The following is a 71,939-nucleotide window of genomic DNA, read 5'->3' on the forward strand; positions in this document are numbered from 1 at the left end:
AAGCCACTGGCGCCCTTTTTGTCATTTCTGTGTTTGGGACAGCCAACAACGTTACCATTACCGTTCCATGACTAAGGTAGCAACGTCAGCATCAGCGGTTCATGGAAGAAATTGCAGCGCCAATACCGGCATTACGGGGCCAAGCCAAAAGTATGTCAAGCCACCAGTGCAAAAATTATGAATTCCTCATGCGTCCTGCCAAGGGGGACTAAAGTAAGCTACACTTGGGGATTGAAGCCTCCTTCAGGTTTAGAAGTTTAAACGCAGTCACCGCCTTACCAACGAATGCAATGGAAGCACATCTTCCACGAGAAAATAAGCTCAGGATAATTACACATGGAGGCTTTTGTCACGCTGCTTACTCACGGGAGAGCTTGATACACCTAAAGCCCAATCATGCGCGAAGGACACGCCTAGGGGAGACAGAGCTAATTAACTATCCTTAAACTAAATGTTTTATATCTATTAGGCATATCAAATAAATTTTAAGTGTTGAAACATGAAGATTCCTCAACACTCACCGCTGTGTTGCCAGGAAAACTGCCTCAATACATTTTTTCTTCTTAGTGTTTAGACGTGTAAATTCCTCAACGCTCACTACTGTGTTGCTAGGCATGCTTCCTCAACACATCATTTCCTCTTAGTGTTGAGACGTGTAAATTCCTCAACGCTCGCTACTGTGTTGCTAGCCATGCTTCCTCAACACATCCTTCCTCTTAGTGTTGAGACGTGAAATTTCCTCAACACTCACCGTTGTGTTGCCAGGCAAACTGCCTCAACAATTTTTCCTCTTAGTGTTGAGACGTGAAATTTCCTCAACACTCACCGTTGTGTTGCCAGGAAAACTGCCTCAACACATTTTTCCTCTTAGTGTTGAGACGTGAAATTTCCTCGAAACTCACCGTTGTGTTGTCAGGCATACTGCCTCAACACATTTTTCCTCTTAGTGTTGAGGCGTGAAATTTCCTCAACACTCACCGCTGTGTTTCCAGGAAAACTGCCTCAACATATTTTTCCTCTTAGTGTTGAGACGTGAAATTTTCTCAACACTCACCGTTGTGTTGCCAGGCAAACAACCTCAACACATTTTTCCTCTTAGTGTTGATACGTGAAATTTCCTCAACACTCTCCACTGTGTTTCCGGAAAAACTGCCTCAATACATTTTTTTTCATCATGGTGTTGAGGCGTTCGAATTCCTCAACACTCACTACTATATTGTCATGCATACTGTCTCAATACATTATAGTGTTGACGGCTCCACCTCCTCAACACTCGTCTTTGTATTCAAGGCTCGCTGCACCAACACTACGTGGCACCTATACTCCGTGGCCAAGACAGAAGCGCGCCAGCACACAGATTGCAGACTGCTCATGCCTCTTGCAAGAGTTCAATCGAATTTTCCTGGTAATCTTCTCATGTCTTTCATTTTCGATTTTTATCCTCGTCTGTCACCATCTCATGCTTACCCCACAACAATGCCACTGTTACGAGCTAAGCAGGGGACTTAATGTTGATGGTGGTTTTTAGCTCAGGGTTAAATTTGTAAAACCTTGCATCTGATGTGTCGTCACTCTGCGAGGAAACGAAGCCATGAGTGTCAATCTCTCCACTGGCACATTTATTGAGCTGTTCAATATATTTACATGAAATTTATCCAGACTGGCGGATGTAGCAACCATCCCAGACGTTCTGTAAATTTCGGCACCTTGCCTATATTCACTTAACATAAGTTCCTTTTAATGCCTTTTATGCTATATTCCCCGGCTGAACCCTTAATGTTGATATGGCATCACGATTTGTGTTCACTCGCAGCAGAGTAGCACGAATTTCCAAATATCAAGGATAAGGTCTTTTGCATAAGGTATTCAATCAGAAAAGCATGATGCTATCTGGCAATGAACTTAAAAGAACTCTGTGTCAACACATAAAATTCAATCAATTGCCCTAAATAACTTGCAAAGTTAGGGTTTTACGCCTCGCGCAGTATATCATACCTTGCTTGTCGAGATTAATCCTAGGCAAACTAGGTAATTAATCCGCCATGGATTAGGAGGTGCAAAACCTTGCCCATAGTCATAAAATAGGGAGCCGCAGTAGCAAAGGGAGGCGTGGCCATGCCTTGGCGCCACTTGCCATTGGCCACGCCCCATCCTAAAACCGGCCCTATTTCCCTCGACCAATCAGGTCTATTTAAACTCGCCACACGCACATAAGTTGTGGCTGGGCCCATACTTGCCGGCCCCATTTCCCATCGACCAATCAGGTCGCTCTAAAGCCGCCACACTCTCACCAGAAGTATAGCCGCGCCTTATGTTTGGCCGACCCCTTTTCTTGGCCAATCAAGTCGCTCTAAACTTACCACCATACATTAAAGGCCAAACACATCCTGCCGCGCCACCATACTAACTGGCAAGCCAAACGCGCCCTGTCACAACAACATATTGATCGGCATGCCAACATGCCACTCTGTCGCGGTAACATGCCAACATGACACTCTGCCGCGGTAGCATGCCAACATGACACTTCGTGGCAACCTGCCATAAATAATGCCCTATGTGCTAACCTACCTCTTGTTCGTGGCCAACGCCATGAAAAACTTAAAAATAGGGTTTTCGGGTCAAAAGCACGCCCATGCATTAACTAAAGCCCTAATTTTCAGTCGTGACATAAATCATGTCACTTCGACCCTACAACATGCCACGAGCCGTGTGGGACCCGAGAAGCCCTAGGGTTGGCGCCATATCATAGCCACACACGACAATCCCTACTCCAGTGGTCGTTTCCACACTGTGGCCTTGCCATAACTCCTTTGGTATAGCTATGGCACCGTTTGCGCAAAAGTATCGCCATGCCGCGGCCGCATGCCACACACACTAATTAGGGTTTCGACATGCCAAACCCTAATTTGACAAAGTTGCTACGCCGACCAAAGCCAAATAACGTTTCCCAGAGCGATGGGATTGATGTGGAAACATGGCCAATGTTGCCACGCCACATGTGGCCCCCAAACCCTAGCCTTGACCACGGCGCCAAACCCTAGCCTTGGCCATGTCGCCAAGCCCTAACTTTGGCCACTGAGCCAAATCTTAGCTTTGTCCATGCTACAATGCCACAGGCGTGGCCATGCCACGACGCCACTGGCATGCCTCTATACCACGGCTACTAGCATGCCACTATGCCACGGCTATTGGCATGCCGCCATGCCATGGATACACCACTGGCATGCTGATATGCTACGGCTACGCCATTAGCATGCCGCTATGCTATGGCTCCATCAGGCGCCACTATGCCAATCGCACCACTCCGCTATACAACAAGATGCGACCATAATCAATGGCCATCCTTCCTTATGAGATGCGATCTCAGCCATCCAAGTTCGCCACCGAACTGACAGACTTGTGGCAAGTTTCAGGCGATCAGCTGCCTAAATCTAGTGGCCATGGCTACGCCAGGTGCCACTTGCACCACCGTGCCACTGGCATGCACGAGCCATGCCAGCCATGCCACATTTCCACTGTCCTATACCAAAACGCCACCGCGTCATTATCAGGCGCCAACACAAGGTAGACATAATCAACAACTACCCTCATTTATGAGATGCGATCTCAGCCATCGAAGTTCACCACCGAACTGACAAACCTGTGGCAAGTTTTAGGCGACCAGCCAAAACGAGCCTAATAACATTACATGCTATTTTCCTGCGGAAAGTACCTTGACTTTGACTTGCCGCACGTAGCGAAGTGCTACATGTTTTCCACGAAAACACTCGAGACATCAGACATGTCACAAACTAGGGGATGCTCTTCAGGGTATTGGTCTGGCGGTTTACAGCGTGCGTCCATTACAAGAAAGTGTCTTGAAGTGGGACAATTAGTGGTGGTGAAAATTAACGGTGTAAACGAATTCATTTCCTTCATCATGGAAGCATAATGTCTGACGGTTACACTTCCTTCATCATGGAAGCATAACGTATGACGGTTACACGTTACTCTTTTCTTCCACCACTCAATCGTTTCCACTTCCTACGAGACCAGGGTACGTTTCAATATGACTTGTATAAATTGGCTTCACCTATTTTCACCAAACAACAAGTTTTGATCGGCAACAATACAATATCTAGAAATCACCTTATAGCTTTCCATTCTGCTAGCCAGTTCTACTTTCAGATACAAGTCATAAACAACCACACCTTCAGAATCAACGATTCTGGTCTCAATACTCTCTTCGCTTCCCTCCCTAAGACCAACCCTTTTCCTTCACTTTGTGACCAAAACAAGCATGGAACGACCATTTCTTGGTTTAGGCCAGGATTGTACAGATTGCTCTCTCGAATCAAAAGTACTCTCGTGCAGTGCATTGTCTAGGGTTTAGATTCGTTTCTCATCAACACACCCGAAATTACCAAAATCAGTAGAAGCGGTTTTCACCCACAAACAGGAGGGTACCAAAATCTATATATGACAAACTAAAAATCTTGTGTCTTATATGGATTTTGGTTCTGACACCTCATTAGCAATGTTAAACGTTGCTGAGTCGATGAACACCATATGATCTCTAATAGAATCTTCTAAGTTCATGCCATTATATCCGTTTGGATCAGGGGCGGAGCCAAGAATTGACTAACCTTGGCTCTAGCCTCCTCTAAAACTAGAAAAATCATAAAACCATCCTTATATTTGTCCTAAATTTTTTATTTAGACCACTAATAATATGCATTTAGTCCACATGTTTACACTAAATTTTTTTGGCCCTCGGCAGTTTTAATACCCGGTTCGGCCACTGGTTTGGGTCGTGAGCTTAAAATTCTTTCATTTGTTTAGATAGATCAAAATTTCTCACAATAACACAACTCCATTTCCACGTTCAGACAAGTACTACGAAGTACCACCCCTTTTATACGTTAAGCCCCGTTCCAAAGTCCTCTTCCATGGGGTTCCCATTTCAGTATTGCGTCGTGCCATTTTTCGCCATAAAAATCCAAGTCATGCCTTCGAATCTAAGCTTGCCACATCAACAATACTGTACACGTGTCATAGCATGATTAGTTTTATCTAACTCTTTAGACGTGGGGAGACGAGGAGGTCCCCAAGGCCATGAATCTAAAGCAGATTTGACTAGCGACTTCCCCAAACAAGAAGAAGAAGCAGAAGAACGGAAAGTCCGAAACACAAACGAAAACTTAAAATCCCCAAATCTTATTAGACTCGCCGGAGCTAAATTGCTCTGGAGAGCCCTTAACTACACCGAATCGTGGCTTCTTCATCGTCACAACCAAATCTGAGAAGAAAACCTAAACCTTCTTCTGAAGAAACAACAAACCCTACAGGAGTTGGAGGAGCTTCAATAACAACACCAACAACCACAAGAATTATATACAGAGAATCAATTAAACCTAATCTCTTTAGATCCGATCTACCGTTTTGGGCATCTACTTGGTTCATTGCACTCCTTCTCATTATGGCTATTGGTTTCTTTTGTTTAGCTCTATTTCTTTTCCTTGGTATTATTGAATTTGATCACATTTCTGCTGCTTCTACACCTTCTTCAACTCCAGCCTCTGAAGGTGTTGAGGTATGATATTTTGGCAAAAAAAATTGATTTTTTTTTTTTGGATTTTTGGATGTTTTTCTAAAATTTGGATCTTAATGTGAAAATTTGGCAGATTACTTATGGATCAACCTTGAAATTGATGCATGAGAAGACTAAATTTAGGCTTCATTCACATGATGTACCATATGGTTCTGGTAGTGGACAGCAGTCTGTTACTGGTTTCCCTAGTGTTGATGATTCTAACAGCTACTGGGTATGCATTGTTGGGTTGTTACTTGGTTTGGTTTACTTGCTTGAGGCATTGAGGCGTTTACCATTAATCTTACCACTAATTCTATGGTTATATGGTTTGGTTGTAGATTGTGAGACCTCAACCTGATACATCTGCCAAACAAGGTGATCCAATTAAGACTGGAACAGTTGTTAGGTTGCAACATATGAAGACACGAAAATGGCTTCACAGCCACTTGCACGCATCTCCAATTTCAGGCAACCTTGAGGTTAGTGTTTGCAACCATCATAAATTGGCGTTATATTATACTCATTTCCTATAATTCATTGTTAGGTTGCTTGCACGAATCATAACTTTTGCTATAAATAAGTTGGTAAATGCACGACCTTTCCATGTCCTTTCCCATGTAACGCTGTTATATGTAGTTTCGCATATATAGTAATCTCTATGTGGTTCTCATTATATAATCATATAATAACTTGCAGTGACAATCATTTATATTCATGTTCGCATAGCCATAAGTGGTACTAAAGCATGTAACTGGTAAACTAGAGAATTCTGATTATAAATGTTGTTTGTCTGTAAATCTTAGCATTAACTTTTTTGTGGACTTGTCTAAATAAGTTAAAGGGTATACGATGTTCTTGCAGAGGTTTAATTGTACTTTATCAACCTCTGCACTAAAACTGGATCCTTTTTTGGTTCTAAAGTACACATATAAATGGCCAATTTGTTTTGCACCTTCCAGTTCAAGCCGTGTATATATATATCAGTTACTGGTTCCGTAAATGGACATGATGCTTATTAATTTTGTTCATAACTATGGTGACCCAAGTATAGCATTATAGGACTTCTTTGCGATTATATATTGTCAGATATATGAATCTCACAATTTGCTAATCTCAGGTTAGCTGCTTCGGAGGGGAGGGCAACTCTGATACTGGAGATTATTGGAAGTGAGATATCTACATTAATCATCAATCTAATTATCATAATGTGTATCTGGTTGCTAATTTATGTTTATTGGTTTCCCTGCTTTGTCATCAAATAGGCTTGAGATTGAAGGCAAAGGTAAAACCTGGAGGCAAGATCAAAGAGTCAGACTTCAACACGTTGACACTGGTGGTTATTTGCATAGTCATGACAAGAAATACACCAGGATAGCTGGAGGTCAGCAAGAGGTAAACAAGTTTTTTTCTTGATATCTTGTTTTTGCAGTAAACAATCTGCGCCCCGTTGTTTGACAATTTTTGGCCCGAGTAAAATCCTAATAATGTGTATTAATATATCCTGCACAGGTTTGCGGAGTTAGAGAGAAGCGAGCTGATAATGTATGGTTGGCAGCAGAAGGGGTATACCTTCCTGTTAATGAAGCAAGTAAAAGTAGTCCAAAGTAAATTGGGACACTGGGTACATGTAGGTTTTTTCCCAGTCCTGTATCTCGTTACTTTTTGGGACACAGTATAATTAAACAACGCTTTCCTGTTAAATTTTAAACGACATTGTGATTCAGTACTATCACTGATCATATGTTTCTTTTTTTTTTGCCCCTACTACTTTCTGAGTCAAGAATTCCAACAGGCTTATTGCTTTCTGCTTGCATATGCATAGATTTCCTTACTCCTCCACGAGCATTGATATCTTCTGTATCGATAAATACTGATGGTGATTCAGAGGAGAATAAACTGAAATTTTTTCATTACATAAGGAACACAGTAGTTGAACGCACCTACGGATCTCAGGGTCTGCATACCCCAACCTTTGTTTGTTGAGCGCAAATGTAGACTGAAATAAATGATAGGGAAATTGGATATCTCTTTCAAAAAGCAGACGCTGAACTTGAACATTCCTTGCAGTTAAGAATTCCGTCAGTGGTCAGTTTGATCTGAAATCGGAACCTGTCTGTTCTGCTGTCTACGTATGCAATCCGTTCAACGATCGGTGTCAAAAGGTGAACTCCTGGTTGTGTGAGCATTAGAACACGCGCTTTCTTTTCTGGAATGATGCCCACGTATCAAATTTCAATGGCAATTTTCGAACTTTACCTATTAGTCCAAAATCAAATTTATAGAAATGTTTTTTGAGCAAAACTGCACGCCAACTCGCGTGCGAACTTGCATCGAATTTCCAAACTATTAAAGCTGATCGAAATTTATGCCGGACCACAAGATCTTTATGGGCACAAAACACACAGCTTTTATAAAAGTGGCCATGCGTGAAATCTAACAGCACCGCACACACTGATCGGATATTATAATTGCTAGATTCTAATTTTGAGTTTCCTTCTAGAACAGTTTTCCACCTAATCCGAAACATAACGAAAATTTGGGAAAAAAAGAACAAGCAAGACAAACAAACTGCCTAGGACCCGGAATGCTCATGTTCACCGTTGAAGAAGAAGATGCATATGCATCTCTTTTCACGTGAAAGCATTCGAAATCAAACCTATAACATTAATTTACTAGTGTTGGGCAATTCGGTAAGTGGCGAGTTCAACTACTCTTATAAGGTTTTCCCCAGCATTTCCGCTTGCTCGCATTCTTCTTAACAGCTACATACCATGTTTGAGTCTGAAATTCCAGATTAAAAAAATGTGGAAACTGTAGGTAAACTGAAAATCACATGACTTGCATCTCGCCACCTCTAAAGTGGCAGGTAACACGCAGTTAACTCACACAATTTTCCATTGTTATCGTTGACATAATACGCGAAGGGATGGATGTGCATTACAGAATACAAGGAACAAGCGGTTGGTACTGGCGTTTCAGAAACTCCAGTAAACACAAAAGCTGCTTCCCAAATTCGAATTCCAACTACTTGTTTGTGTCTGTAACAATTTACTTACTGTACTTCATTTTCCACCTGGTAATAACTTGTCAGAAAGTCAACTGCGAGCTATTCTTTTTAACCAAGTCATAAATTTTTATTGATAGCTTCAAAAAGGAACAAGATTAGAACTTACCTAAAGAGGCCCTTTAGACAACTATTTGAATCTAAAGCAATAATACAGGACCCCTCTATACTAGCTAGGAAGTCCGGTCTGCCATGAAAAGAAACAAAGATACCCTTATTCAGCTGGGAAGCATACCTGGACATAGCATCAGATAAAAAATTCTTCTCCTCTGCTCTCAACAACTATTTCTCTTCTGCTTGCTTCTCTGTTTCTGTCTTTCTTTTACGGGTCTCTTAGAAGTGGCAGGTACTGGTATACTTGCAGAGATATATGATGAAAATACTAATGTCTACAAATATTACTCAGATGGAGGAGTTTGGACTTTGGAGCATATCTTCATCTGGGAAATCCGTTTCAATCATAAATCCTACCACTAGAAAAACCCGATACAAAGTTCAAGGTATATATATGCATGATCACATTTCCACACTAGAAGAAGATACGCGAAGATACACAATAACATCAATCATATCACACTGGTACCCAAATGGAGCAATGTTCACCATTTCTAACCATCTTCCAACAATGAATAATATTCGAATCTACATAAAGATGGTTCGCAACAATCAGAAACAATAAACTATGATAGACCACATCATGACTGTAGTGCCATTTCACCATCCACTACCGCCTTTATATTCAGCACTGTGATATCATTCTGACGAATATGAATTAATTAGATCAAGGATCACACAATGAGTTTTAGTATGCACTCAAATGTGCATAAGGTATCCTGAGGAAGATAATATGGACATCAGCAAGCGCTAGTGATCTAGTGGGAGAATACCAAGAATAGTACCCTACAGACCACAAACCTGATTGGTGAGTTGGTTCTTTTTCTCTTATCTTTTTTCTGTCTAAGTCTAAGTTTTGCAATTGCCGGCGAACCTGAATAAAATCAGGCAGTAAAGACGAACAACTGCAGGATCCAAAGGAGATGCACCATGTAACAACCATAAGTTATGAAATCAAGTACCAAAAAGAGCTTAAGAAACAGTTTTGCAAAAGGAAACCTAGATTTTGCGAATACAATTGCAAACTCACAAGCGCTTGTGATACACACCAAGTGATAAACAATAGCAATGCTTGAGCTCTTAAACCTAGGAAATATCATAAAAGAAAAGGTTTCGGAAAATTTAAATTAGAGCCCCACTAATCTAATCAGCCTCCCTAATCCTATCAACCTTTCCGAACAGCATCTCTTTACGAGAAACACCTGAGACTGCATCCAAATCTGTGTACTGAGGGAGATCAACTCTCTGTCTTCCAACTTATAGAACTATTAATTTTGTGGAGAAATACCTCCGAGAAGGCATGCTAAAAACAACAGTTGGGCAGGATACAATGTTCTAAAACAGAAGGATATGGACGTATCGTATAGGTAACTGACAAACATTATCATCACTTGGCTTACTTCAATAAGAGTTTCTATCAAGCTTGAAGAACTTGGAAATGATACTCTCGTTCTTTAGCTCTGTAACAAACTAGGTATGTTGGCTTTGGGAGCAGTCATGGTTCATGTTTTGATTTATATGGTGCAAGCTCGAGCAATTCAAGCAGCCTAAATAGCTTTGAGATATTGAAAGCCTTGCAACATTAAACACTATCGTCACCAACATAAACAAGTCTTCTTTATAGGTGGATCAGAGGACATGGACATCAATCCTTGAATATAAATGTGGAAATTCCTACAGTCCAAAAATTTCATAACGTGTCCCTACAAAGATATGGTGGATGACTTGCATGTACCCGAAATAACTGGGACTCAATCATTTCAAACTTACTTTAACATTTAATCAAGTAAGTGAATTGGCGATTTCCAAAAAAAAAAAGAAAAAAAAAAGAGTAAGTGAATTGAAATGGGTGTTCACATTGAAAATCCCCAAGTCCATTGAGGATAACCAGTGTCTGAATATTTTTTTCTGACTATCATTGAATTTAACCTACAGTGTCAGTGACTCAGTTAACGAACAGTTTAATTCTTCTATCAATTTCCAGATCAGTAACTCATATATCTCTGTCTATTTTCTTTCTTTGGTGACAATGGAAACTGTTATTCTTGTCATGAACTCGGATCATTTCCAAAAAGTTCTACATTTGATTATTGAACTAGGCAGTTACCTGATCACCCTATCAAGGGGTGGTAACCACTTACCTTCACAGTGAGCAGTCAAAATTGCACAAAAAAAAAGGCTAAAGAAATCAACTAAAATAAATTTTGAATTTTAGTGTTGACAAGAGCAACATGAAGCACAGTACACAAAAATTACCACCAGAAAAGCTTTGCTCAATTGAGTAATACCTCTCAAGACACTGCCATCTCCCCGGAATGCTAGCTAAGTCCAGACTGCAATCAATAAGCTCTCCGCATCATTTTCTTTGGCTTCTTCACAAAACATAGATTTATCTTCTTAAGAGTTTTCCTCTTCCTGGCCATTTTCTCAGGCAATGTTTCCCTCTTCTTCACAGCAGTCTTCTCAACCTTAGGCTTCTTAGTGAATCTCGGATCCAATGTATACACTTTGGGATCCACAAGTATGCCTTTCAACTTTGCTTCACTAGAGAGATGACTCGCTCTGTGAGTCTGCCCATGAGAACACAATTTCTCAATCAACAACTCGTAAGACTTGATACCAGGTACGAACCCATCAGCCTTCATCTTAGCAAAAACTTTCATTGCATGATCAATCCTTTCAATCCCACACAGAACCTTTATAAACCCAAAATAAGCCTTTCTATCAAGACCACCCCCAAATCCAGCAGATTTCATTTTGTCAATCATTTCATCTCCTTCACCAATTCTCGCCGCCTGATATAAACTTTTTATAAGTAAAAGATAAGTTTCGGCATTTGGACTACATCCCCATTCCCCCATTCTTTCAAACAGCTTAACCGATACTTCGGTTCTCCTGATTTTGCAAAAATTGTTGATCAATATATTAAACGTCTCGACATTCCTAGGTACTCCTGCATAATCCATCTCAACTAGAATCTTTTCAGCTTCGGATTGAAGTCTAAAGTTATCCTTTTTCCTACACAGCTTACAGACACAATCCAGAATGGAATCATAAGCCGACGTTCCAAGTTGAAACCCTCCTCTATGAATCTCCCCAGCTAATCTTTTAGCCTGATCAAGTTTCCCATCCACACACCAACCTTTAATCAACATCTCACAAGTAGATCTCTCATCTTCGTCTTCAATATATCAACAAGAATGATAGTTTCTCCCCTGTGATTGTGGATCGTGATTATCAAAAGAGGAAAAAAATGAACTTCTAAAATCATCGACCATAGAAGCTGTAGTTAGATCCAGAGATCTTGCTGAATATTCTGTTTCTAATTTTTTTATAATCAAGAGTTTGATGAAAGCCGATTCTGCAATTTCACATGGAAAACCTTAGTTTCCCAACTTTACTGCAAATTTTTATCAGAACCCATTTATCAAACAAAAAACACTTCTCTATGTATTTTGTTTCTTTACTAATTAACCTTCAAATTGATAAAACCCATCACTGATAACCAATACTAGTACAAGCAATCAGGGTTCATAATTGCAATTAACAAACTACGAAACATGTACTAGTATTTTTCTCTCAAATTGTTTCCAAATCTCGATTTGATTTTGTAATTTAAGCTGTGGTAGATCGTTCTTCATTGATTATTCAGAAATTAATTAATTTTTTCATTTTTCTCTGGGTTATTTTAAGGGAAGGAACATGAAAATTAATTTAGAAGTGGTTGATTCAGTCAGAAAATAATTAATTTTCGTTAATGTAATTACTAGGGCCATGGTTGATCAAGCTTTTTTGATTCCTCAAACTGGATTTAAATGGGAAAGTGTAGCTCCATTCCTGATTTTTTTGTTCTTTCTTTTAAGATGATCAAACAAATTAAAGGAATGAATCGAAGTATAACAATTCCATATTCAATCATCGGGGTTAATATTACTGGAAAAATCCTAGACTGTATAGGAAGAGATAAACAGGGATCATTGAAAAAAAATAAAAAAATCTTCCACTGAAATACATGAGGCTGAAAATGCTTAAAAAGAACAATAAAGCTGAGATGAAATTTGTTTTTCTCTCACAAGTACCGACTACTGAGGAGTGAATGGATACAAATTCCTTCCAATCTAGCCACATCTACATGACACATAAGAACGCGTGAAACTAGCGATCAACAATAGCGTGGTTTCTAGCATTTTTCATAGGGAAAATTAGGCTCAGGCCCAACCCACGGATAACCCATAATATGAGGCCCTTAATTAAAAAAAGTTTAAATCTAGGCCCCGAGTTTTTAAAAGACTTTGATACTCTTATGCATATTGTCAAGCCCATAATTAAATAAAATTTAAATCTAGGCCCAAGATTATTAAATCTAGGCCCGAAATTATTAAAATACAGTGCGAAGGTGTAAACAGAAGTTACACATGCATATGGCATGTGTAACCAGAAGTTACACATCCTTATGATATGTGTAATGCAAAGTTACACTTGTATATATATGCAAAAAAATAGACATCAAAAAAAACACACAAAAAAAAAAATACAGTTATTACTTTAATATTCATTTACAATAATTTCTTATCATGTGTAACTAGAAGTTACACACACATCTGTTTAGTGTAATTGAGAGTTACATATGTGTCTATCTAGTGTAACTGAGAGTTACACATGCATCTGACTTGTGTATTCAGCGTCAACTCCAGTTCCAGCGAGACCATTACCACGTTTAAGCAATTAGCTTTTATGAAGTTATCTAAAACCTGAAATATAACAACAAGCAATCAGTATTTATACGATTAAAATGAACAGTACATAAAACAATGTATATTTCAGTTTCACAAGCATCTGACTAGTGTAGCTAGCGGTTACACATGCATCTGAATTGTGTAACTGAGAGTTACACATGCATATAACATGTGTAACTAGGAGATACACATTCATCTGGCTAGTGTAGCTAGCAGTTATACATGCATATGACTAGTGTAACTAGGAGTTACATATGCATATTGGTATGTGTACCCAAAATCAGTATGTGTAAGTAAAAGTTACACATCTAATTAGCATGTGTAACTTGCAGATACACATGCATCTGAATTATGTAATTAGGAGTTACACATGCATCAGACTTGGATATTTCAACATAAAATCAGCAAATCCATCTCTAAATGTAATTAGGAGTTACACATGCATCAGACTTGGATATTATTCATGCAAGCATTTTTTTTTACTGTTTTCCCTGTGCTTTTTTGGGCTCCGTTGGGACTTATCACAGGAAAAAAGTAACAAACACAAGACTATTAGGAGTGTAACTGCGAGTTACACATGTATCTGGCTTGTGTAAATAAGAGTTACACATGTATATAGCATGTGTAACTAGGAGTTACACTTCCGCATGACTTGTGTAATCGGAAGTTACACATGTATCTGGCTTGTGTAAATAAGAGTTACACATGTATATAGCATGTGTAACTAGGATTTACACTTCCGCATGTCTAACTTGCTAAATTGATTACAAAAATAGTTCCTCACAATAATTTTGAGTGACATGGACATATATGTCATGTGCATTCCAGACGAACCTTGGCGGCTAAAAAAAAAACACCACAGTAAATATCTCTTGACACTGAAATGATACTAGTTATGCCACTTTCATTGTTCATGATAAGCATTTTTTCTACTGTTTTCCCAATACATTTTTGGGCTCCATTGTGACTTATCACATGAAAAATTGACAACACAAGACTATTAGGAGTATAACTGCGAGTTACACATGTATCTGGCTTGTGTAAATAAGAGTTACGCATGTATATAGCATGTGTAACTAGGAGTTACACTTCCGCATGACTTGTGTAATCGGAATTTACATATGCATATTGCTTCTGTACTAAGAAGGTAAATAGATTTTGCACGGAAGATCTTATGAAAAATGTGAATACTATCCCAAAATAAATGTAAATGCTACCATCTTAAACATACTTACCAGTATTGTATGAAAGGTGTTCCGACTTTCTCGTGCTTCATATAAAAACTTCTCGACAAACATCTTAGAGGAGAACTCCTCATCCAAAAGTGATTGCCAGTTTACTTGGATAGACAGCTAGACATACTTTACTACCATGGCGCAAGCATGAAGTTGAGCATAGAACTTACTGCAATTTGCTTATTTTCCATCACTTCCAGCTCGACCTGCTTCCTGATAGAGTGATGGTATGCCTCCAAACTCTGTCATCAAAGAAAGCATAATGTAGAGCAAAAAAAAAATTGACACGTGTAGAGAAAACTTTAGATGCCTGTTATATAAAATGATCAAATACTTACTGTAGGGATGAGATAAATATAAAGATATAGGTGGCCTACCATAATGAATGATTCTCGGTACGCTTGACTTGTCTATCCCCATTCCGAAAGGAAATAATCCTTTTGACTATCTTAGCATAGGACGAGGTTAAAACAAAATCAAGTAGCATTGCACGTTTCCCTCAATAAGTGTTGATCGTATAGCCTCTCTGAGAAAAGATTGTATACTTTGTACTTCCCCTACAAAATTAAGATATATCAACAGGCCATACAAGAAGCATTTCACTAGCATATCAATACACGAAATCTTTCCACCCACCATAACTACTTCAAAAATGAACCACACAAATGAACAGAAAGAAAGATATGAAAAGTAAGAACACATATTATAGTATGTTTAGCTTGATTATCAGACTCAAATCAAACAACAAGTTGGCAGGAAAAAAACAACAACCACCAACTAGTTAAAATGCATACACAGGACAACAAAATATGATAATTGCGGAATGTTGAAATGTGTCCTAATTGTTCTCAGTTAAGTAAATAAATATCAAAAAGTAAAACAATGTCCAGTCGTAAAAACTTGACAAAAACCACAATTTAGTAACCTAATCTGCTTTACCTGTATATTGACTACTGATATGTAACTTTTCATTCCATCCCATTGTTCTTCCATTTTTTTTCTATTATTTGACAACACCATTACCAGTAATTGACGCTCTACAAGAGATATTAGCTGATGACAAAATTGAGATAAAATTTCGATTACATGTATAATCTAAGTCTTGAAATCGTATTGCGTCATTTTGCTTAAATTTGAAAAATTAAAGGAAATATAGATTGAACTAAAAATTATTAGTTAAAAACAGATAAAATTAGAGATGAGCAAAAATCAGTTCGAAAATCGAAGTATATGAAATTTGTATCAAATATATGGGTAAAAGAGATAATGATTCACTTATTTCAACTCTGAAAACCAATTTTTGATCGAGATAACAGATTAAAAGATATATTGATTGTTGTTCAAGAACCCTAGAAATTTTTCTTGAATTTTTTTTCAAAATTTTCCTCTCAAAAGTTAGATTAATGTGACATTATAACAGACCTAACTCTGATTATGATTTTAATAATAGATTTAACATGAAATCAAGCTTTTAAAAGTTATCAAAATCATAAAATTATTTTTCAGAAATAAAAATTTGAAAATCGAAGAATCTACCTATTGAATTGAAATGTTAAAGATAAAGGAAACTTACTTGTTTTGTAGGAGAATCTTCTGATTCATTTGCTGGTGATGATTCTCACCGTACTTTTTCATTAACTTTCACTAAATCTTCAAGAACAAGTGACGTTGATGTTAAATCTAGCTTTTGATGATGAGTTCAACCGATCTGTAATTCTTAGATCTAGGTTTTGAAATGGTTTTTTCGCTGAAATTTTCGATCAGAAATCACATCTTCTCTGTGTGCTTCATCTAAAGAGAGAGAATGAAAAAAGAAAATGAAACCGATAATAAAACCTCTAGCTAATTCCATTAGATATATATAATTAGGGGTATTCTTGGTATTATCAAATTACCATGGCTGAAAACTTTATTAACAGACCCTGAATTCTAAAGTTTTGGGCCTAAAAATATCAAAATGTAAAAGAATGGAGTTGATAGTGAATGATCCATTTTGTGGGGCTTCTATATATTGAACCCATACAGTAGGGGGTTATAGTATTTTTCACTTTTTCATATTATGTTTTGTCCTACGTACAATCTTTCAACATTGCTGATACGATATGGGGATCACTTTAGTGGGACATATGAGACAATGCTTTTTTTGGTTTGTCTTATATAGGATTCGCCGATTCGGTATCCTTCCGGTAATCTGGCAATCGTGCTACTTAAACCGCTCTATAACAGTTGAATGATAGCGATCTCCGCCCGCCTAAATCTCGGTCCGGGTTTTAACCCACCCACTATGAATCGGTCGGTTTCGGGTTTAAACCCGCATTAACCCGATATGATGTAACTGCAATTTTTTGGATTATGAAATGCCTTTTTTCTAGGTACCTGGCTCTAGCTTATTTGTGATGCTTGATTTCCTTATCAAAGTTGATATGGCATAATGGATTACCATATTATGTAGATCACATTATAATCAAGGCACGTTGATATATGCAGTTTGAAGTTAGCTCACCGTGTCGTGGTTTCAACATATTTTGTTAAAGAGGAGTTAGTCTGTTACTTATTAGGTTCATAAAGGTCTTAGTTGTAGTTATAATACAAGTTAGAACAAGAGAAACTGTAACATTGGCAAGGTGATTTAGTTAGATGATATTCTATTTTTCATTCGCGTGCTCGATAATGTGATTCTTTTTATCTTTTAATTGAAATATTTGTCTCAGAGAGGAGAGTCAACATATTTTTAGAATTAACCTTCCCGGTAGTAGAGATTGTAAATGTTTGTGGCTCTCTCTCTCACCTCAGTGGTTTGTACATATTTCATGAATGTTTTTATTTATTCAATAGTATCCATACAAATTAGTTTATAAACTTTATTTCAATGTTTTGTATTTATCGGGTTTTTTGGGGGTGGGTGGGGTTTAAATCATAACCAACCCATTTATATTGGGTTTTTATATTCATAATCAGCTACCAACCCGCTACGGCAGGTTCGGTTTAAAAATCCACGGGTTCATCAGGTGCGGGCGGGTTCGGGAGCGGATCTTGTGCAGCTCTAATTTTGACGTGGAAAATGTCGTGGCGGAGAGTTATTTTTCTTTCTTATTCACGTCGTCTACTAAAATAACTCTTTAATACGAACAACACAAAGAGTGTTTCTGGAAACCATGTCAAGATTCCATCATATATCATGATCATAATATATGATGTAATGGGGTTCTACATCATATATCATGATCATAATCATTCATCCAGATTAAGGAATTGTTTATACTACTCCTTAACTGTTAAACAAAAATATGTTTTTTGTTGAGAACTTCGAATTGTTTATATTACTCCTTGAGTTTTAAACAAAAATATGTTTGTTGTTGAGAACTTCGTTATCACTTGAAACAAATCAATTTATATAGACAAACCTAGCGATTGAAACTTGTAGTTAAATTGAGGTTAGCGATTAAAACTTGTAGTTAAATTGAGGTAAAAACCAAAGAGTTTGCATATGGGAACTTTGGTGAAGATGGAATTTTAAATTTTTATGTAGATCTCAATGTTTAGCACCTTTTTGTGTACTTCATCTTATCTTAGATTGACAGAAGCAGTTGATTTCAAATATATTATATAGATTTTCAAATTCAAAAAAATTATCTGAAGATTCAAATCTATAGCTTTTCGAATTCAAAATTTTGATAGTTCAGGGCGTTATCGATGATGAGAGTCATCATTAAGGTTAAAAATCGATACTCCAATCATCAGGAAAAGCTTGAATAAATAAGAAATTGAGAAAACTAGCCTAGGCATTGAATAATTGAAGAAGATGATCAAATTGGTTGGTGCAAGGCTAAGATGATAGGTTTGGTAATAAGCATATGAAAAATTGATTAATATTGTGGAAGGGCATAATCAAATTTGGTATTCACTGGCATAATGATAATGATATTTTGCAACAGTACTCGTGGGGAACCGCCACCCTTTCTTACATACTTTACAGCCTTTGCGAAGCTTCAAGGTGGAACCAAACACAAATTAAGGGGAATGTTGGTCTTCTCCAGGTAATTTTTGTTTTCTAGTTCCAAATTTGTTGTAATTTTATACTTATTTGTGTCTAATCTTTTATTTATAATTTTTTTTTTGCAGTCATGATTTTACGACCATTTTGAAAGCTTAAGACTATCTTGGAATACCAAGTGGGATGCCAATAAATCTACCGCAGACAGATACCGCTTCTCAGGGACCCAACAACAGGCTAAAGAGAGAAATATGGTTAGGATGAGGACTATTTTAGAAACTTTGACAATTGACAAGGTGGTGTTCGATCCATACTTAGAGATGGATCAAAATGAAGATGATGATAAAAAGTTTTCCAATGTGGCGACCTACAACGGACGATTGTCAACCAGGTTCGTGATTTATAATCCTCGTAGAATTCCATGTCAGACTGGTTATGTCCAGAAAAGAGTAATTGAAGAACCTGTTTTTACATTGAGCAAACAAACTTCATTTTGGCTTCAAATGATTAGGACCTATCACCGTTGATCGGGCCATTAGAATACTTCGTTTGCATTTAAGAAACTGTGAAACGGTAGGCAGATTTGGACACATGTGATTTTGGTTGCTTATATAGTCCTAAAGTCTAATTTTTGTTTTTGACAAGGTTTTTGTGTTCATCATAAAATGGATTTGGCAAAGCTGTTTTTTTTGTTGCTTCTGATATTGGTGTATAAAATTCTAGGGATTAGACCAGTGAAATTTAGGATGCCATGACTTAACAGCATGGACTATTGGTGTTGGCATTGTGATAATGAGACATTGGTAGAAAATACGCACACAAAGATGACAAAACTGGCATTTGCCGACGTACAACGTACGTGCACTGGGCTTGTCATGAGTAAGACTAGCATTATAACAACTGATTGGGGGTGAGCATGAGTTTCCCTTGGATGACGGCTTCGGATCTCATGTCCCCTTTTTGCATATACCCTCGTGTCCCTCCAATCATGTAGTGACATATGGCGTCTATTATCTTCCTTTATATTTACGGTTCAATGAAGAGAGAAAGAATACCCGAGAAAATATACAAAATATAATCATATTCATTCGTTAGCATGAATCCAAATCTGAACCAAAATCCGAACCTATATGCCCCAACATATCTCTTCAACAATCAACAAAGTTTTTCCTCTGAAGGAAATAAGATCGACCTTGTTGTAAAAAGATCCAAAGAAAAACTAATCTTAGAAGATCTTCTAATGGCTAACTGGACTACTCGACTCTTTACTAAATAAGACGCAATGACAACAAGCATCGCAATTATTTTCAGAAAAAATTACGACCATTATTTTCTTGCTATTGTTCTTTCAGTTGAAACCTTTTCATTAATCATGATTGTTTATAAGTCTTACAATCATTATTGGTACGTTTATTATCCTTTTTTCTACATTTGATTATCAAAAATGATAAATCCCCATCCAACTAACAGGAGAAGACTGCAAGTCTGTGACAATATTGTTAATATATATCCTTATTTAAGGATAATATATTGTTTCCTAGTATATAGGATCTTTGCTTTATCATAATATTGGGCTCTTTATATTCATGAGCTGTGTAACCAGAATTGATAAGATTATTATAATAAGAATTATCTTCTTCTTGATCCTATATTTGTGAAGATGGTATCAGAGATAGGGTTCTTGAATCATGGGTAGTGATTCAGAATTATACCAAAATAAATCAAAACAAAAAGGGCAGATGGAAAACAAATTTGCTCCTATTATCGTTCAATCTTAAGGTGCAGTATTCAAGCCTGAGAATGTTCTTGATGAAACAAAATATGATTTGTGGTCACAAATCATGGAGATGCATATTGCTGAAAAAGAAAAAACCTCATTTATTATGGGAAGGACAAGAAAACCTACCGAGGAAGATCCAAGATATGAGAAGTGGCACACAGATAATAAAAAAGTCAAGAGATGGTTATTGATGTCTATGTCACCTGAAATCATGAAGAGATATATTCGGTTACCTACTGCTAGAGAGATTTGGTATGCATTATCTAAAGCCTTTTATGATGGAGATGATGAGATGCAGGTATTTACTCTAAATCGACGAGCGTTTTCGGCAAAACAAAATGGCAGAGCACTCTCAATTTATTATGGAGAACTAACTGAAATATTTGGAGAGTTGGATCATCATGACAAGGTGGTTATGGAGAATTCTAATGATATTGAAGCCTATCGAAAATCAATTCAGCGCCTAAGGGTGCATATATTCCTTGCTGGATTCAATGAAAGTTTTGAACAGATCCGTGGTGAAATCTTGAGAAAGGATCTTATTCCTGAATTGGAATCATGTTATGCACTCGTTCGTCGTGAATCTGTTCGACGTACAACGATGGCAAAAGAATCGGAAGAAGTTGAACCTGCTGCTATGGCAACTCGAAACCGGTACAATCAAAAAGGGTCTTTTCAGAGATACTCAAAGACTGAGGTGGACAAGTCATCACTTAAGTGTACACACTGTAATAAATCTGGACATACAATTGACATGTGTTTCGAGTTGGTTGGATATCCAGATTGGTGGGATCAACATCTGGAGAGGAAGAAGGAGACAAAGAAAAATTCTGGTGCTCCAATGGCTTCAACAAAGAAAGGAAAGGATTCCATGGTAATATCTGCATCAGTAGCAAGGACAGGTAACGATGGTAAGTTTTAAAATGTTTCTTCAATTGTTTCGAATAATTCATGGATAGTTGATTCCGGTGTCACAGACCAAATGACATGTGATTCTAAACAAATCTCTCCCCTTAAACCATCCTTACAAAAAACAGTCTCTACTGCAAATGGCTCACAAGCTCCAATTACTGGTGAAGGGTCAATATCTCTCACTGAAACTTTAAACTTAGATTCTGTCTTAGTAGTTCTTACATTAGACTGTAATCTCTTATCATTTTCCCAAATAACTAATACTTTACATTGTGTAGTGATATTTTGGCCTGAGTGTTGTGTTTTTAAGGACATCACAACGAAGCAAACGATTGGTTATGGTGTTAAGCGTGTGAAGATGTATTATCTGGATTTTGTGTCAAGTAGTTCGGATAAGATGCGTCAAACTCTTCTTGCTGATGGTTCTGAGGGGAAGAGACAAAAACCTCAAATTTTATTATGGCATCGACGATTGGTACATGCGTCGTTTGGTTATTTAAAAAAATTATTTCCTAGTTTGTTTGCAAAACTTGATATTTCTAGTTTTCATTGTGAAGTATGTGAACTTGCAAAAAGCCATCGTGCTTCTTTTCCATTATCATTCAATAAGAGTCCAGTTCCTTTTATGATCATACACTCTGATGTTTGGGGGCCATCTAAAACTAATACCCTGGGTGGTTCAAGATGGTTTGTTACTTTTATTGATGATTGCACTAGAATGACGTGGGTGTGTCTCATGAAAAACAAAAGTGAAGTTACCGCCTTGTTTCAAAAGTTCCATAAGATGATTAACACTCAGTACAAAAAACAGATTCAAGTACTTCGTAGTGATAATGGTGGTGAATATATGGATTCTGACCTTCAACATTATTTTGAGGGACACGGGATTATTCATCAAACTACTTGCTCTAATACGCCTCAGCAGAATGGAGTAGCAGATAGAAAGAATCGTCACTTACTGGAAGTGGTCCGTGCTTCATTGATAGAAGCACATATGCCACTGATGTATTGGGGAGAGGCACTTACTTCTGCAGCATATCTTATCAATCGAGTGCCATCCGGTACCACTGTGTTTCAAACACCCCATCAAGATCTTGCTGAAGCAGTTGTGGCTCCAACTGTTCCTAATCTGCCGCCTCATGTGTTTGGTTGTGTAGCTTATGTTCATCTGCACAAGAACCAATGTGATAAGTTGGCTCCTAGAGCTCTGAAGTGTGTATTTTTGGGATATGCAACAACTAAAAAGGGATACCGTTGCTATCATCCTCCAACCAAAAGAATGTTTGTTACTTTGGATGTTGTATTTCATGAAGATACTATGTATTTTTCATGTGAGTCTGAACTTCAGGGGGAGTACCATAAGGAAATTCAGACTCTTAACTATGATGAAGATATATCGTAAATTGATGTATCTGTTATTGTCAACTCCGATGATATGGTAAGAGAATCTGTTGATGAAAGTTCTTCATGAGAAGAAACAGAAAGTACAATATTAGATCGTGATATAGAGATTCAAGATGAGGTTATGATAGAAGAGATTCCAGAATCTACGTTACCTCAAGAAGATGAAACACCAAACCAATCGTCTGCTACGGATGTTCTTGAAGAATCTAGGAGACAACTTCCACAACGTGTAAACAGAGGTATTCCTAAACCCATATATGAACCTGAAATCTCTAGTAAGGTTAAGTACCCTATGAGTCATTATGTCTCTCATCATCGTTTGTCTAAAGCTAATAAGGCATCCGCGAATCAACTATCTACTGTTTTTATTCCTAACAATGTGCAGGAAGCATTAGTTGATCCAAAATGGAGAGCAAATGGTGACATTGAACGTTATAAAACAAGATTAGTTGCTAAAGGGTACAACCAAACTTATGGTATCGACTATACATAAACTTTTGCTCCAGTAGCGAAAATCAACACAGTACGAGTATTGTTATCGCTTGCTGCAAACTTGGATTTTCCTTTGCAACAGTTTGATGTGAAGAATGCCTTCTTGCATGGTGAATTAACTGAAGAAGTTTACATGGAGCTCCCACCTGGTATTTCAGTTCCAGGATCTCATGGTAAGAAGGTATGTAAGCTAAACAAGTCATTGTATGGACTAAAACAATCTCCAAGGGCCTGGCTTGGAAGATTCACCAAATCTATGAGGAACTTTGGATACCGTCAGCGTAATTCTGATCATACTTTGTTCATAAACAAAAGGAAGGATAAAATTACTTCTCTTATCATATATGTAGATGATATGGTGGTGACAGGAAATGATCCAGAGGAGAGGAAATCTTTGCAAAGATACTTATCAAAGGAATTTCAAATGAAAGATCTTGGTTCATTGAAATACTTCCTTGGGATTGAAGTTTCTCGATCCAGTGAAGGAATTTTCTTATCACAAAGGAAATATGTTCTTGATCTGCTAAAAGAAGTGGCCATGTCAGCATGTCAGCCAATCCATACACCTTTAGAAGAAAAGGTAAACCTGTGTATTGAACCTGATCAAGTTCCTGCTGATAATAGGAGATATCAAAGACTTGTGGGGAGATTGATGTATCTATCTCACACAAGGCCAGATCTTGCTTATGCACTCAGTGTTGTTAGTCAATTCATGCACAATCCAGGTGAACAACACATGGATGCAGTTTTACGTATTTTGAGGTATTTGAAGTCTGCTCCTGGAAAAGGAATTTTATTCTCTAAAAATGAAGATTATAGAAAGGTTGTGGGATATACAGATTCTGACTATGCAGGATAAATAGATGGCAGACGTTCTACTGCAGGCTACTTTACCTTTGTGGGAGGTAAATTAGTTACTTGGAGAAGTAAGATACAAAATATTGTTACACGATCAAGCGCAGAGGCTGAATTCAGAGGTGTGGCAGATGGCATTTGTGAAACTTTTTGGTTGAGGCTTCTCCTTAAGGATTTGGGGGTTCCTCTCAAGGATCCTATTATTCTGTATTGTGATAACAAAGCTGCGCGTGACAGTGCTCATAATCCTGTTCATCATGATCGTACTAAACATGTGGAGGTTGACAGGTTCTTCATCAAAGAGAAGCTGGACAACAACATTATTGAGCTGCCACCGGTTCGGTCTGAAGAACAACTTGCAGATATTCTCACACATGGTGTGTCATGCAAAAAATACTTGAGTTTTCTGGACAAGTTGGGCATGTGTGATATCTATGCACCAACTTGAGGGGGAGTGTTAACATATATCCTTATTTAAGGATAATATATTGTTTCCTAGTATATAGGATCTTTACTTTATCATAATATTGTGCTCTATATATTCATGAGCTGTGTAACCAAAATTGATAAGATTATCATAATAAGAATTATCCTCTTCTTGATCCTATATTTGTGAAGAAATATAATGTGCGGACTTGGGTTTACTTGCCTCCACAGTGTAATGTATTTTGGGTTTGCTTTTCGAGGCATATAATAAAATTATGAAGGGGATGTAAGTAATGTTGTTGACATTTGACAAGATCTTTGCTGTATTGTGGTCTTTTTCTACTTTGCAATCACCCACTGCAATAAACTGTATGGTTATGCTTAATTTAACATCTATGGCTTTATTGTATGTAACAAATTTTACTGAAATGAATATAATTAGACGACTTTCTCAGTTATTATAGCCTGCAATTACATTTAAGAAGATTTCAACTCAACTCATCTGTGAGAGATTGGATGATTTGTAGTGATTACTCAATTATAAGGCATTTTTTAAACCATGGCTCCCTTGTTATTTCAGCAATTGGGCCCATGATGCCCAAGAACCTAATGTAGATGGGATTGACATTCTCATGAGAAATTTTGTTTTATATAGAATTAGGTGTGTGCAACGGACGGACGGATGCGGATTAGGATCATCCGCGTCCAATTCGTCAAAGTCGCGGATCTGGAAAATTCAACCGTGTTCGGCCCTCACCCGCGGATTTGACATCCGCAGATCAACGGCTAATACGAACCGGATGAGGATTAACCGCGGATTTAGTTAAAAAAAATAACGTGAATAGCAAAATATGAATCATTAAAAACGTCTTAAGTCAATAAATGAGAAAACAATTCCTCAATTTGGCTATTTGATTAAAGAAAAAACATGAATAGCAATATCAGTAAGCTGATATTGCCTTAATATTGTACTTGAGATGAAAAAATTGACTTATATAATGTTGCTTCACTGCAAGTCTGCGATTAGTAAATGTAGGATTGCAACATGGTTTACTTAATTCACCTGGTTATCTTCCCTGATGTACCTTAACGTATGAGCTCATTTCACACTGAACATGCTGTAAGTTGCATTTCAGTCCCAAAATCCGAACTCTTTATCCTGGCAGAGCTGTCAAGTTCCTAGGGAATGATGACTGTTGAACCCCTTCGGTGTCATTTGATAAGTTCTGGTTGTTTTCAAAGTAGTGCAGTAAAATCGAACGATACATAGAAAAGTTTGTGTTCCATATATAATTTTACAACAACATTTTGGTTTGATGAAAATGAAAACTAGGAAAAGTTTAAATTTTTACGGTGTGGGTGAATCCGTGGATTTCAAAATCCAACCGCAACCAAACCGCTAAAAGTGCGGATTTGAGAATCCCATCCGTGTCCGGCCCATAGATCTTGCGGATTGGGTTTCACCCGTAATTTTGCGAACGGATACGGGTGAAATCCGCGGTTCCGGACTTTTTGCTCACCCATATATAGAATGATGATAAACTACTTGTATCTTCAACAACAAAAAAATACAGAAATAAAATCAAATTAGATATGAAGCTTGTCTTTATTTTGTTTAGATTAGGCTACTGCGACTCATCCGTTCATAATAATTGGTTCATCTGTTCATACAAGAGAAAGATGAATTTCATTAGAAAAGAAGAGTTTGAAAAGGATAAACTTTCAGAGGGAAAAAAATAGGGATTTTTAATAAAGTAACCATGTGGTCAAATGTATTTAAGAAAATGCCCACGTTTTTTTCAAAATTAATTTAATGTCTATGCCGTTACCAAATCCGTCCGGACCCATCATTTTGGTAAAATACCGTTTACTTTGTCAATTTATCGTCAAACGAGATGAGAAATTGGTGGGCGTAATTACAAATGTAACTTTTGGCCTAGAAGTGGTTGAGTTAATCTCCTACCGTCCACGTGTTCACTCAATCGACCGCTAATGTTTCATTCATCTGTAGCCCTCCACGCGTGTTGTATTATTAATTGACGGCTAAAGATCAAATACATCACAGGCGAACACGTGTGAAACAAGAACACGTGTTAATCAAGAACACGTGTGAATGAAATCAATTAACAAAAGAAAACATGTTAGGTTTTTTTTCTTCTTATCTTCTTCACTTTCGTTTTCTCCGCCACACTTTCTCTCCGAAAAATTATCTCTGAAGAACTTATGATTCAGAGAAGAAACTTGTTTGATAGTTAGGGTTTTTTTTATAAACATCTCCTTTCCTCTCTTACCGTGAAGATGAAGAAGAAAAAACATAAATCAGCAGTTTCAAAAAGGTAAGATCGATAAACCCTAATTTTTATTTGATTAGAATTGTTCCTTTGTTTAGAATTATTCCTTTGTTTTTATATGTTTGAATAGAAAATCGAATCCATGATGGGTACTGTGAATAGTTATTATTTGATTTATTTTTTTTGTTTAAAAACAAAACTTAATAATCCGAAAGAAAAAACAATATTATCCAGTTTTGTTCTTACATATGTTGTCCAATTTTGTAAGTGTTTAGGGTTTTAATTTGATAATTTTATGTAATTAGGTATTTGTTTTTGGAATTTTTTCTGTTAGGGTTTCAAATTGGGGATTTTTTGTTGCTGAAATTTAAAGTATACTAATTCTTGTTATATATTTGTTTTGTTACAGTGGACATGTCCATTATCCATATAGAAACATAAGTGCGTATGTTGATATGAGTAAACTGACACTGGAATTCCCTCACATGGACATTGATAAATCTGATTTGAAGATGTTTGAGCAGTTGTTGCGTGTAAGGTTAGGTCTGGCTGAGAATAAAATTGTTAACTTAGTTTGGATGGTTAAGCCAAGTTTGCCTCAAAGTTTGATGACATATGATGACTTTTACAAGTTTTGGGAATTAGCTGTGGCTGATGATAGAGATTGTATATGTCTTACTCTTTATATACTGAATTCTGATTTTGGAGATGATGAGTTTTTAAATGTTGAACCACCACTAGTGACAACCATTCATGAGACTCCTAAGAAGATTTGGAATACAAATAAGAAGCCAGTGTCTAAGCCAAAGCCACCTAGGAGGTCACCAAGGTTTCAAGACTCTTCTGAAGTGCAAAACTCACATCAATAAGGAGGTCCATCAAGGAAATTATGTTTTGTGGATTTTTTGGATGAAGTGGAGAGTCAAGGTGGTGGAAATAGTACCATTACAACATAAAGGTAGCAGTCAACCAAGTCAAGAGACTTTTAATCATGATTACTGGTTTAATAGAATACAAGGAAGCACTGCTCATAATGCAACACAAGGTAGCACTGTGGACAATGATGTGAATGAGTCTGAAGATGAGGACATTGTGCATCTAGAGAATAAGTCTGAAGATGAGTGTAACCCAGTTGAAGATCCATATGCCCCTGCAATATTTGATAGTTATTCTGAGAATGAAATAGGTTATGATGAATATGTAGAGACATATAAAGTTCCAGTTCACAATGAAGAATCAAGTAGCAGTGAAGGTATTAAAATTTGTTAAACTTACATTGAGGTAGTAAATTTGTAAATGTTATTCCTATTTTTAAGTTTATAACTTCCATATTTGTAACTTGCAAATGAAGATGGTAGTTGTGCTGAAGTTGAAGATAAAAATGATGGTGGTCCTGAAATAGTGATTGATAAGGCTTTCGGAAAACCTGTTTGGCACAAGAGATATCTACCAGATATGACAACATTGGAGAGGAAGAAGATCCAAATATATTCCCTAAAGAAGATGAAATACCAGTAGTGGACCCTGATAAGATGCTGGTAAAGTGTGCCTTTCAAAACAAGCAACTTTTTAAAAAGCATCTTAAAAGATATTGTGTCAAAGAAAATAAACAGTTCAAATGTAAAAAGAGTTGTTCACAGCAAGTTAGGGCCCAATCTAGGTTCAAATATAGAGATGATTGTAAATGGTTTGTTTATGCCAGTAGAGTTGAGGGTGAGTCAACTTTTGTTATTAGAAGTGTAAATTTGGAACACACCTGTGTTGGTGATCCAAAAAGTTTTAATAGGTCTGTTGATCCTGATCTTGTAAAAGATGTTGTGCTTGAAAAGTTGAAGCATAGCTCTAGGTCTTTCATACCAAAGCCTAGGAATATTGCAGAAGACTTTTCAATGTTGCACAACATCAAAATTCCCTATATTTGTGCATGGAAAGCTAGGAATCTGGTTCTAGAAGAATTGTTTGGTGATTATGAAGAAAGTTATGCTGAAGTAACTAAGTTCTGTTCAATGGTGGCTGACATTAACCCAGGATCTGTTGCCAAGTTTACATATGGAAGAAAAGGTATATGCATAAGCTACATTAAGAGTTTCCAAGAACTGAGTGTGATGCTTCAGATTTCTCCTTCACAAACACAGATACACCTGAAACCAGCACTGCAAGGGGCAGAGCAAAGAAGCAAGGGAAAACATCATATGTTGGTGAGTCTTCTGCACATGGAAAGCCACCTCCAGTACCAAACACTCAAAGTAATGCATCTGCAGGACCCAGCAACACCCAAACTTTCAGTCAAGGTTTTGCTGGTATTGGCTATATATCTCAAAACATTGCTACTGTTTCAAATGCAAAGGGAAAGAAGGGAAATGGAAAGAAGAAGAAGTAAGGGTTGTGTGTCTATGTGTTTTTAGTGCTGGATCTGTCATCCTTTCTCTCTTTTTTTATCTTTTTTCAAATGCTTTTTGGTCTGAACTGGTATAGTGGTGACAAAACAATGTTGTTATGTTTAGTTTGAAGTACTTTTTAATATTAATGAAGTTTATTAGTTCAAAGCAATATTGCAGATTACATTGTAATTTTTTTTGTGAATTCCTTACATATTTCTTTGACTTGAATACTTGAATGCATAACATTGTTTTTTGCAGCAATGAATAGGTGGTCAGAAACCCATCTAAAAGCATCACAATCTGTGCAAGATAGGAAAGGTATGTTGAAGTTATGCTCATTCTTACATATCTTCAAATTCATCCTTGATTTGCAGTGAGTTTTGAAGCACTGCAGATTATGCAATGGGCAGTTGTTGAAGGAGTGAGCAGCTTCTTCACAAGCACATCAACATATCTCAACAGGTAGCTTGATGTCAGTACTTCTGACTGCATCAATGGCTAAAGCAAACCATTCAAAGTATGTGCAAGTAGGACTTGAGCACCTGAAGAACATTTTACCATTTGTTTCTCTTGTGTTTGATCTAAGTAATTGCCTTATGCCATTACAAGGTATTTTCTTACACCTAGAATAAATCCAGGGACAAACCTTTGATTCATGGCTACCAACATCACAAATTGAACATATATTTGCCTGTTTTTCCTCACTAATCTTGATGTTGTTGTTTCTACTACTACTAGGAGAATGTTTCACACTTCTGCTCATGTTTGTGTTATTATGTATGATTTGGATGAATTTTGGGTTCACCACTGATTTTATACAGATTCAATTAGAATAAGACCGTTACAAAAGGGGGTCAAATCTGTGTCGTCCATTTTTTCCATACAAAATGGTGACACGTGTTAGCCGACCGTTACTAAAGTTTGCACGTGAAGAGTACATGAGCCGGTTTTGTACTGAGTTACTGTTCTAGATCGGTTATAACTGATTCAGGGGCTATAAGGTCTTTCAACATGGCCGATTTATTGCCACATGTCAGCTAACCTCCGTTACCCGTTTTTTCAAAAAAACGGGACGGAAAAGGTCAATTGATGGGCATTAAATTAATTTTGAAAAAAACATGGACATTTTCTTAAATGCATTTGCCCACATGGGAAAAAATCCCAAAAAAATATCAGCAGATTTAGATAGCTTTTGGTCCGGGTCTGACTACATGCCGTAAAAAAAAAGCGGATTGCATTTTGCGGGCGCGGATCTTCTATCCCAAAATTTTCCTGTCTCTCTGTCCCAACTGATAAAAGTTCGACATGTGTCTTAGTTGAAACTAACCAAAATAACCAGTATTTTGGTTGTTACACAAAATAAAAAAACCACATCTATTATCAAAATAAAAGGAAATATATGTATTTAGTAATTTTCATTTTTATATTTGTTGTTTTTATCTTCATCTTTGTCTTCAATTTTTATTTTTATACCGTTGTCGGTCTTTTTACAGCCCAAAGCCAAACCAACTTCAATGTATCTACCATGCCAAGTTCTCGTTTAAGCTATCTCGTTATCGAAATTTATTTTTTTAGGAACCTGATCTCCATCTTCTCCACAATTATCCATTGAGCATGTGTTCTAACAAAAAGAAAAATAAAATAAAACACGTACACTTGTAAGTCAGAAGCATACAATGATCACTAATGCATATAACATAGTAAATGATTGATAAAATAGGAAGACAAATGAACTGCTTACCAAGGTTTTTATATTTGTTGTTTTTATCTTCATCTTTATTTTCAATTTTTATTTTTATACCGTTATCGGTCTTTTTACAGCCCACCAAACCAACTTCACTGTATCTTCCATGCCAAGTTCTCGTTTAAGCTATCTCGTTATCGAAATTTAATTTTTTAGGAACCTGATCTTCATCTTTTCCACAATTATCCATTGAGCATGTGTTCTAACAAAAATAAAAATAAAATAAAACACATACTCTTGTAAGTCAGAAGCACTACAGTGATCACCAATGCATATAACATAGTAAATATGAAGAAGAATAAGACGTATCTTTTCAGGTTGCCTCCTCTCCTTTCAATGGTTCATCATCACCTATAATAACACCACCGTGTGTAAGCCAATGTAGGAGGCCTATTTTGGCAGGTGATCTTGAAACCTGTGCTCCGGATCCTTACTATGAGATATCTGATGATCATGCCTATTCTGAAGATTCTGATGTAAAACCTTATCATAAATCTATTCAAACCTCAAAGGGATAATCGACTAAGTACACAGAAAAAAGTATACACACTTCTCAAGTAGATTTCAATGTTGTGCAACAGAAAGAAAACAATTCGTGAAAAAAACAAGCCAAATGCCTACAGTTGTGTTTGAATCAAACATTAAGATTATGCCTCAACAAATGCATTGGATGTATACTGAGGCTTGTTTTAGATACGGCAAATACGTTGGATACGGAGTTTATATTCATGACTATTATGGAAAACCGATTGCTGCTTGCTCTGGGGTTCCTAAACAACATGTTTCTCCTCTTTTTCACCAATTGGAGGCTGTTAAGGCTGGTTTACTGCTTGCTCGGAAGAAAGGAATTCGGAAGATAGCAATTTTCTGTAACCATAACATAGCTTGTCAAGTGGTTGAGCGGTTTGAGTATAGAGGATTTATGTGTTATCGGCATATGGAAGATAATGCTACATGCGATGCAATTTGTGAAGCTTGTGTCAAGGGTTTCTTTCGATTTAATCCTGATCCTAACGCTTTTGATCTTTTCTTCCCAATTTTGAGAGATATTATAAATTTGGGGGCTACGTTCCGTTTGGATATTCAAGTATGCTCACCGTTCGCTCTCGTGGTTGCAACAACGCTGCAGATTTTCTGGCCAAGATAGGCAAAAACGAAGAATATGAACCTGTTTTTTTCCCTCAGGAGTTGAAAGACATCATAATTGAAGAATCTTTTTGCCGTCATAATGTAGTCCTTCGAATGAATACTCCCATAGCAGGACTTGATAGTGTATGGTCTCCAAATTATTAAATTGCATTTTAATAAAAAAATTTTTGCGGCAATCCCCTAAATAATACTTTTGGTTTTCTTAAATCTGCACTTCAACCCTATTAAAAATATCGTAAAATGTTGTATTATTAGAACACCGCTGAATGAATGCATGCGGCACATGTGTAAATAAGTTAGAAAACACTTTCTGCTGCTTCTCTTTCTTTCCCCTCTCCGCCTCACTCTGCAATCCTTGAAGTTACTGAAACTTCAACAATAACAATAAAGTTCATACCAATTTCTTCCATAACTCTTCGAAAAAAAGAAAGGAAAAAAAACATTTGAAATACCAGCGGTGACTTAAAAAAAATTCTTTGAGTTTTTGATATGGTTTCTTTTTAACTTCACAATGGGTTTTTTAATGGGTGAAATACAGATATATCCCTGTTTTTTTGGGCGCATACAGATGTACCCCCGTTTTTTTCACATTTACAAATGTACTCTTGTTTTGACCGTTTTTTTTGAAAAAACGGCTAACGGAAAGTTAACCTCCATGTCAGCAGTTAAGTCCACTTAAAAAGACTTTTCAGTCCTTTAAATCACTGAGTTCACAGGCAACCTATTCAACTACTTCAAATTGCCGATTCAACTGTTAATTCAGAGGCGTAAATGCATAATATGCTTATAAAATGGTAAGGTTTACCACCAGGTGTTGTCTTTGGCGAATATTACTTCCATGCTCATAAGATTAGCCGTTAAAGGAAAAACTAAAACAGTAACAGAAAGTAGAAAAAGATGACTATCATGCCTTTAGCTCCTTCACCGCAAAAGTCACATCCACAGGATCTCCAGTGTGTGTATACTGCAGAAATTCTTCAGAAGGGTCTATCCAGAGCTGAGTATGTAGAGCTGTATCACAGTGATCTCCTGAAGTGATGACTGGAAATTACCAAGCAATCTGTTCAAGTCACGAGGTCTCACTACAAAATTACTTGGGAACCTCGTCCTATCAAGAGTAAGATGTTGTATGTCAGGCTCAACATTACAAGTAATCCAATAGGATTTCTTCATACCTGCACATAGTTTTATTTAACTAAGAATTTTGATTTTTCTCAAAGATAATTTCAACTGAATTGTCTTACAGTTAACACCCTTAAATGGATAAGGCACAGACAGCATACTATTCATTTAGGAATGTGAAACCATTTTATAGAGTGCATTCAAACCATTATCACACTACATGGCCAATTATTCAATATAACCGATTGGTCCGTGACCATTAGACTTAAGAAAATTAAAACTACTTAAATATGGAGAAGTTAAAGCTATAACTTGTTAGACAAATCATTTCAGATCAACCATAATACACATATCTCATTCAATTTATATCTAAACCTAAACTAGGATCATCAATAAATGTTGGATTAAGATGTACTAAAGGCTATAGCTGTTACACAGTTTATTTTCGATGAAAAATGTACTCGGAAAGTTAACAACTAAAGGCAAACAAAACACGGAGCGAGCATCATCATTTATGTAGTATTTCAGAACCCAATTAGAAAAATGATTATGTATTCTGCAGGGTGACTATGTACTCCCCCACTGCAGAAGATGTAACTTCAACCCATAACCATGGTACAGGACAATGGTGGACAATCCCATGTACTATACCCAAATGTGTACACCATTCCAACTAAAATACACACCACAGAATACTTAACTTGAATTTCGAGTCCGACACTGCAATAAGCTAAATAGGGAATATATGAAGAAAATCGAAGAATACCATTGGTGCAATCTATAGTCCACTGCAATTTTGAAGCATCAGATTTCAGCTGGTCAGAAAATAAAATAAAATTACTCATACAGAAAATGATTTCAAGACCACAGAGTAAACCCCAACCGTGGATTACCTTCAAAAGCACACTGCACTGAACTTGAGGTTCAGAAATTGTATAAACATCGAAGAATTCAGGCTTCAATGTAATAGACTGGTACGCTGACCGGCTGGGTTGCACCAATACGCCCATTGGGTCGCCGTATCGTGTGTCCGGCCGTATGGACACAGCCACATACGGCAATACTCCAAAAATACGGCAGGATCTATTTGTTGTAACGATCACCTACTTTCAAGGGAGGTAAAACTTGGTAAAACGTGTATGTTAGCCCATATTACAGCTGAGTGGTTGTCATCGTCGGCACATATTAGCAATCGATGGTTCCAAAGATAATAAATATCTTTGACTGAGATGAAATCTGAAAAACCAGATCTATTTGTTGTGTTCCATAAAAAATCAATCTCTATTCTTCTTCTTCTTCACCATATTCCATCACTCATGAATCTGTACTAGCACCGGTAAACAAGCTAACATGGAAGGACCTTCTGCACTTGAGGATGCAGTATTATCTTTAGATGAACCTGATTTACAACCTTTTAATTTTGATGAAGAGGATGCAACTGGTGAAGACTAGTACCAGCTGCAATCTCATCATTAGTAATATTTTGTGCTAAATTGTCTACTGACTGTACATGGCCAGTTCAGGTTTTTTTGTATGACTTTTTTGTAAGTACCACTGCCACTGGTATACATGATCACTTCATGCTTTTTTTATAAGCTTTTTGCAAGTATAAGATCAAAACTGAAAATCTAATTGAACTTTTGTTATATATTTTGAATCGACATTGAAATTATGCCCTGTTTATATGTTTACATATCTTTAAAAATTAACGATATTTATGCCTACCGGTGTGGCGCCGTATCATGGTTTTTTAAATTTGCCGTATTGGACACACGGAAACACGGGTGTGGCGGACACCCGTGGCGGTATTGGTGCAACCCAGCTGACCGGGATGTATTTAGTGTGTGAAATCCAAGCTACAAACAAAAAATTGAAAGAAAAAAAAAACAATTAGACCAAATTTCGAAAATCCTAACTATCAATTGGAAAATTGAAAACCCCTAAATTACCTGTGATGGAGAAGCTTGAATGGAGAGTTCATTACCAACACGAGCAAGGCAAGTAATTGAACGGGAGAAGGTTTTTAGACTGTTCCCTGACAGACTAAGCTCCATTTCCCTTTTCTCTGCTTCGATTCAGTTTCAGAGCCCTCCTTTCTCTAACCCTTTCTGGCGGGAATCGACGACATCCACTCCTACAATTGTTCTTTTTGAGTCCGTGTGAAGCCACTCCGCACTACAAAACATCGACATATGAATCCAATATCAATCAACTAAATATAAATCCCCGGGGAAAAATGAATCCAGTATCATCGATTAAGAGAAAATATACCAAATAAATGAAAACATGAATCCATTTAATTATTAGGGTTGCAGAAAATCGAACAGCAGCAGAAATTTAAAGATCAATTCACCAAATTAAACATTCTTAGCATCATAATAGCACATAAGTATGAAAACCCATCATCAAATAAGTCTATACAAACAGAAATTTCAAATTAGGGCAACGAATTAGTACATGAGTGCTTGGGATTGAGGAGAAAAACAAAAATAGAAATAAGGTGTTGCCGTGGTGGTGGTTGTTGTATTTGTAACAGCGATTGCAGATGTTTGCGTGTTTCTTCTCGAGGAGGAATTGAAGAAAAAGACCGAAGGTTTTGCTGCTCGGAGAGGAACTGAAGAACAGAATAAGAATGAAGAAGAAAGATGGTATTGTATTAGGTATAGACCAAAGGGTGAGATTCAATCTTTAATTTCTAATCAATGGTTACAATTCCATGAGAGGGTATAAGTGTAATCTTGTACTTCATTTTCTCATCTCGGTCAAGGATAAATTGACTGGACGACCGAGAAATTGACTTTTCTAACGGATTTGGATGGAAAACATCCAACAAGCCTATATTTGTAAATGGGAAAAAAACGGGGGTACATTTTTAAGTCGGATGTAAATATAGGGGTACATCTGTTTATATTCCTTTTTTAATTTGTTCTTTTCTGTTTCACTGAAAACTAAGGATAAGATATATTGATGATAGTTTGTTTGATCTTGATGTTATACTTCAATAAAGAAAAAGTTTGTTGGATCGAATATGAGCTAATTAGTCGGACCACTAAAGTCGTATTCGAAAAGTTTTATCCTCTTAGCCCGTTTCGTCACTACTGCAATTGATCGAACTTCATCAATTTTTTTTTTAAATTTTGTCATTTTTGGTTGTTGTATTAGCATGTATACATAAAGAATTGAATCATAAGTTGCATCTGTTGGCTTAAACAAAAATCTTTCACGGTCTCATATCAGTGATATCACCACCACCACCAATAAGCCTCATGTGCTGTCTCTTGTAATATATTTGATTGGAATTATTTAATGTTTTTGGACCTGCTGATTACGGTGGTTAGTTAATGTGGTGCTGGTAACGGTGGTGGTTCCGGTAATGGTGGATGATGGTGTTGTTGATTACGATTATGGTAGTGGTCAGTGGTGGTGAACGACTCAGTCTATAGGATAGAGATTTTGAATACGATTAAGGTATAGATAATTTGATTTTAATGATTTTTTTATTTGGCGGTGGTGTCGGCGGTGGCGGTGGTGTCTGTGATAGTTAGTGGTTACGGTAGTTGGATGATTTCAAAATTGAGGTGGTGGCGGCTGTGGTATGGCGCTGCTAGTGGTGGAGGAGCTATCGGTAACAATAATTGAAGAGAAAATAGAAAAAGAAAGAGATGCGAGAAGGAGGGCTATTATCGTCCATGAGGAAAGTACCGAAGAAAAACACACGGTTTTTTTCTGTTGGAATCTTTAGAGATTATTCTAGGTTTGGATGTCGAATTTTAAAGATGGAATTTAAAGGTGGAATTTATGGGTCCAGAGAATTTGGTACTTTTGGTTTTCCAAGTCTTTAGAATCATGTTTCTTACGGAATTCAGTTTTCCAGCAAATCCTCCATATGAAGTCCGACATTCCTCCTAAGATTTGTTGGGAAACTTATCAAGGGATTTATGGACCCACTTTTTTTAACTCTAAATCCTATATATATGCAATTTTAAGATTTGAGGGTAATGCCAAATAATACAAAAACTTTAATACAAGAAAATTCTATAAATCCTAGAATTTGTAATCCCATGAAATTATAAATTCCTGGAATAGGTGAATTCTGCAAATAAACCCACCATCAATTCTTTTTATGAAATTGGACAATTTCGTTAGGTTTAATTTGACAAAAAAGTGACCATAAAACGGACTCCCTCACTTCAGGACCTTCCAGTGGGTAGGTTGAATGTTTGCGGCTATGATTTTTAGCAGTTTCAAAATATTGCCAGCAACACTACAACATTTTTTGTGAATATTGACATGCTGGAAAACTATATGGCAGCAATTCTTTTTTGAGTACTTTCAACTTCAGAACACGTTATGCAATTTTAGGGAGATGGAAAACACAAACAACAACCTGAGTTACTAACATGGTGGCAAGTGTTTTTTAAAACTTGACCAAAATGAGCATCACAACTATCAAAGACAACCTGATTGAGCGGTTTGAGTATGGAGGATGTTGTCGGCGTATGAAAGATAATGCTACATGCGATGCTACAATCACACCACTGGTTTTGTTTCTTTAACAGTGTCTTTCTTTTGTTGCATTTTTTTTACCTTAATCTACGTATTTCTTTCATTGTTTATTTTGTTCTAAATGAATACCTAATCAATCCTATTATCTCCATTATGTGTATGCAGTTTGGACTATCTCATACGGTGTTTGCCTATACGTTTGTTGTTGTGATTACTGTGTCTGCTTAGAAGTTAGTTAATTGTTTGAATACTGGTATTATCTGTGATGGTGCTGCTGGTTTACAATGGAAGAATATTCAGAATCGGTGCAACACACTGAGTCACCCTTCTGCAAAAGCTCGCCTCTTGGCGAATTCAAATTCAAAAAATTTCAATGTCCGTGATTGTATGCAGGTGATTGTAGATTTAGCTATTTACAGTCAACCCGACTGTAGATTATACATACATTAAAATCTTATGTATAAATTTCTTGAAAGAAATTTATTTTCACCTTCTTTACAGTTCAAAATCTCGGTACCAGTAAGCTGCGCTCAATGGGGTCTGAATATAGCATGACCCACAAGCGAGAGTGATTACCTTCTATTGAACTGTGTAACTTCTTGGACAATAATAACCAGATGATAACATAAAGCACCACAGAAGATAACTGTGTGAAACAACGGGTCATTTCCTAGCTAGATAACTTCTTGGAGTATATAGATTTCTAACTGTAAATTTGCCAATGGTTAGGATTCCTAGCTAGATATTCGAGCAACAATTAATAAATTATATGGGTTAAAGGACAAAATGTCCCAAAATCGACCCCCTAGGTTTGCATGGGTTGTAATGTGGTTTACTTAACAAATTAGATGGTTCTTTTACATTTCAAGTCTAAGTGTATGGCCAAACTCAATAATTTCAAACTACATAGTCACTTATGGCTAGGAGTTTTCCATTTTTAATGATATAAACCTAGCCGAAGATGTAGGCACGAGTTGATCTGGAATACAAATGCAGTTAGGAGTTCTTCATTTCCTAACCGTAGGTTATAATCACAATTGATATTTGTCTATTTACCAATCGTAGTTTGTTGGTTACAGCTGAGACGTAATGTTATCCCAGCCGTACATTAGTGTTATGGCTAGGATTTCTTTATTTCTTAGGCGTAATTTCTGTAGAAAAAAATCAACTCTTTTATGTTCTTTAAGCGATTAAAAGAAACAAAATTGTAATGAGAGTTAAGTTATTGGCATATTTTGAACAACTCAATAAGATCTGAATCGTTTTTATACTAAAATCCAATGGTTTTTAGCACATGTTAGATCTTGTATGAAAACACTTTGGCAATATTACCCTTACTCTTAAACTAATATAATTACTAACCTTTAATTGTTGTTAAGACCAATCGAAGGCATATTAGCCATCACCAAAATAATTAGTTGGATAAGGGGTATTCAAGATTACTATCTCATACCCTTGTTTGTCATTCAGCCCCAAACTATCCCAACCCTATTAATGGTTTAGTTTCCCCGGCAGTAATTTCTGTAAAAAGAAATCGAGTTTTTTTTTTACGTTTTTTTTTGAGCAATTAGAAACGACAAAATTGCAATGGTGGTTAAGTTAGAGGACTTCTTGATAATCTTGAACATATGGTTTTTCATATTCTTCCAAGGTTTTGCGGAAAAAATTAAAAACAATCGCCCTTCTCTTTAAATCAAATCATTAATTGATCTTTAGTTAGTTTTAGCAGCAAGGGAGTCACCATAAAATAAGAGACTAATCAAACGACTTATTAGCCCTTACCGAAATTAGTTGGAGAAAAGTGATTTTACAATTTCACACACCTTGTTGTCTTCATTGAGCCCCAAACCATCCCCTTGCAACCCCAATAATCAATAATACTTTCAACTAGAGTATTAAAGCTGATCCAAATTTGCCGACATGATTTTTACGGGCACATACACACAGCTTTATGGAAGTGGCAATGCCTATGCCGTGACTCGGTTGCGCATATAGCACACATTTTTAGGCACGCCCACCACCCATTACAGCGACGTGAAATCAACAGGACCACATATTGGGATATAAAACCACGCTCGATTGTTCATTTTGAATTCCCTTCTAGAACGGTTTCTGGTTTCCCATACCATCCGAAACGTGACGAAGATTTAGAACAAAAAAACAAGACAAACAAACAGACAGCCAAGGTTCTTCTCGACTCTACTCTCAGCTTCTCCCGCCTTATCTTTTTTACCATTAATGTGGATGGGTATAGGAATCCTCATGAGTCATGTCACCACTCACCATTGAATCTCTTTTCACGTGATGGCGTTCAAATCTGTAATAACATTAATTACTAGCGTTGGATAATCCGGACCAAGTGGTGAGCTCAAGTATATTCTTCGAGGTTCTCCGCAGCATCTCTGCTTGCCCGCATGCTTAAGTAAAGGCAAAGGCTATATCGTGTTTGAAAAAAAATGAGGCCTTATGGTGTTTGGCTATGAAAAGTAGTTTTGCTTCTACTTTTGGAGGAAGATGGATTTTCTAGAAGTTAGAAAATTTGCTTTTCTACGGTTGTAATCCCTCCGTTCCCGGAAAAGACACACTTATTTTTTTTTTATTTGGCCTATTTTATGATAGTATCTTTTTTTTGGGACAAAGGTAGTACTACTTTTTAATTTAAAAGGTTGTTTTGATGCTAGAAAAAGTAGAAGCCAAATCAAGAAGCCAAAAACAAAACATTTTGAAATTGTGTTCACAAGATAATTTTTGACTCTTTTGCTTTTAAAAGTGAAAAAATAACTTCTTCAGTGGTATCAAAACAAGCTAACAATACTAAAAGTTGTTTTATTTTTTCAATCACGTGACACAAACCTGTTGTGTTTTTTTTCTTTCTTAAAACAAATTGATAAACAACTTTTTAAGTAGTTCATGTTTGGATACCATAACCAAAAATACTATTATATCTCCAGGAATAGAAGTTAATCCCAAAATTCAAAAGTAAAAAAAATTACTCCACAAAAAAAGTTAATTATTTTCACTTTTAAAAGTCATTATAAAATGTATTTATAGTCTGTTTGGATGCACATTAGAAGCAATTTTTCAATTTTTAAAAGTTAAAAAATTAGAAGTCAGTTTGGCGGTCAAATTTCAAAACGATTTCTAAAAATCGAAAAGTTAACTTTTTGTGAAACAAAATGATTTTGTTTCTGACTTCGATTTCCGGAAAAGCAAGAATCACAAACAAATTTATATTCAAACGTGCTATAAGCCAACTTCAGACTTTTCAACTTAATCATATCGAAAAACAACTTTTTTAAGATGTATTCAGAATTTCAGATACCCTGTAAACACCCTACCACTTATAACATGGTCTTTTTTTTTCTTTTCTTTTTTTTGGGTCAAGTCCGATTTCAAAACAAGATCTCGCTATGTCTAAAGTGGTGTGCAACTCGCGCGATTCCCCTTCTCCATCGGTGGCATAGGATGTATGTGCATGGCAAAGTTCTTACACACATCAAATCGTTTGTTCATACTAGTATACAAGGAACAACCGCCGGCAGGTACTGACATTTCAGAAGCTCAGATAAACACAAAGCTTTCCCAATTTTTGAGTTAAACTTGTGTGCATACTATCGGCAAAGTTCTCAGATATATATAAAGTTGGAATAAGAATTTACTGTGCCTGCGTGTTACTCATGGCAACATTAGTACTTGGTGGCAACCGGCAGGTACGTACTGACATTTCAGAACTCCCATAATTTCAACCACTTACTTACTATAATTGGTCCACCTGGTAATAATTTTATCAGAAAGTCGGTTGAAAACAAGCTCAGAAACTTCCAACAGTGAGCTAACTCGGTGAAACTTAGGTGGCACATTGAAGACCAACTAAAATCTGTTCAAGTCCCTGGTCATTGGAGGGGCACTTGCCTCACCCTCTCTGCTTTATCTCTTTCTCTATAAATCCGTCCACAAAAAATAAAAATAAACCACTTCACCAAACTCTTCTCCTCTTCTGCTTGCTTCTCTGTTTTTTTCACTTTTTTTCAAGAGTCTCTTAGCAGAAATGGCAGGTACTTGTATATTTGCAGAGATATACGATGAAAACACTAATGTCTACAAGTACTACTCAGATGGAGCTTGGAACGTATCTTCGTCTGGGAAATCTGTTCCAATCATAAATCCTACCACTAGAAAAACTCATTACAAAGTTCAAGGTAGCTAGCATTTTGATTACTCTGTTTTGCTCTGTTTTGGGGTTCATTGATTAATTTATTTTTTTATTTTTTTGTGTGTAGCATGTACGCAAGAGGAAGTGAACAAAGTGATGGAGAGTTCAAAAGCAGCACAGAAACTCTGGGCAAAAACACCATTATGGAAAAGAGCTGAAATGCTACATAAAGCAGCTGCGATTCTTAAAGAACACAAAGCACCCATTGCTGAGTGCCTTGTTAAAGAGATTGCTAAACCTGCTAAAGATGCTGTCACTGAGGTGGTGAGATCTGGAGATTTGGTGAGTTATTGTGGAGAAGAAGGTGTGAGGATATTAGGAGAAGGAAAATTCCTTACTTCAGATAGCTTTCCTGGCAATGAAAGGTCCAAGTACTGTCTTGTTTCTAAGGTACGCATACCCTGCTCAAAGATTAATTGATAACTACGTTAAATTATTATCGGTACAAAACTGATTTTCATGCTCCTAAGGATTATGTTTGTTTATTGGTATCGTGTTTTCGTGGTAAATTGTGTAAGATTGGACCTGGTTGTCGATGGGGAGGAGGATAACATATCAGGATAAGAACATAAAACAAACATACTGAGAAGTTTTAGTTCATTCATTCATTTCAGGGCGTATGTATTAATGGATTTTAATTGAAATAAAAATGCAGGTTCCACTTGGAGTTGTATTAGCAATCCCACCCTTCAATTATCCCGTAAACTTAGCCGTTTCCAAAATTGCACCTGCCCTAATAGCCGGAAATTCGCTTGTATTGAAGCCGCCAACTCAGGTACTTCTCCTCTTCAATACCATAAAAATGTGTACGAGTTGCTGCAAATTTCATTTTTTAATTATTTTTTTCCTCTCCTTATAATCAAATGCAGGGTGCTGTAGCGGCTCTCCACATGGTGCATTGTTTTCATTTGGCTGGTTTCCCCAAAGGTCTTATTAGTTGTATTACTGGAAAAGGTTCCGAAATTGGTGATTTCCTAACAATGCACCCAGGTGTAAATTGTATAAGGTATGATATTTTCCTTTGATTTTCATGTTTCGTTACATGACAATCCTTTTTTTTTTTATCTAATGAGTCTTGTCATTTTTGTAGTTTCACAGGTGGAGATACTGGAATTGCAATCTCAAAGAAAGCAGGAATGGTTCCTCTTCAAATGGAGCTAGGAGGGAAAGATGCATGCATTGTTCTTGAAGATGCTGATTTGGATTTAGTTGCGGCTAATATTATAAAGGGGGGATTCTCTTACAGGTCCATAGAAAATATCTTCACTTCATCATTATAAGCTTAAGTTGACACTTTGTATGGTATCCCAAACTATTGAACTATATAACTGGATATTGCATTATGGATTCTGCAGTGGCCAAAGATGTACAGCTGTTAAAGTCGTTCTAGTGATGGAATCTGTAGCTGATGCTCTTGTAGAGAAAGTGAATGCGAAAGTGTCTAAATTGACGGTAGGACCTCCGGAGGACAACTGTGATATCACTCCGGTCGTATCAGAGTCATCCGCTAATTTCATTGAAGGACTAGTGATGGATGCGAAACAAAAAGGTGCAACCTTTTGTCAAGAGTATAAGAGAGATGGTAACTTAATTTGGCCTTTGTTGTTAGACAATGTTAAACCAGAAATGAGGATTGCATGGGAGGAACCATTTGGACCAGTTTTGCCAGTCATTAGGATCAGCACGGTCGAGCAAGGAATCCACCATTGTAATGCTAGTAATTTTGGCCTTCAGGTATAAAATTTTGCATTTTTCTTTTCTCTACCATAATTTCGACCCAAAAACGCTTCCCAATTTATATGGATTTGAAAATTAAAATTAAAATACAGGGTTGTGTTTTCACAAGAGATATAAACAAAGCAATCTTGATCGGGGATGCAATGGAAACCGGAACAGTTCAAATCAACTCGGCACCAGCTCGTGGACCTGACCATTTTCCTTTCCAAGTAAACTCTTGCCATTGTACCATTTATGTGATTATTCCTTGATTTATTTTTTTAATCTTCCCTTAGCAGAGGTACTCTCATGTGATTCGCAGTATTTAAATAACTGAAACCAAAACATTTCTTGGGCAGGGTTTGAAGGACAGCGGAATCGGTTCACAAGGAGTTACAAACAGTATACTTATGATGACTAAGATAAAGAGCACTGTTATCAACTTACCCTCACCATCATACACAATGGGTTAACCGAAAGAAATTGGTGTTAGATATCTAATTTAGTGAAGGTGTGTTGTTTTGTTGTTGTTTTATGTTTTAGGCACATCCAAGTGTGATAAAATAATGAACGAAAACATGGGGGATGGAGTATGTATTTTTCTCCTCATCTTGGAATCACGATTTCAACTGATAGTGTATCGAGTTTTACTTATTGGAATTATTGTGTGTGTTCAGTTAAAGATTAAAATATTGAAATTTCTTCTTAGTGTTACTCCAACTGTTTTAATGTGAAATCTGGTTCCAGAAGGAAAGTAGGTGGCTTTCGTAGCTAATTTAGCTCCACATCCGTAAAGGGTTTTATAATTTGAAGTTCCGAAAACCTAAATCTCATTTTCATAATTTGAAGTTCTCCATCTTTTATGGTTATCAATTACAACAAAACTTAAAAAAGATGACACTCCAGTTCTCATGGATGGAATCAAAATAAATTTACAAGAATAATCAACCTACGTAGAGAAATCCTAATTTTGAGTTTCTTTTGTTAGTTAAACTTATTTGGTAATCTTGAATTGAATGGATGCCAAAATTACATTCCCCATCCCCAAAAAGTTGACGTTTTATAACTTGCATAATTTATAAAGCAAAGAAGATGGAGTGAGTTTCTTATTCTTTTTTCCTTATCTATCCTTATCCTTATGTGTTAAAATTTTGAATTGACACATTTCACACGCAAAAAGACTGGTACTTATCAATGTTACATCATTTGAAGTCTTTTTAAAAAACCTACGCCAACGAGTATAAATACGATTATCAACTTCTTTACATTTTTATAAAATCTTTTAACAACACTAGTTATTGGTAAGGATTTATTTGAAAAAGTATCACTTTTTCTCGGACAAAACTAAAAAGAAAAAACCCAGGGACAATAGGAGTACAATATTTTTATTTTTCTTGATTCAAAACAAGTCTAACTTATATTAATCACAAAGGGGATGTGTATGATAATCTTTCCAAATATGATCAATAATAACATGAGGTACATCACCATTAAAAGCAAAGTTACTACCATCTTTCATGGTTCTTTCGGCTAGGTAATGAAAAACACTATATTTTAGCCTACCGCCATACTTGCAAAACTAAAAACTATACTTTAATGATCATGTTCCTAAGAGTCGTTTTTGTGGTGGTGGTAAATTGTTTGGACCTGTTTTCTTTTAGATAAAATGTGTCAAAGACTAAAGATTGATGCTCACATTTGCATCTTTTTTTTAATTATCGGTAAGTTAGTTATGACATTGGAAACGGAGATAAAAGACACTGATCCTTACTGTTATTGCGATCGCAGAAACAATGATGAGATACAATATGTCCTCCACTTTTTACCCAGCCCTTGGATTGTAAAATGACAAAGCAACAAAAACAAATAGAACCATACCTGGATTGTAAAAGAACATTAAAATATTTGGCATCCATTGTGCTCGAAGATGCTGACTTGGATTTAGTTGTCCCAATCAAATAAGCTAGCAGTATTGTTGTAGACATCATCAAATTTAATGATTGTTAATCTGTATCAACTGTGATTCTGATTATGTTTTACTTATTCACGGAAATGAATATCGATATCAAACAAAGGAGTTCAAAGTAAACCAAGATGATTTCAAGCAATGTCATGTTTCCTATTGCTAAGGATGTTTTGTCGGCTGAAAATGTTCCACGCAGCTTTGGGTGAGGCTTGCAGTTGTCATATTGAGGTTCCATACATAATCACAAACATTAAAATTCAAGTCTTCAATCGAACTAAAGTCATTCGTGTTTTTCTGGAATTCATGCTTCCAATATTATTAGGTGGATCAGTTTTTTATCAAATCAACTTAAGGTTTTTGTTTGGGGGTTTTGCTCTTTGAACTTGTTGGGGCTGTTTCGAGCTCATTCTCAGTGTTTCCTTATGTTGCGTTTTTAATACTGTAAATTCTTTGATGGATGCAAAACAAAAAGGTGCAACTTTTTATCAGGAGTATAAGAGAGATGGTAACTTAATTTGGTCCTTGTTGTTAGACAATGTTAAATCAGAAATGAGGAATGCATGGGAGGAACCATTTGGACCAGTTTTTCCATTCATTAGGATAAACACCATCGAAAAAGGAATCCACCATTGTAATACTAGTAATTTTGGCCTTCAGGTATAAAACTTTCGTGTTCCTTTTTTTTTGTCTACCATGATTTTGACCCACAAAACTTCCGAATCTATATGGATTTGAGAACTGAAATTAAAATACATGGTTGTGTTTTCACGAGAGATATAAACAAAGAAATCTTGATCAGCGGTGCAATGGAACCAGAACTGTTCAAATCAATTCGGCGCCAGCTCGTGGATCTGACCATTTTCCTTTCCAGGTAAAACTGGAATCCTACCATCTATGTGACCATTCCATGATTTCTGAAAATATATCATTTTTTGTCTTAGCAGTGATACTATATTGGTTTTCATGTAATTCGTAGTATTTAAATAACTGATATTGGAACATCTCTTGGGAAGGGTATGAAGGACATCGGAATCGGTTTCACAAGGAGTTACAAATAGTATACTTATGATGACTAAGATAAAGAATACTGTTATCAATTTACCCTCACCATCATACACAATGGGTTAACTGAAAGAAATTGGTGTTAGATATCTAATTTAGTGAAGGAGAAATTCAGTTCGTAAAGAAATTTTATGTTGTTTTTGTTGTTGTTTTATGTTTTAGGCACATCCAAATGTGATAAAATAATGAATAAATAAGTGGGGAAGGAATATGTATTATTTTCCACATCTCGTAATCATGAGTTCAACTGATAATGTATCAAGTATTGTTTATTGGGATTATTATATGCGTTCAGTTAATGTTTAAGATGTCAAAATTTCTCCCGAGGGTTACTCTAACCGTTTGACTGTGAAATCCTGTTCCAGGGGGAAAGTAAAAAAAAAGGGGTTATAAACCACACCCAATATTTCGCTTAGCAATTTGCATGGACTAACTCCAATATACTTTCAAGAGAATCAACTAGACAATCAAATTCAATCTTAAGAAAAGTATATCAAAGAGTTATATCTCAATTTCTCAATTTAATCTGCAATCAAACAAATAGGAACTTGGAGCCCGATTGAATATAAGAAATAACTTGGACGGTATCAAAAACCAATATCCAAGTATCAATCAATTTAATCAACAACCAAAGTTTGATTCACAATTAATTGAACTTACGCACAACCTGTGATGTTTCAACCCGGGACCTAGTCCATATTTGAACACCACACTGTATTAAGCCGCTACAGACACTAGTCTACTCCAAGTTAACTTCATACGGGAATATAGTTGAGCCCTAACCAATCTCACACTGATCAAGGTACAGTTGCGCTCCTTACGTCTCGAATTCCAGCAGAACTCTATGTACTTGATTCCCTTAGCTGATCTCACCCACAACCAAGAGTTGCAACGAACCAAAGTCGAAGACATGATAAACCAATCTGTCTCACACAAAAAAGCATATTGAATAGATAAATCTGTCTCCCGCAAATAAACTTATGAGTCTTGTTCCGTCTTTTTATAAATCAAGGTGAACGGGAACCAATTGATATACCAGACTTATATTCCTGAAGAACAACCTAGAAATATCAATCACCTCACAATAATATTGATCTTATGGTAGCGAAACAAGATATTATGGAATCACAAACGATGAGACGAATATGTTTGTGACTACTTTTTATCTTGCCTATCGAAGATTAAATCTCGAGCAAATCTTAGAGAAGATAGTACTCAATCACAATAGAAAATAGCAAGATCAGAACACGCAACTATATAGAAAATAGTTGGGTCTGGCTTCACAATCCCAATGAACTCTTCAAATCGTTAACCTACAGGGTTTTGGAAAAACCTAAGGTTAAAGGAGAATCGACTCTAGTCGCAACTAGTATCACACAGGAGGTGTGGGGATTAGGTTTCCCAGTTGCTAAATTTCTCCATTATATAGTCTCCAAATCAGTATTTGCAATCAGTGTTACCTTGGTAACAAAGCATTAAATATTCACCGTTAGATGAAAATCTGATTAGGCTCAAGCTAATATCCTTCAACTGTTAGATATAACTTAGCTTGTTACACACAAATGAAAAGTGACTTCATTTAGATGTGAGTAACCGTACCTAAACGTTTACCCCTTTGTTGGCTCAACAATAGTTAACCGAAGTTACCCATATGAACATTTTCATAGTAACCTTATTCATCTTAAGCACAACTAGTTCAAATGACACAAATGAAACTAGTTCTAGAGTTGTTCAATTGTTTATATTCTCATAGAAGTATATAAGACACAATTGAAGTAAAATCGATTTTCATTCACCAGAATCAAGTCATGAACATTATATCCACGTTTTGCAAAATATTGTATTCCTTATTTTATAAATGTATTAGTTCATGAACAAACCGATTTTATAACATAACCCACTCAAGTATGCAAATGGGTACACATACCTTAGTGGTATGACTAAGTTTGGGTTCGCCAATATGCGAGCGGGTACGCATACCATCAAACTCGGTAAATTCCCGGAACTTGAACCTCACTCCACTACGCATACTGGTTGCGTACTTAGTTCCCGGACCTCTACTAAACCAATCAGTACGCATACGAGTATGCATACCATGGTTCCCGGACTTGGATTACACATATGCAAGTACGCATACTGTGCATATATCCAATTGTTCTAAACTATCATTTCAACCATTGAAACATTCTCGGAAGACGACAATAGCTGTCTCACACAAACTATTAGCTTCAAAGCAATTTTCAAGTGATCGAATGATCAATACGAAACATTCTGATTCTACATTAAATGATTGTCTCACACATATCATGTAAGATGTTATCAGGCGATTTTCACATGATCATCTTTTAACTTTCGTCAAGAATATAAGATGAACTTGGTTAAAGCAAAAGCTTACCAACACATATTTCGAGAAATATGTAAGCAAGTTAAACTCAGCTCGAAATATCAAATGTGCATAATTGAAGTCCATATAGCTATACGACTTTTGTCTCAAATAGGAGATATAATAGATAGACTTTTGAGTGATAGATGAGTTCAAGTCTCTATATACCTTTTGTTGATGAAGTTCCAAAAGCTCCCCTTTAGTATTTCTTCGTCTTCAATCAATGAACGCCGTGAAATCTAATGCTCAACTACACTTTCTATCCTAATCCGAGACTTAGCTATAGGTAGACTAGAAATCAAGACTTATAGTTTTGGCAACTAAACTTGACAAACAAGCTTGAGATAGCAACACTTGCGAGTTCGACCGAGCAGTGCTCTAATAATCTCCCGCTTTGTCAATTTTAATGACAAAACTATCAATACATATGAAATACAAAATAAATGAACTTTGTAGCTCTCAATCCAAGTGCTTGATTTCCTCGGTTCTTCAACATTACTCGAAATCTTTGTCACTTCCAAGTACTCCAGTGATTCTGAATGTGTTCAACTCAGCATCATGGTTGTTGAAGATCCGTAGCTATAACAATGAGAAAACAGTAGCTCTCAACTATTGTTACACAGTGTCATAGTATTATTACACAACATCAAAGTCCAATTGTATCACAAATTTGACAACAATACTATGGTGATATGTATCACTCCCCCTTTCAATACTTCATCTCACATGAAAACCACTCCCCCTTACATAATGATCCGTAAACCATATGTATTTGTAGTGTGAACTGCACATTAATTCTCCCCCTTTTTGTCAATATAAATTGACAAAGGTACGAAAACTATTGGGATCCTAATGAAATTTTCATAAAGATACTTCATGACCAAAAGAGAACATATCAACTTTGTTTCGATGATTTCACATAGCCGAAACTAGTGTATCCATCAAGGAGTTTATAAAGATACAAGAAAACTCCTACAATATTCCACAGCCGCACTCTCCACAAAGATATTACAATTAAGCATAAGTTCCATTAAGAACTCTCCCCATAGAATGCTATTCCCGAAAGAACAACAAGAGCGACCTTAGTTTTACAAGAAAATAATGATTTCTTTGGACATTAAAAAATCAGATGAAACATGAATTTGTATCCAAAATACTCAATTAAATTAACCACAAGTGAACCCATGATTAATTTAATCGGAAATGCTCAACATAAGAGAACTTATGGAGCCACACAGTATTTACACAAAGATGTGGATCAGGGAAAGACCAATACTGCGGAATATTCAAAGATTCATTCTATTTTTCATCAATATTTTCATAGAGACATGTAATAGACTTCATATATGTAAACAAAAGCTCATCTTATCTTCCATCAATATTTGCATAATGACATAACAGGCTTAACTTTTGTTGTCAAAAGTTCATTCTATCTTTTATCAATATTTGCATAAAGACATATGATAGACTTAAGTTTTGAGCAAATATGGAACAAACAATGTTCACGGACGCAAACACGCATATCCCATAACAAGTTGCAATATATAAAACCATAAAGATTAATAATTCAAAATCATCTTCCAAATAAACTTTAGAATTTAAATAAATAAATCTAAAAACATTGCAAGATGAAAATCGTTGGAAATAGCTATGTGTACTCACAATAATTGCTATTCCAAACCCTAGTTATCCTTTTTAAAACACAAGAATAAATTCTCATAAGAAGTTTCCTAGACATTAAGGTCTCTAAAAAATTCTTTATCATCCCCGAACTCCTTGTCGACAACAGCCATAAAAACATAAGGTTCATGAAGAAAGGAGTCAATTCCAACAAACCTTCTAGACTGATGAAACCAGGGCCTTCTGAATTTCGAGAGTCCTCAAAACAATAGCCTTTATTTGCTGAATCTCCTTTCTTGTTTCCTTCAACTCTTCAAGAACCCCGGAAAACTTATGTAGATTAGAAGAAACAGTTCTTGGTTTCCTCACGTTCCTCTTTTCTCTTTTCAAAGTTGAAGGTACATGAGATTTATCTTTTTCCTTCATGATTGATGGCTTAACAATCATATTAACATATTTTCCATCAGAAGACATAATGCTTGGATTCTCCATACCAGTATGAGATTGTGAGAGGAATTCACAAATCAGACTCAACAAGCAATCTTGTGATAAAAAGAGTTTTCAGAGAAGAAAAAAGGAATATAGGGTTACGAAACCTTTATACACTAAATGATTCATGTACGCACAACTCACAACCCTAAAGAAGGCAGAATTGTCGATTTTAACCCTGTTTTATTGATCAAACAGAGTAAAGTCCTTTCAATATCAATTAGATATGAAAAGATGGAAGAATTCCAAAAAGGTGAAAACAAGACCAAAAAGAAGAAAAAAACATGAAAAATTCCTTTTCTCTTTTCCTAAAGCCTGAAGTGTGCAAACCCTTGTCTCTTTTTAATCAGGCACATGGAAAATATATATAACCAACACATTTAAGTTGTGTTGGGGTGAACAATAATCTGTCCACCATAACCTTCTTGAATGGAATTATTATAACCTTATTTCACAGACTGTTTAGACCGTATTATTTTCTTTAGTGGTCTAATTTTTTCTTTGGAAATTAACTTCTTCGGGGAAGAGATGAGATTACATACCTCAGATGATTTCTGAACAAGTTTGAGCTTGTTTGCTAATCGATTTGCTCTTCATTGAAGTTTGTTGACATATCTTATCTTATGTTTGTACATGAAACATTTGGAGATTTCATGACCCTTGAGAGTACAGTAAGAACATGTCAACGAGGAGGTTGGTTCAGACGTCATGGATGTGCAGGCTGCTAGAAAAACGGTAAAACCTGAAAAATTAGAAACAGAATTTTCAGTAGACAAAGAGAAATCCATTTTATCCTCCATGGTGGTTGAAGTTTCTCCCCGAAAAATATCGAGATTGATGTATGTATTTCTACAATTTTCAAATACAATATTTTCACAAAGGAGTGCAACACTTGATTTTTCGTCTTCATTAGAATCATAGTGATCAGACATTTCATCAAGAGTTGCATCAAGACCTTTGTTTCCATTGTATTTTCTGCGATTTGGACACTCATTTGCAAAATGACCAAAGCATTTACACTTGAACCATTGTGGCATATCCTCGTCATCAGTATCGTCGGTATCCCTGTTTTTAGGAGGAACACGATTATGAGGTTTAACTGATGGCTTAGGTTTATCTCTAGTGAACCGTTTACTTCTCTTCAAAAGAAGATCTCTGAACCGTCTTGTGATCAAAGAGACTGACTTATCAAGACCTTCATCTGATGAATCAGTCTCAGAAGGATCATCTTTAGAGATGCCAACACTTTTACTTTTATCAAGTAATTTAGTGTTCTTTTGTGCTTTGAAATCAATATCCATTCCAGATTTGGATACATGCTCATGATCAAAGATCTTTAACTTCCCAACGAGAGTATTTCTGGAAAGCACATCAAGGTTATTTCCTTCAACAATGGCATGTTTCTTAGAATCGTATCTAGATGGTAATGATCTGCGAATTTTCATCACAATGTCCTTTTCAGGAATAGTCTTACCCAACGTAAAAGATGTATTTAAAAATTTCAGACACTTCATGATTAAACTCATCAAATGAATCTTCATCTATCATGTGAAGGTTTTCCCAATCAGAATTTAGGTTTTGAAGCCTAGCTTCTTTTTCACAGGTATTCCTTTCAAATACGGTTTCTAAGATATCCCAAGCATCTATAGTCCGAGTGCACGTAGTCACATGGTGTTGAAGCTCTGGGGTAATGGCATGGATGATTGCATTCAATCCGTCAGAATTTTACTTTGCAGCAAGAATCTCGACAGCATCATAATCACTGATATCCTTTGGAATAGTTATATTCCCTATAGTAACAACCGGAGGAACATAGCCATTAACAACGTAAACCCTTGAAAATCACGCGCTTGAAAAAAGGCACGCATAACAATTTTCGACCACAAGTAATTCGAGCCATCGAAGACTGGTGGTACGTTTATAGAGATAGCACTTCTGTCCATAGAATCAGATCGCTATAAACACAGAATTATAAGGTCTTAAACGTGTTTGCCTGCTCCAATGCCAATTGAAAAAACGGGGGTCTAACAACCACACACAATATTTCGTTTAGCAATCTGTATGGACTAACTCCAATATATTTCAAGAGAATCAACTAGACAGTCAGACTCAATCTTAAAAAAAGTATATCAAAGAGTTATATCTCAATTTCTCAATTCAATCCGCAATCAAACAAATAGGAATTTGCAAGCCCGATTGAATATAAGAAATAACTTGGACGGTATCAAAAACCAATATCCATGTGTCAATCAATTTAATCAACAAACAAAGGTTGGATTCACAATTGATTGAACCTATGCACAACCTGTGATATTTCAATTATATAAATATATATAATGCAGAAAAAAAATAACACAGACACCAGAAGTTTTTTTAACGAGGAAACCCCAAATGCATAAAAACCCCGGGACATAATTCATATTCGAACACCACACTGTATTAAGTCGCTACATATACTAGCCTACTCCAAGTTAACTTCGAACTGGAATGTACTTGAGCCTTAACCAATCTCACACTGATCAAGGTACAGTTGCGCTCCTTACGTCTTTGAATCCAAGCAGGACTCTACGCACTTGATTCTCTTAGATGATCTCACCCACAACCAAGAGTTGCAACGACCCAAAGTCGAAGACATGATAAACTAATCTGTCTCACATAGAAAAGTTTATGAATAGATAAATCTGTCTCCCACAAATAAACCTATAAGTTTTGTTCCGTCTTTTGATAAATCAAGGTGAACATAACCAATTGATATACCGGACTTATATTCCTGAAGAACATCCTAGAAATATCAATCACCTCACAATAAACTTAATATTATGGTAGCGAAACAAGATATTATGAAATCACAAACGATGAGACGAAGATGTTTGTGACTACTTTTTATCTTGCCTATCGGAGATTAAATCTCGAGCAAATCTTAGAGAAGATAGTACTCAATCACGATAGAAAATAGCAAGATCAGAACACGCAACTACAGAGAAAATAATTGGTGTCTGGCTTCACAATCCCAATGAACTCTTCAAATCGTTAACCTACAGGGTTTTGGAAAAACCTAAGGTTAAAGGAGAATCGACTCTAGTCGCAACTAGTATCACACAGGAGGTGTGGGGATTAGGTTTCCCAGTTGCTAAAGTTCTCCATTATATAGTCTTCAAATCAATATTTGCAATCAATGTTACCTTGGTAACACAGCATTCAATATTCACCGTTAGATGAAAACCTGATTAGGCTCAAGCTAATATCCTTAAACTGTTATATATAACTTAGCTTGTGACACACAAATGAAAAGTGACCTCATTTATATATGAGTAACCGTACCTAAACGTGTACACCTTTGTTGTCTCAACAATAGTTAACCGAAGTTATCCATATGAACACTTTCATATCAACCTTATTCATATTAACCATAACTATTTCAAATGACTCAAATGAAACTAGTTCTAGAGTTGTTCAATTGTTTATATTCTCATAGAAGTATACAAGACACAATTGAAGCAAAATTGATTTTGATTCACTCGAATCAAGTCCTGAACATTATAGCCACGGTTTGCAAAATATTGCATTCCTTATTTTATAAATTTATTAGTTCATGAACAAATCGATTTTAGAACATAACCCACTAAAGTATGCAAACTGGTACGCATACCTTGGTGGTCGGACTAAGTTTGGGTTCGCCAGTATGAGAACGGGTACGCATACCACCAAACTCAGTAAAGTCCCGGAACTTGAACCTCACGCCAATACGCGTACCGGTATGCGTACTTAGTTCCCGGACCTCTACTAAACCAATCAGTACGCATACGAGTATGCATACCATGGTTCCCGGACTTGGATTACACATATGCAAGTACGCATACTGTGCTTATATCCAATTGTTCTAAACTATGATTTCAACTATTGAAACATTCTAGAAAGACGGCAATAGCTATCTCACACAAACTATTAGCTTCAAAGCACTTTTCAAGTGATTGAATGATCAATACGAAACATTCTGAGTCTACATCCAATGACTGTCTCACACAAATCATGTAAGATGTTACCAGGCGATTTTCACATGATCATCTTTTGACTTTCGCCAAGAATATAAGATGAACATGGTTAAAGAGAAAGCTTACCAACACATATTTCGAAAAATATGTAAGCGAGTTAAACTTTGCTCGAAATATCAAATGTGCATAATTGAAGTCTATATAGCTATACGACTTTTGTCTCAAATAGGAGATATAGTAGATAGACTTTTGAGTGATAGATGAGTTCAAGTCAATGTTTTAAAACCAGTAAAACTACTGGGTCAAGGTCATTGGTTTAACCAGTGGGTTAATAGATAGTTAACTGTCTAAGTAGCACTAACCTTCCCTGATTATCAACCACTAGTTAATTCCTTCTCTAATGTAAACCGTCTCGGTCGTTCTTACTTTTTTTTTGGGTCGACTATTTCCCACTCTATTAAGCACCGGAAGAGAAGTAAACATAATCAACTGTATAATTCCTTCTTTTGTTTTTTATATCCATCCAACGATTTCATACTGTCTTCAAGGTTGAGTTATATTTCATGAATTATTTTTTTTATGAGAAGAAATTTTTCTGATTTCCTAATTGATAAATAAATGGGTTTTTATGGATTTGATGGTGGATGATTAATTAGAGATCTGAATATTTAAGGAAAAATCTATCTTTCAACTGTTATAAACATCTTGAGAAAAATAAATCATAACAACAATACATTGATTTAGTGGAGTGGAAGAACTGTTTTAAAAAATTTGATGGAAATCTCAAAGAGCGAAGTTTTTGTTTGATGGAAAACTGACCGGGTGAACTGGGTAAAACCCAACTGGGTCGGACGAGTCACCGGTTGGACCGGGCGGTTCACTGGTTTTTAGAGCAGATTAGTGGATCAAGGGTGACCCAACCCATTTTTTCTACTGGTTCACCGGTCCAACCGTCCGGTTCGGTCAGGGTTTTAAAACATTGGTTCAAGTCTCCATATACCTTTTGTTGATGAAGTTCCACAAGCTCCCATTAGTATTTCTTCGTCTTCAATCAATGAACGTCGTGAAATCTAATGCTCAACTACACTTTCTATCATAATTCGAGACTTATCTATATGTAGACTAGAAATCAAGACTTATAGTTTTGGAAACTAAACTTGACAAACAAGCTTGAGATAACAACGCTTGCGAGTTCGACCGAGCAGTGCTCTAACAACAAGTAGCTTTCACAACCAACTTTTCTTTTTAATTTTAATAGTAAAGATAAAATTTTATTTAATTAGTTGATGTCGTATTGGAAAATCAGAAATTCTGAAAATTCTAGAAGTTACGGTGCAAGCTTCTTTAGCAATAAGATCAACATGGATATTTGCCTCTTTGATTACATGACTACACTCCCATTAATCAAACTCAACCAAGATATTTAAGCAATCTATAATATAAAACTAGTTGTTCATTTAACCACTGATATACTCCCATTAAATGTTGTTACTACATTAGCCTTATCACCCTCCAGATGCAGATGAGTGATGTTTCTTTTCTTCACCCAACAAATTTCTTTCACATGATCCAACTACTTCTGCATGTTACATATCCATTGATTTTAATGAAAAATACATATTAACAAGCGTGAGATACTCAATAGCTGCCTGCTTGTCCTTCAGTGGTCCCCGAAAATCAAGGGCATGATTTTTAACATGTTCACTATTAGGGTGCGACAGAGAAGGACTTTCATCACAATTATGTATGGAACTGGCATGTACAGTGTGGAATTAACCATAACTGATCTTTCTGCTAGTGTTTTCAGAATATCCGGGACAGAAATATTATTTTTTGCAAGGTCTCCTTGAGTCTTCTCAAGCTCTTTCTGGTTTTTAGCGTGATTCTCAAGAGTTAATGGTGTAATTTCAGGAATAATTTTCAGGACGTTCGATACTTGTACTAGTTTTGAAGCATTTGTATCCTTTTCTCTAGCAAAGACTATGTTTCCATGTTCGAGCATTTCTCGGTCTATGAACCACTAGTTTTGCTATCTCAATCTTGTTGTCAATGTTAGGTGATCAAAATTATAGTTTAGTAAGTCAGGTATCGGATTAGGTACGAATTATAGTTGAGTATCAGAGATCACCATTGAAGACTGAAGATCGACGAAGATATTTGGGGAACTTTTGTATTAGGTATGTAAATACTGAACCATTCTATTTTACTCACTAAACCATCATTCTATCTATATAGATTATGTCTTATGACTTTTAATATAGTTACAAAGAAGAAGTTTTGAGTCAAGCGTGTCTTGTGAAAAATCTCGAGATACGATTTAACAAATAAGATGTTCAACCTTCCTTAATGATATTAGTTATATGAATTAATTTGTGGATCAATTGAAAATTGCTCATGCAAAGATTATATCACTTGGGAACGTTTCAATCATCATAAGACAGAAATATGAACTTACTGATATTTCTACTTAAGGAAGGTTGGCAAACCATTTCCCAAACCATAGATATATGAGTTACAGAAATACAGGAAGGTTGGCGAACCAGTTCGCAAACTGCAAGTTCAGTTGGGAACAGTTCATGAACCGATTTACAAACCGTTGTGAACTGAACTTTGTAAGTTGGATAAATATGCTAGCAGTTGACGAACCTGGTTCACGAACTATGGTCAACTAAGATCGGTAGTATTGTATGATTGGCGAACCCTGTTCACGAACCGTACCACCCTGACTCGTGAACAATCCCTGCGGTTCACGAACCATTATACCAATTTTGCCAGTTTATGTTTTAGTATACGATTAAATACTTATTTTCATAATATGTTTAACATTACTATAACTCTCTTAAACACTTCTAAGACTTCATTGATATCTTAAACACTTATCTGTGCGTATCATGATTAAATTCTTTGGTGTTTAAATGAATATCAAATAACTTTTAGTTTTTTGGCTAACTTTCCAAACCGAATAGTCATTATACAGGATTCCATAACCGAACCTATATATGTGCATACTCTTCTATTGTATTTTAAAGACCTAATGTGTTTGCTTGATTCTCAAGTTATCTTAGATAGAATTCTAAACTAACCCTGGTATTTGAAAACTATAAATAAAGCATCTCTTTCAACTGGTAAAGTCAATCCCAAACACTTTGTGTCCTAGTTGATTCTATAGTTGTCTTGTATTGACCTAGATTTCCTCTACGGAACGTTATTAGGTCTACGACTAAAAGACTTCGCTTTGGTGATGTGTGCATCTAGGTACGACTATCTTTACCCTGATAGTTCGTGAATCCTGATCTTGCTTTTCTAATATCGAGGTTTTCATAATCTCTTTCAGGAAAGATAGATAGTAATCGCAAATTTATCTTCGTCTCAGACTTTGTGATTCCTCAAGATAGATATCTAAAGACTGATCTTAGTTTATCTTTCTAAGATTGTTCTTGAGGGGTGGTTAAGAATATAAGATGCTCTTCGTGAGTCGTAAGTTCTGGATTCGTGAGGTTTGCTAGCATTTTTTATTGAAGATAGATTTCTACACCTTGATATTTTATCTAAACGAAAATCAAATAGGATTATCTGTTAGAGGTAGATTGGTATCAAAAGTCATCACTTCGGAAGAAACAACTCTTAGGCTGCTAAGTAAATAAAGTGCGTATAGATTTGCGAGGTTCAAGAGACGTAACGAGCGCGAATATAACTGAATATCTTATAGGATGGATTCAGTATCGACTACATTCTAGTTCGAAGTCTGATAGTAGGCTAGTGTCTGTAGCGGCTTAATAAAATATGGTGTTCAATCTGGACGAGGTCCCGGGGTTTTTCTGTTGTTGCGGTTTCCTCGTTAACAAAATTTATGGTGTCTCGTGTTTTTACTTTTGCACATTATATTGTTTATCTTTATAATTAGATTTACACAGGTTAGTATGTATTCAATCTAAGCATATGCGTCCGCTTAATTACAATCGATTACGAGACTTGTTTCTTGTAAAATTTGTATCTGGAAAGATAGATAACAAGTTTAATCACTTGGTAGAATTCCGGTTATAATATTTGGATACGGCTAGATTGATTTTGGATATTGATTTTTGAGATCATCCAAGTACTCTACTTAACAATTAGGTTCACGGACCTTGTGTTTATATACATATTGATTGAGTAGAGGTTGAGATATAAAATCTATACACATATTTTCACGGATCATTCAGTTGGCCTTCTTTCTATGATATTAATTTTTTTTATACAGGTTTTCGGACGAAAAATTTGGGTGTATTTGGTATCCCCTGCGTTTTCCCTTCCCACTGTGGTATCCAAATATAGATGATGAAAAATAGGGGTATGAAAATGCACGTAAAGATGGTTAAGGTTTGTATGAGGGTGGAAGGCCGAGCACGAACAACTCTTGCCTAAACCAAGAAAATTTTCGTTCAAAGGCTACTTCAGTCATACGAGATAAAGGGTTGGTCTTAACGATTTCCAAAATCGACTGTTGTCTTCTTCCGCATGATATACAGGGAAATTTCGACGATGGTCTGGGACAGAAAATGGCGTCATTGAGGAACACTACCTGGTTGGTCCTGCCAGTAGTCATATGCTTCAATGATTAAACCATGCATGTATAAGTATGAACTAATTTAGACTGTGAAACTGTAAATGGCTTATTAAATCAATTATAGTTTATTTGATGGTACTTGCTACTCGGATAACAGTAGTAATTCTAGAGTTAATACGTGCAACAAACCCCTACTTCGGAAGGGATGCATTTATTAGATAAAAGGCCGACGCGAAATTTTCCCATTGCTCAGATGATTCATGATGACTTGACGGATCGCACAGCCTTTGTGCTGGCGACGCATCATTCAAATTTATGCCCCATCAACATTCGATGATAGCATAGTGGCCTTCTGTGGAAACCTGAAAGATATGAGATCATAGTTCTTAGTTGTAGAAAGAAAGCTCTGAGAGAGATATAGAGAGTGTTAGAGTACTGCTCGTTCGAACTCGCAAGCATTGCTATCTCAAGCTTGTTTGTCAAATTTAGTTGATCAAAACTATAGTCTTGATTTCTAGTCTACTTATAGCTATGTCTCGTATTATGATAGAATGTATAGTTGAGCTTTAGACTTCACGACGTTCGTCGATTGAAGACGAAAATATACTGAGGAGAGATTGGAGTAACTTCATCAACAAAAGGTATGTGGAGACTAAAACTTATCTATCACTCAGAAGTTTATTCTATTTTATCTCCTAATGAGACTAAGTTGTATAGCTAATAGACTTTTATATTATACACATTTGATATTTCGAGATGAGTCTAACTCGGCTATCTATTACTCGAAATATGTGTTGGAAGCTTTTTGCTTTAGCTATGTTCATCATATTCTTGACGAGTTTAGTTGGAAACAATTTATTTGTTGGAAACTAAATAATAAGTCAAAAGATGATCATGTGAAAATTTCCTTAAAACATCTTACATGATTTGTGTGAGACAATCATTTGATGTCGACATGGAAAGTTTCATATTGATCATTCGATCACTTGAAAACTTACTAAGTTAATAGTTTTTGTGAGACGACTATGGTTATCTTCTAAGGATGTTTTAATAATTGAAATGGGAGTTTAGGACAAAACCTTTGTCTGGATACAATACAAAATGCTTGTTGGAGTTGTAATCCAAACACGTTTTTCCTTAACCTAATATTTAGGAGTCTTTATTGAACGAGTTTATGTAGGGTCTCATGAAGTTAGACGTGTGAAAGTGGAACTGGTAGTATGTCCTAGTATTATGGAAATGTATTATGCACGCATTGGTGTTAATGGGTTTAGCAATTTGTAGCCTATAAAAGGTACCATATAATATTAATGGAAATATGTACAAAGTTTTTAATTAATGTAATTCTTCTGAGTTTTGTGTTTGATCTCTCTCTCGATCCTCTCTTGATCCTTGATGGGAAATCCATCATGGTATCAGAGCTGGGGTTGAGAGGTGAGCCGAGAGAGGGTTAAGAAAAATTGTTTTTAAAAATTTTGTTAAGATTTTTTTTTGATATATAGTTAGAAACGTGATGTTATTTCAGAGAGTTGAAAAGAAAAAAATTCCTACGGATTAGGTCTTTGGAAAACAAGGGTTTCCACTGAAAAAAATTGAGAAAGTTTTTTTTTTTTTTGATAAAAAATATTTGGTTACGGTATTTGTTTTGTTGAGAAGATAAAACAGTCATGAAAATATTTCTTGGTGAGTATTTTTTGTTCAAGATATGTAGAGGGGTTCTTTATTTTGTTCAAAATACTATATTAGTCCAAATTATGCAGGATGCTGATCGGCTGACAATGATAATATTTATGACCGTGATGAAGATCGGTGACCGGTAAGATGATGATGATGGCAACAAAAAAATGTTGCTGAAATTTAAGAAATTTAGGATGATGATGAATGATGATGATGATGATGAATGATGAAGATGGTGATCGGATGAAGACGATCATTATGATGATGATAGTGACGACGATGATGGTGAGAATCACAAAGATTACTGAAATTTATGATGATGTTTTAGCTAATGTATGATGCATTGAAAAAAATTAGACGTGTTTGAATTAAGGGAAGGTGTTGGAGTTGTAATCCAAACACGGTTTTCCTTAACCTAATATTTTGGAGTTTTTATTGAACGAGTTTATGTAGGGTCTCATGAAGTTAGACGTAAGAAAGTGGAACTGGTAGTATGTCCTAGTATTATGGAAGTCCTAGTATTATGGAAGTGCATTATGCACGCATTGGTGTTAATGGGTTTAGCAATTTGTAGCCTATAAAAGGCACCATCTAATATTAATGGAAATATGTACAAAGTTTTTAATCAATGTAATTCTTCTGAGTTTGGTGTTTGATCTCTCTCTCGATCCTCTCTTGATCCTTGATGGGAAATCCATCAATGCTTACCTAGTATGCAAACAGTTTTGGTGTGATTCAGGTCCGGGAACCTTGTTTGCATACCTAGTATGCGAACAGTTTTAACTGTTAAAGTCCGCGAACCTTGTTTGCATACCAGTATGCAGATGAATCTACCTGAGCTAGGTCCGAGACTGCTGTTTGCGTATCCATTTGCAAACGGCTGGGCAAGACAAAATTCCGAATGCTATAGTTTGCGTACCTGTTTGCAAACTTAGTAGTTAAAGTTCTAAAATCGGTTTAAGTATGTTTTTCATACTCATGAAAAAATACATTTATGAATTAAGGAATGCAATCTTTGCAAACCGTGGCTTGTTGTTCATGAATTGGTTCTTACGAATCAATCCGATTTTGATTCAATTGGTTCATATATATTTCCATGAAATAGTGAACAATTGAACAACTCCATTAGATTCATTTGATTATGTTTCACGATTGATTGGTCATCATAGTTGATCTAGAAGTGTTAGATGAATGTGGTTAAGAAAAAAGTGTTCATATGGCTAACTTCGGTTAACTGTTATTGAGCCAACTCAATACACACGTTTAGGTACGGTAACCCATATCTAAATGAAAATATATTTCATTTGTGTGTAACTAGCTAAGACCATCCAACAGTGGAGAGATATTGCTTTGGTTTAAAGCAGCCTTAGCTTGAATCTTAGATCAGGTTTTCATTTAACGGTGAATAGTGAATGCTTTGTTACTAAGCTATCTTAGCTTTGATTGAAAACAAATCCTGATTTGAAAGACTATATAAGGGAGAACTCTAGCAACTGAAAAACCTAATCCCGACACTTTCATGTGTCCTAGTTGCGACTAGAGTCGATTCTCCTTTAATTAATCTAGGTTTTTCCAAAACCCTAAGATTTGCTCAAAATTTATCTCCGGTAGGTAAGATATAAAAAGTAATCACAAAGATCTTCGTCTCATTCTTTGTGATTCCAAAATAACTTCTTCTACTACCATATAGTTAAGTTATTGTGAGGTGATTGATATTTCTAGGTTGCACTTCGGGAGTATAAGACTAGATTATCAATTGGTTCTTGTTCACCTTGATTTATTAAAAGACATAATAAAAACTTCGTAGGTATTTCTATGGGAGATAGATTTATCTATCAGAATAGACTTATCTGTGGGAGACATATTTGTTTATAAGTCTTCGAATTTGGGTCGTACCAACTCTTAGTTATGGGTGAGATCATCTAAGGGAATCAAGTGCGCAGAATCCGGCGTGGTTTTAGAGGCATAAGGAACGTGAATGTACCTTAATCGGCGTGAGACTTGGTTAGGGATCAACTACATTCCAGTCCGAAGTTAACTTGTAGTAGGCTAATGTCTATAGCGGCTTAATACAGTGTGGTGTTAAAATCTAGACTAGGTCCCGGGATTTTTCTGCATTTGTGGTTTCCTCGTTAACAAAACTTCTGGTGTCTGTGTTATTTATTTTTCGCATTATATTTGTTTATATAATTGAAATATCACAGATTGTGCGTAGTTCAATCAATTGGTAAATCAGACCTTGTTGCTGGATAAAAATTGATTGGCCCTTGGGTATTGGTCTTTGGTACTGTCCAGGTTATTTCTCATATCAATCGGGCTCACAGAATTATATATGTTTGATTGCAGATTGTATTGAGAAATTGAGATTAAGCTCTTTGATATATTTCTTGATTGAGCTCGCTTTAAGTTTGTGCTCTTGGAATTATATCAGAGTTAGTCCATATAGATTGTCGAACGAATTATTGGGTGTGGTTGTTGTACCCCCGCTTTTTCAGAGAGGTTTATTGGCTAATGCTGCTTCTGAGGTTGTGAAGTTTTTAAAAAAAAAGGCTAATAGTTGTTCTATTAACTCTGTTTATACCTCTGCCAAACCCTAATCTCAATCAGTGAGATAAGGATGAGAAGTAAGATAATTAAGCATTTTTCGCCTAATATCAGGAATAACTAAGGATCAATCAAAATGAGTCTATCCTTCGTAGCTGATTCCTTGTAACATATTGTTCTCTTCCTGAGTGAGTAGGATGATACTCGCATGTGTCATAGATTGCCGAACCAAAACCCTAATTGGTATCCCCTATGTTGTGACTCAGTCAACTTTGGATATGATGTGTCATATGGAAAGGTGATATTCTCCGTAGTCGAAATTGACTGAGGTGGATGAATGTCACTTTATGCATGTGATGGTCCGCCTAAGTTATATGGAGAGCTTGAGGCGGATTAATACATCCATGTGTGTCACATGAGGAACACAAGATTGGATAAAGTCAGGTATTAACTTGATGGCCGTTTTTCATAAGAAAGCCAGGGCATGAACATCTATGTAGAGAGGTATGTACTGATATTTCTTTTTTATCCATAAGAGCAAGGCAAGTCGTTGTCTAATCAAAAGAACAAGGAAAGTCGCATGTCGAACTAAGATCGGGGACATAATAATTCTTTTATGATTGGACAAAGATTTTATATTTTTTGTCCAACCATATAAGCATGATAAATGGTTATCCAACCATAAGATCAAGGAAAATTAGTCGTCGAATAAAGAGAATAAAGAGTGGAGGTGAGGCTACTCATAAAACAAGTTTAAACCTGGAGTCTATCTTTGAGGAGAATAGATACCATAACTCCCTTGTGAGGATGATTAATAAAACTGATCAATATTGTAGAAAGATGACACAAGTTTTTTTAAATGAAATTGACGTTTTGTCTTGTTTTCGTAAGTTTTGTCTTAATAAGGCTAACCTGAAATTTTACTTACCGCAATAAGTCTTGTCTCGATAAGGTATACCTCAAAGCTTGCCTTACCTCGATAAGGCGTGTCTTATTATCACCTACCTAAAATATCTCGCCTTATTCTTGTAAGCCTTTTCACGATACGTCTTGCCTGAAAACTTGGCTCATCTTGATAAGCCTTGTCTTAATAAAGCTTATCTGATATCTTGTCTCCCCTTAATAAGCCTTGTCCAGGTAAAGCTTTTCTAATTCTTCATCTTTACTCGACTTGAGTTGTGTTTCACGATATTTTTGCAAGTTTAAGCCATATTCACTAGATTTAGGTTCGGTTTGACCAAATAAACCAGTTCATACATCGCCGACTTAAAAAAAATCGTTTTACCTTTGGTAGAAAAAGCACCATCTACACCCACTAACAAATTTTTTGAGATTTCTCCTAAGTGAATTCCACCATCAAACGATAAACCCACCAAAACTCATTAGTCTATGACTTTCCATAGTTAATTTAAAGTCACGTTCCCAAACGAGTCAAATGTGCAGATCCAAGACTTAGTCGGTTGGTGAGAATCGTGAGATGGACTCGTGGGTTAATGGTCACTACAGAAGGCCCATACCCATCCTCAAGATCAGGCTAGGCCCTTCTATATCCCCACTAAAAGAGAAGAAAAGCAGTGAGAAGAAAAGAAGAAGAAATGGGGATGAATGCTACAGAAGAAGACTCCGGCAATGAAAATAAACCAGAGATAATTGGGTTGGTAGAACCATCAACCCTAACCCAAGGTGGTGGTGGCGGAGGATCAGTTGAAGATATGTCATCTCCATGGATTGATTACGCTATCCAACAAGCTAAATTCATTCAGAAAACCCTAGAAGAAAACATTGATTCAACTATTCAATATTCTGGATCCCGACTTTGTGAAATCCGTTCTACTTCTTCTGCTCATCTCCATCAAACTCTTGATTCTTTGAAAGAAATGAAGTCATTGTATGGTGATTATGAAGATGTTTTGTTTGGGAAGTTAAAAGAAGGTATTGTTGTTGCTGCTTCTCATCAAACTGTCACGGCTGGAGCAGCAGTTGGATTAGGATTATTGCTACTGAAAAGTATGTTCTTCTTCTTATGGTATTGTTATTTGATTCGAAATTTTAAATGTTTGTTATTAAGAGTGAAAGAATTGTGTTCATATCATCACATTTTGGATGAAATTGATAATATGATTAGTTTGAGTTTCTGTTATGTGACTAGCGTTGTAAATGATTTGATTTATATGGTAATGTTTATTGCAAATGTTTACTGTATGTCTTTAAGAAGATGAATTTATTTTTCGCAATGCAGGGCCGAGGCGTTTCTTGATCAACCACGCTTCGCGTCTTTTCATGAGTGAAGAGGTAAGTTAGTTATTTGTTGTGCTTTTTATGTTAATGACACTGAAAAGTTATTGTAAGAGTTCGTATCATAGTGTGTATTTCATATTCTATTCACTGTCCAAAACTTGGTAATGTGTGAATTGCCTCGATCGTCTTAGACAGTTCATCTTATACGTTTAGGAACCTTTCCTCCTTAGAATTTTTTTGATGAACAGATGAAACATATATATTAAGCTGTGGCAAGGTTTACATCAAACTTTTAGCAGAATTTGGCGACCCATAGCATTTTTTGACATATGTCTAACTCTTCAAAGCAAAGAGATGGAGTTGGGCTTTTGAGTATGTTCTTAGCAAGAAAGTCGGCCAATCTATTACATTTCTTATTTACATAACCAAACTTAAAAAATATTAGAATGTTGTCTGTAGCTATTTGCATCGTTTAGGATAGCACCACTCCCCAAGTCACAGAATTTCTACTCTCGACAAAGTAATCTGTGACATCTCTATTATCTTTAAGGAAGAGAACTTTTTCTAACTGTAGCTTTAAAACCCACTTTACAGCTTCTCTGGCAGCTCTGGCTGCAGCTACCTCGCTGCTCCAACATCTCCCTTATCCTCCTGCAATGTCCACAGCATTGTTACCACTATTAGAGATTCTAACCAGACCATTAGCAAAATTATGAGAATTTTTATTTAAGGCAGCATCAAAGTATATCACATCCTTATCAAGGTTAATATTATTTTCTAAGCAAAGAGAAGGTCATCGCTACAAGGCATTTTCTCCTTTGGGGTGATTCTCTCAACTTTGTCTCTCTGAATGAGTGACCGACTGACTTGTTTAATTTGGTTTATTAGTGTTGTAAGATTTGGCTGGACTTTCTCAAAGGCCACTTTACATCTAAACTTCCAGATATCTATAAAGCTCTTTCGTTTTATCAAGGTTCTTATTGTCCAACCAGTGCACCACTCCTTGAAATTTAGAGTATTAGAAGCAGCTCCAGTTAGCTCGAGTCCGCTCCAAATAGCCTGAGCAAAAACACAATCACAGAAGAGATGTATAGTGGATTCAATAACACTGCTGTTCCATGGGATGCAGTTGGACTCAATAGGCACAAATCTAGAAACTTTCCCTCTAACAAGTAGGCGATCAGTAGTAGCTCTCCCCAGAAAATGGAAGATATAAATGTTAATTGTGTTCCTCATAATTACGTGAAGGTATAAAGTCTCATGTTGACCGGATGTTTCTGTTAGTTGGAAATTTAGAGCATATACATCAAAATTCAGAACATTAGCTGATTCGTTCTTTGTGATTGGTCTTGCGGTTATTTTGTAGTAGGTAACATGACAAACATTTTGTCTTGCAACAGGCTTTGCTGTCCAGAGCTGAGAGTAAAGTGAAGGAATTGCGACAAGCGGTTGACCTTGTGAAGGCTGAAAGTGAAAAACTGGAGGTATTTTTATCTTTTTGGATGCTTGCATATATGCTCACTTAATATTATTATGCAGTTAATAGTTTTGGTAATTCTTCCACAGCTTCTAGTTTTGCTTCGTTAAGACCATCCACAATGTTGCCAAAATATAGCATGTATGCTATAATTTTTCTCACATTGGTCCTTGCTAAAGCTCAATTACAGGATATATGCTATAGCTGAATGCCAAATTTAGCAATATGACAAGGGCTAGTTCTGAGAACTGGCCTAACTTGAGGCTAGTCCTAGCTAGGTTCGAGAACTGGCCTAACAACAAGGCTAGGTTTGAGAACTTTTTTGGTATATGGGGCTCACTCTTTGAGTTAGTTTCACTATAAGGATGTCTTTGAGAACTAGCCTAGCATCATGCTCCTTCTCAGTTATAGTCCATGAAAAGAATTTTTTGCCCACTACAATGACTTGCTATACCCAAATCCAAAGTTAAATTTAGCTTTTAGTTTAGCTTTTACCATACACACATTGTGGAGGTCTAAAATGGCAACACTAGTTAAGATTATTATATCCATTCAAATGATGTAGTTGTAGAGCCCATTTGCTTCCGTATTAAAATATTTTATGATCGCTTACAGCAAAAGGCTCTACAAGCGGAAGAGGAGATGCGGCGAGGAAGAACAAAACTTAGGTCTGTTGCAGCTATAAGTTGAGATTTAGAGTATTCATCTGGTGTCTCGGTGATTTCATGGTTTCATCTGTTTAAACTGGTTTTACAATGCAGACAAGCTGGAGATCAGATTCAAGGTGTTATTCGTTCTGCGTATAAGATTGAGAAACAAGCCAGAGGTACACAAACATTTCTTCCTTAAAATACTTGCTTAGTTGACAGTTCAAATCTCGTGTCCAGTGGAGTTTTATCTAAAAGCATTTTCTTTCGAACAGGCTTGAAGGATATTGTTGGAGAACTTCCAAGTAGAGAAGCATCTCGATTTCGGTCACAGGTCAGTTGCTCGTTCAAGTTCTATTTGTGAAATCTGAAGCTTAATGCGTTTTTCATGTTTCTCCTGAGACTTTTTTGTTTTCTTTGTAACAATGAATACTGATTACGCTCTGTTGATTTTTCAAGGTTTCCAACCTGGCTTCTGAAGCTAAAGGAGAAAGAAATTCTCTTACTAAAGAGGTGTCAAGGATTAGCAACTATGGAATATCAGTTTGATACATTTTGTCCCGACTTAAATGATTACTACTCAGTCATTTGAATTTTGAGAAATATTACAAGTTTGTAACAGGTTTTGCTATCTGGATAAATATAAAGAGATGGGATTTTTTTCATTGTGTCTGACGCAAATAAGATGTAAAATTTTTAAATATTTTTTCAAGGCTAAGATCATCTATGCATTAGCATAGTATGTTGATATACAAGTCTTCAATATTACAGATCTAGGGGGAAAGAGTGAAATGGCTCCGTGTTCAACAGACTGAAATGCTCCTTTACAAATGTTTTTATGGGATGGGAATATGCAAATCCCAGAAACTGGCCAAAAAGATCAGGAACTGACATTACTAGCAGTCTATTTGGAAATTAAGAAAGTACTTGCCAAGAGTGATGTTGATTTTTTATGTAGACTTCCTCTGATGTAAATGTTGTAGCAAGAGAATTTGGTAATTGTAGGATCCATAAACTAATTTTTGCAGAATGGAGGAATAAATATCCTAAATTTGTTAGGCCGATGAGTTTAGAAGCTGGCGACGAAATATGAGTGTATGGAATTCCAAGTCTAATTTCTTTGTTTTCGAACTACCCAAGAAGCACTCTTACACAGATATCGATACTCTTTTCTTAATTCTTTGAAAAAACTATGCATACAGATAACACTGAAAATTATAGATAATAGATAACAATGAAAACGGAGCAGAACTTATTAGAGCTTGAAGTTTCAAAACCTGTAATTACACAAAAATGGAACTGAAGTTCAACTAATGTACACAACATAGGGTGAAACTCTAATCCTACCCTACCTCGAGTTATCTGAAAAGTAAAAAGAAGCTTGTGGAAAGACAACATTTTTTATCTTTCTCCTTTGTCAACTTGAAGTCTAAAGAAATAGATCAAAATCAAATAATATTAGCTTTTCTGTAATACAATTTTGTTTGTTTCCCTATAACACTGGTCTAAATTATATTCTGTGTTCTGCCTGAGGTACCACCAATTCGTCGTAGTCGTCGACTAAAACCTGTACAAATCAACAATGTCAATAACTTATGCTAGGGAGAAAGGGAGGGAAAGTGGGAGGTAAGGAGTATACCTCATATCTGTCACCACCATAGGTGTACTCCACATGCAATTGCTTAGGTTCTCCGGGACAAGGATCACAGAAGCCCATAATGCCCGACTTCTTCACACCTGGATGTAGCTGCATCAACAAGTAGAACAGGTGAAATTATTCCCAAAGAGCACATTTTACAGTAACCTTTCACTATAGACTTTCTTTCCTCAAGAATGCTCTACAGAGCTGGTGCTAGAGAGTACTCAAAGATTGAAATTTTTGTAATCCTAGTTTGGCTAGCTTATACTTTTACTTTGGTTCACTCATTATAAATTACTCAATGCTCAAGAAGTACCACCTATTGCACTACTTTTTCTTTTTGCTAGTTGCAATGTATTTCTTCCAATAACCAATTGTACCAAACATGAGACGGACTCTAGATAATCGATCTAGAACTAAACAAGCCTGGCACCAAGATCTGAAGTACGGGTCTAAAATAATATAGTTTCATGACCCTATTCAACTTGATTCTTATTTGGTTTTTACTAGTATTTACTTATCAATTAAATCCCTGGACTTCTTTAATTCTATAGAAGTATTTAAGCGTGGTCAGTTATACATCCTGGCCATGGTTGTGTGGGGACATATCTAAAATCTGCCCCATGATCATGCATTCACTCCTTTGTAGTTTTGGTTAGTACAACTACTAGGGATATCTCATGGAGAAAAACTTCAAAGCTAGTGCAAAACTAGATAACCAAGTTTCAAGTTATGAAAAAGCATGCATGACATATCATCAAAAAACATGCATGACATATCATCAAAATAGAAGTCCAGATGAAAGAAAAGAAAAGTTTCTATGGGGTAGTAGCAATAACATCAAGCAAGCTAAACAGATGTTAAGTCGAGCTGCGAATTTGGACACCCCAGCAACAGATTTTGCAGGGAAATCCTGAGGACTCGTAAAAGTTAAAGAATAATACCTTAAGTTGGCCCGAATCAGTTACCAAAAAGTTCAGAGGTAAGGTAACATCCAGGATTTGGGAAGCTACCTCCTCTTCTACTTCTTGTGATTCACTCCCTTTGAAAGCTTTACGATTTCCATACAACGCTTTGATAATTACCAACCCGTCTTTTTCTAGTTGCTTTGTTGTCTTCCTAGTGGCCACATTTAATAATAACTGCTGAGCTTTATCAGCTTTTCCCCTTGCCTCCCTGACCTGCATAAATATAAAAAGAATAAGAGTAAACAAAGACTAGAAAAATAGAAAAACTATATTTCAACCTATGGGAGGAAGAAATATATCATGCACACACTTCAATCCATTTTACAGTACAAAAAACACTGATGAGAATATCAAAAGCAACCAAGTCTAACTGCCTATCTACACCAGAATCTGTGATCGCGGAACTATAACTATCATGGATGCATGTCCTTCTTAACAAATTCCCAACAGGACGATCGGGGTATAAAAGACAAAAAATTTCTAAAGCTCGAGTGATGAACTTCACCCAACTTTTCCATAAAACATTTCCAACCATATTTTACATAACACGTATAATTAATCTTGTATAGAGGTAGCGGGCAAACATTTCAATGAGCCATACTGGAGTCATTGTGTGACAACTTAATAAGAGTTGAGAAAACATATATCCGGTTCTCTGAAGAACAAGATTCCTACAACCTCAATCAGAACCGGCAATTTAGTGTTTCAAGATTTCCTGCTGACTAAATACTTTCAGGACCAAAAAATGTAACAGGAAAAACATGCATGGAGCACATGGAAATGTAAAGAAAGATTAATATTAACAAAAAAAAACACACCTGAGCTGAAGATTGTTCCAACTTATCCAGTGCTTTTCTGCGCTCCCTTTTGAGGAAATAAGGTTTGAGAACAAATGTCTGTTGATTGTGCAAATCAAGAGTAGTAGGGATGAGTCTTGGGGAACACATGAATAACTGGCCAAAGGAACCTACAAAACTGAACTGAA

The 71,939-nt window shown here is 36.2% G+C and overlaps 7 protein-coding genes across 10 annotated transcripts in view; 4 read left to right on the forward strand and 3 right to left on the reverse strand.

Moving 5' to 3' along the window:
* Positions 1-5,106: 5,106 nt before the first annotated feature.
* On the forward strand, positions 5,107-7,385 carry LOC113284267 (stromal cell-derived factor 2-like protein). Its single transcript, XM_026533687.1, has 6 exons — positions 5,107-5,572; positions 5,664-5,804; positions 5,911-6,051; positions 6,690-6,739; positions 6,835-6,964; positions 7,082-7,385. Exons 1-6 carry the CDS (start codon positions 5,459-5,461, stop codon positions 7,178-7,180), a joined length of 675 nt encoding a protein of 224 aa, XP_026389472.1. The 5' UTR covers positions 5,107-5,458; the 3' UTR covers positions 7,181-7,385.
* Positions 7,386-10,937: 3,552 nt separating this feature from the next.
* LOC113278454 (pentatricopeptide repeat-containing protein PNM1, mitochondrial-like) lies at positions 10,938-12,843 on the reverse strand. Its single transcript, XM_026527285.1, has one exon. The coding sequence runs from the start codon at positions 11,903-11,905 to the stop codon at positions 11,090-11,092; it is 816 nt and encodes a 271-aa protein (XP_026383070.1). The 5' UTR covers positions 11,906-12,843; the 3' UTR covers positions 10,938-11,089.
* Positions 12,844-26,760: 13,917 nt separating this feature from the next.
* LOC113284268 lies at positions 26,761-29,425 on the forward strand. 4 transcript variants are annotated; one of them, XM_026533689.1, is made up of 3 exons: positions 26,761-26,920; positions 27,285-28,127; positions 28,227-29,425. In XM_026533689.1, exon 3 carries the CDS (start codon positions 28,408-28,410, stop codon positions 29,278-29,280), a length of 873 nt encoding a protein of 290 aa, XP_026389474.1. In that variant the 5' UTR covers positions 26,761-26,920; positions 27,285-28,127; positions 28,227-28,407; the 3' UTR covers positions 29,281-29,425. The 4 variants fall into 3 exon arrangements, with proteins under 4 accessions (XP_026389474.1, XP_026389475.1, XP_026389473.1 ...); XM_026533688.1 differs by having other exon boundaries at positions 27,285-29,425; XM_026533691.1 differs by having other exon boundaries at positions 27,285-29,422.
* A 3,494-nt stretch (positions 29,426-32,919) lies between these two features.
* On the reverse strand, positions 32,920-34,629 carry LOC113278455. Its single transcript, XM_026527286.1, has 3 exons — positions 34,165-34,629; positions 34,038-34,059; positions 32,920-33,324 (listed from the first exon to the last, which is right to left on the reverse strand). The coding sequence occupies exons 1-3, from the start codon at positions 34,279-34,281 to the stop codon at positions 33,137-33,139; spliced, it is 327 nt and encodes a 108-aa protein (XP_026383071.1). The 5' UTR covers positions 34,282-34,629; the 3' UTR covers positions 32,920-33,136.
* Positions 34,630-41,735: 7,106 nt separating this feature from the next.
* On the forward strand, positions 41,736-44,420 carry LOC113284270 (NADP-dependent glyceraldehyde-3-phosphate dehydrogenase-like). Its single transcript, XM_026533692.1, has 8 exons — positions 41,736-41,976; positions 42,058-42,380; positions 42,646-42,765; positions 42,860-42,996; positions 43,081-43,236; positions 43,346-43,724; positions 43,820-43,936; positions 44,066-44,420. Exons 1-8 carry the CDS (start codon positions 41,826-41,828, stop codon positions 44,177-44,179), a joined length of 1,497 nt encoding a protein of 498 aa, XP_026389477.1. The 5' UTR covers positions 41,736-41,825; the 3' UTR covers positions 44,180-44,420.
* Positions 44,421-65,548: 21,128 nt separating this feature from the next.
* On the forward strand, positions 65,549-69,102 carry LOC113284271 (RGS1-HXK1-interacting protein 1-like). Its single transcript, XM_026533694.1, has 7 exons — positions 65,549-65,992; positions 66,225-66,277; positions 67,624-67,707; positions 68,316-68,368; positions 68,462-68,526; positions 68,623-68,681; positions 68,807-69,102. Exons 1-7 carry the CDS (start codon positions 65,581-65,583, stop codon positions 68,894-68,896), a joined length of 816 nt encoding a protein of 271 aa, XP_026389479.1. The 5' UTR covers positions 65,549-65,580; the 3' UTR covers positions 68,897-69,102.
* A 482-nt stretch (positions 69,103-69,584) lies between these two features.
* The window catches only part of LOC113284272 (chaperone protein dnaJ 13-like), a 7,259-nt gene continuing 4,904 nt past the window's right edge, over positions 69,585-71,939 (reverse strand). Inside the window, exons 10-13 of the mRNA XM_026533695.1 lie at positions 71,773-71,850; positions 70,931-71,167; positions 69,987-70,094; positions 69,585-69,914 (exon numbers count right to left, since the gene is read on the reverse strand). Of these exons, the coding sequence (XP_026389480.1) occupies positions 69,858-69,914; positions 69,987-70,094; positions 70,931-71,167; positions 71,773-71,850 (480 nt within the window). The 3' untranslated portion in view covers positions 69,585-69,857. The remainder of the gene's footprint in view (positions 69,915-69,986; positions 70,095-70,930; positions 71,168-71,772; positions 71,851-71,939) is intronic.

Source organism: Papaver somniferum, chromosome 5 (genome assembly GCF_003573695.1).
Source record: "Papaver somniferum cultivar HN1 chromosome 5, ASM357369v1, whole genome shotgun sequence".
Classification (NCBI taxonomy): Eukaryota; Viridiplantae; Streptophyta; class Magnoliopsida; order Ranunculales; family Papaveraceae; genus Papaver; species Papaver somniferum.

Coding starts and splice junctions, on each gene's coding strand:
- LOC113284267 (XM_026533687.1), top strand. CDS start 5,459: ATGGCTATTGGTTTCTTTTGTTTAGCTCTATTTCTTTTCCTTGGTATT. Junction 5,805..5,910: donor ATGATTCTAACAGCTACTGG/GTATGCATTGTT, acceptor GTTTGGTTGTAG/ATTGTGAGACCTCAACCTGA. Junction 6,052..6,689: donor CAATTTCAGGCAACCTTGAG/GTTAGTGTTTGC, acceptor TGCTAATCTCAG/GTTAGCTGCTTCGGAGGGGA.
- LOC113278454 (XM_026527285.1), bottom strand. CDS start 11,905: ATGTTGATTAAAGGTTGGTGTGTGGATGGGAAACTTGATCAGGCTAAA.
- LOC113284268 (XM_026533688.1), top strand. CDS start 28,408: ATGCTGGTAAAGTGTGCCTTTCAAAACAAGCAACTTTTTAAAAAGCAT.
- LOC113278455 (XM_026527286.1), bottom strand. CDS start 34,281: ATGGGCGTATTGGTGCAACCCAGCCGGTCAGCGTACCAGTCTATTACA. Junction 34,060..34,164: donor AGTGCAGTGTGCTTTTGAAG/GTAATCCACGGT, acceptor TCAAAATTGCAG/TGGACTATAGATTGCACCAA. Junction 33,325..34,037: donor GACTATAGATTGCACCAATG/GTATTCTTCGAT, acceptor AACTATGTGCAG/GTATGAAGAAATCCTATTGG.
- LOC113284270 (XM_026533692.1), top strand. CDS start 41,826: ATGGCAGGTACTTGTATATTTGCAGAGATATACGATGAAAACACTAAT. Junction 41,977..42,057: donor AACTCATTACAAAGTTCAAG/GTAGCTAGCATT, acceptor TTTTGTGTGTAG/CATGTACGCAAGAGGAAGTG. Junction 42,381..42,645: donor AGTACTGTCTTGTTTCTAAG/GTACGCATACCC, acceptor ATAAAAATGCAG/GTTCCACTTGGAGTTGTATT.
- LOC113284271 (XM_026533694.1), top strand. CDS start 65,581: ATGGGGATGAATGCTACAGAAGAAGACTCCGGCAATGAAAATAAACCA. Junction 65,993..66,224: donor AGGATTATTGCTACTGAAAA/GTATGTTCTTCT, acceptor TTCGCAATGCAG/GGCCGAGGCGTTTCTTGATC. Junction 67,708..68,315: donor CTGAAAGTGAAAAACTGGAG/GTATTTTTATCT, acceptor GATCGCTTACAG/CAAAAGGCTCTACAAGCGGA.